Source organism: Puntigrus tetrazona, unplaced genomic scaffold, assembly GCF_018831695.1.
Source record: "Puntigrus tetrazona isolate hp1 unplaced genomic scaffold, ASM1883169v1 S000000716, whole genome shotgun sequence".
Classification (NCBI taxonomy): domain Eukaryota; kingdom Metazoa; phylum Chordata; class Actinopteri; order Cypriniformes; family Cyprinidae; genus Puntigrus; species Puntigrus tetrazona.
The window spans coordinates 214,365-286,453 of NW_025048328.1; the positions used below are offsets into that span (position 1 = coordinate 214,365).

Consider the following 72,089-nt stretch of genomic DNA (forward strand, 5'->3'; position numbering starts at 1 on the left):
AATCCTCATGGCTCTTATTCTAGAATAGATTATATCTTTACCCCAGCTCATTGCCTCCATACTATATCCTCCTGTGAAATTGGTTCAATTGCTCTATCTGACCATGCCCCAGTTCAATTAGACATGAACGTAAACAAGCACAGGGCCAACAGGATCTGGGGACTCAACTCTTCAATGCTGAATGATTCAGCATTTTGTGATTTAATCCGAGAAAGTTTTAAGAATTATTGGACAGATAATAGAAATTCACCAGTCTCCCCAGCAACTATTTGGGATGCTGCTAAAGCCACAATTCGGGGACATATTATATCATACTCATCAGCACGTAAAAAGGCTTGGTCAAACAAAAGGCAAGAACTAGAACGAGAGGTAAAGAGACTGGAATGTTTACACAGTACAGCCCCCAACCAAACAAATTGGGCCCAACTATGTCAAGCAAGAGCTGAACTTAATTTGGATCACACAAATCACATTAAAAAACTACTCTTTCTCTCTAAACAAAAATACTATGAATATGCAAACAAATCAGATAAGTTATTGGCCCATCAGATTAAAAAAAAAATAAATGAGAGAACAATTAAATCATTAAAAACACCAGATGGCTCGATCACGTATAATCTTGATTTGATTAATAATCTATTTAAAACATTTTATAAAGAGTTATATAAATCTCAAATCACTGCTGAACAATCGGACATCACTGAATTTTTAGATAAACTTCCCCTTACAGCCATCTCAGAAGAACACAAGATATTTTTAGATTCGCCTTTGTCACCAGAAGAAGTCTTTAATGCCATTCAATCCATGCCTTCCAATAAATCCCCAGGTCCGGATGGTTTTCCCTGTGAGTTTTATAAGTCATTTTGGCCAGAAATCTCTCATATTTTAATGCCTGCCCTTCAAAATTTACTAGATAATGGAGTAGTCCCCGATTCATGGAGAACAGCATCAATTTGTTTAATACCAAAAAAAGATAAAGATCCTCAGGAGTGCGCTTCCTATCGGCCAATAAGTCTTCTGAATACGGACTACAAAATTCTTGCAAAAATTCTTGCTCGCAGACTTGAAACTGTTTTACCACATATTATTAAAGCAGACCAGACGGGATTCATAAAAGCACGCTTTGGTACAGATAACATACGTAGGCTCCTAAATGTGATAAATGTAACTCAAGAACATAAACTCCCTGCCCTCATTATTTCCCTGGACGCAGAAAAAGCGTTTGACAGGGTTGAATGGAAATTTCTATTTGTCACTCTTACCAAATGCAATTTGGGCTCAAAATTGATCAAATTAATAAAATTGCTTTACTCTAATCCTCAAGCTACAGTGACTACAAACGGTGTGACCTCAGAACCTTTCGACATTCAAAGAGGTACGAGGCAGGGCTGTCCCCTTTCACCCCTGCTCTTTGCCCTCATGATCGAACCTCTTGCTGAATCTGTTAGACAGTGCCAAAACTTTTTTGGTATAAAAGTGGGAGATGATGAACATCGCATATCCCTGTATGCAGACGATGTCTTGCTGTACTCTTCTGAACCTAGAAAATCAATCCCTGCATTATTAAAATGCATTTCAGACTACAGCAAGTTATCTGGATATAAGATTAATCTTACTAAATCCGTGGCACTCCCTGTCAATATTTCTAATATCTCTGACCTTTTGCCTCTTTCACCTTTCAAAATAACAACATCTGGCTTTAAATACCTAGGCATTTTTATTCCACCAAAATTGAATGATTTATTCAATACAAACTACACGCCTCTTGTCAACAGAATTAAAAAAGATCTTATTACTTGGCATTCACTTCCTATATCCTTCTTAGGCAGAATAAATGTGATTAGAATGAATATTCTTCCAAAGTTTCTATATCTATTTCAGTCCCTCCCATGCTATTTAGCTAATCCTTTTTTCAAAGACATTAACAAACACTTATCTAAATTTATTTGGAACAATAAAATGCCCCGTATTAATTTTAATAAGTTGACAAAACCAAAAGAGAAGGGAGGCATTGCTTTACCAAATTTGCAGTTTTATTACTGGTCAGCACAAGTGAAACACATGGTTAGTTGGTATAACGAACGGCTTGACTCAAGGTGGGTTAACATAGAAGCAACGATTTGTGCCTTCCTATAAAACTTCTGCCTTTCATTAGAAATATTAGAAAAATTAAAAGCATTTCAACAAACCCTATTATTTTAAACACTCTTTTAGCATGGAGAGATGTCAGAACATACTGTATCTTAAAATTCCAGCCAACCTCTCTTTGCTTTCCCCTATTGCTAATAATCCAGATTTTCCTATTTCTTTGCATAATATAGGTCTTTCGGACTGGTTTAAATTGGGGATCTCAACTATATCTTGCCTTTTTTAGGTAATACATTAAAATCTTTTCAACAACTTTCATGTCAGTATAATATACCACAAGCAAACTTTTTCAAATACCTTCAGCTGCGTCACTTTATAAAACCTTTATCGGACAATTGTAAACTAAGACTTGAACTTACTACCATTGAACAAATTGTGACGAACAGTTTTTCTAAGGGGATAATTTCAGTGATCTATAATGCCCTGTCTGATACATGTACTTCTTCATTAGATAGTTTGAAGAAAGTTTGGGAAAAGGACTTAGGTCATGGAATTGACAATGAAGACTGGTTAGCCGTAACTAATAATTTATATTTTAAATGTAATTCATTGGGAGTTCACGAACTTAATTACAAATTCATTAATAGAATTTATCTCACACCGTTACGTCTAAAGAAAATCTATAGAAATTCTTCTGGCCTATGTTTCAATTGCAAAAAACATAAGGGATCCTTTCTTCACTGTTTTTGGCATTGTAGCAAAATCATCCCCTTCTGGAACAAAATACATAACTTTTTACAAGAACTTTTCGGGTTACAGTTTCGTTTTTTCCTTGGAATTGTATCTGTTATCCGTTGGAGTAGAGACAGTGTTTGGTTCACATGTGAAACACATGTTTCTAATTCTGGTGTATCTGGCAAAGAAATGCATACTACTATTATGGTCATCTCCTCAGGTTCCTTCTTTCAAAATGTGGATGTCTAAAATATCTATATTACTCCCACTTGAGAAACTTACATATGATGCGCACCAGAAATCCACTGATTTCTGGCAGATATGGTCACCTCTTTGGCACTATATAAAGAACCTCCCTTGATTTTCCATTTTGTGATTTCCTGTACTTGTAATGTTTTTTTTATTATTTTTTATTATAATACCTTTAACATTTTTTTCTTCCTTTCAATTGTGCCTTGCTTTATTTGCTACTTTGTATGTCTGACACAGTATCTGTATACTTGTGATCTTTGAACTGACAATTAAAAAAAAAAAAAAAATATTAAATATGAGACATAGATTACTACAAAGAGGACAAACCTGCCACTCTGTGGAATTTGTCTTTAATAACAAGCAGAGGTTTATGGCCAGGGAACTGTACAAACATGGGTAAGAACTGTTTAAGTGCCAGACATACTGAACGAACGGCTCTACACACAGATGCCTTTCCCACATGCTCCGAATCGCCCACACTGTACAAAAAAAAAAAAAAGGCTAGATGCAAAAAACCCAAGTGCTATGCACAGAATGTTTTCTGTGCTAAGCGCAGAACCGTGGTTTGTCACATTTGCAATATGCGGTTTTAAAAGTAGTGTTAAATAAACTAACAAATCTGTTGAATACAATAACGCTCTTTCAAATATTCATTAGGGTATGGAAACACATCAATACATGGTCTGATTACCCTCTCCCGACGGAAAAAACCTCATAATTTGTGCTTCTACGTCCACAGGATCCCCATCAAACCTACCAAGCAGGTTATCTTCAGAGAGTCAGTTGCTATGGTTACATACCCAGAAAGTTATCTCCGTTTTTGGAACCAAAAGTTGAGGTTATCCACAAACTTAACCTTAAACATACCCAGGTATGTCACATAACTTGTTAAAATTGTGTCCAAATGGGGGTTTATATGTCCCAATGTTTATGGTATATATATATATATATATATATATATATATATATATATATATATATACCTTAAGACGGTATTAGTCCTAAACAAGCGGTTAGATAAATATTCTGAATCATGCCAATGCTCTCTCTAATGCCAACATAATCATTTGAACATTATTTTCTACATATACTAAATCATCCTTATTAATGTATTTCCCAAGTAAATTCTAAGCAGCTGTTGTGTAAAAACAAGCTACAAACCATCCTCAGCATCCACACATAGTATATGCCACAATATCTGGACCTTATTCTTCGGTCAAATGTCATTCTACACATTATTCTATTCCATCATGTCTGGAGTTAGATTCAATAGTCCTGATCATTACTCACTACTGCTCACATCACATTGATTTCAGTGAACAGTGTTTCACCTGCTAGCTTTCCAATGTACTGCCCTTTTCAAATTTTGTGCGTATTTTATAGGGATGCTAAAGGATTAAATCTATCACTGTCTGAATGGAAATTATTGTTAACAAAATGTGAGAGCATGTCGTGATCAAGCAATAGACAGGGTGCACGTACAGGCTGTTTAGGCGGTGTCTTAATTTCAAAATCTTTTCTGTTTGAATAAAGAAATCTGTGATACAATCTGTTTAAACACATATAGGCAAATTTACTTATTTATAAAATCATTTGGGTGTTGGCTGTTCTTGTATTCTTGGGAAATAATATCCTATTGACAATGTGCTGAGAACCAAATGTAAGCATTCAAGTTATGATTGGTTTCGATATTGTGAAAGCCATGGAAAAAATTCTGTTTTGGTGATACTGTTTAAACTTGCTTAGAAAACAAACCAAACCTAAAATCGTAGCCAAGTCTAACCTTAACTAGACAAGCAGTAGGAATTATTCATGTTTCATTCTAAGATGCTCCAGGGCTGACTAAAATGGAAACTGACCGTGGCATGCGTTGGTCATTAAGGGACCACGGAATGTGACACAGACCGACTGACCAATAGTGCTGGAAATTAAATGTGACTAAATTAATAAGTCTTTTCACGTGGATGAATTTTAAAGAAAGGGTTCAGACCAGTTTTTAGTGGCAAAAGCTGATTTAGGTTTAGATCAAAAGCTCATTAGCAGAGAGATCCACAAACTAAACAATTGAGCTGATGATCACATCCATGTGTTTGAAATAAGGGAGACATGCAAAATGTGCAGAGCAGGGGATCCCCAGGACTGGAATTGAGAATCATTGGTTTAGGTTATTATTAAAGTGTCACACTTCTGGACTGTTTTGTGTTTGTTTGCTTTCCTCATGGGATCTGTCTTATGTTATCAGTTTATTATGTTCAGGTTTGTCTCATTTAATTAAGTTAACTTTTCCCCTCTGTACGTTGGTCTGTTTAGTGTTGAAGTGTCTGGTCTTGTGGATGTATACGTGTGTTTCCAGGCTGACTGTCTGTATTATTTAAGACTAATAATTGTAATCGATTCTCAGCACGTGCTCCTTCTCCAACCACACCATGACATTATTTATATAATTTTTACATCGAGTAAATGTTGCAAAACAGTGAAAGGGTGGACAGTAATAGAAAGGACATATGATAAACTCAGCTGTTTGCTACTCATGTGATAACAAGCTAGAGGAATCTGCTTGTTATCACATGTTTATTAACCATATTTTAGTATGTTAGTCAGCAGAGGATTCTTCAAGATTTCACTAAGCAGCTACGTTCGCGATTTAAACAGGAATTTGTCCAGAAATAATTATTCATTATAAACCATGCTAATATTAGATTGACATTAAATTCAGACTGTTTTTAAAAGTAATCAGGACCTTATATGGTCAATTACATGTGTTGTTATAAAAATATAATTAAGTCCAGGGATCAGTGTGGGAAATGGTAGTAACTTAAAGGTAAAAAGGTAAATTATTATTTCAATATTAATTTAATATTATCTATTAAATCTCATAGATGTGCTATGCTCACTGTCACATCTGATACAAATACAGTGGCAAGCATAGGAGCTCTGTATGACTCATATCTGTTTCCTAATTCACTGCATGACAATTATCGCGTGTTTTTGGGTTTATTCAAGTGGTTATCAAAGTTGTTCTGGAGTAACCAGCCCTGCACATATTGTATTTCATTTTGTATTTCTCATCTAATGCACCAATTCCTCGGCTCATAGAGCTCCAGCAGTCACGTGACCCATTCTGATTACAGTTTGTTAGATGAAACATGATTTTCTATGATTTAATGTTGACATTAAGTGACTGCATGAAATTTCCAGAGCAGATATGTGTGCATGTCTTCAAGAAATGCTTGTTCTCAGTTCCCACTTATCACGTACCGAGGCCGCTTTCTCACAAGTTTTGGTCTTAATCTCAGCTCAAACTCAACCTTGGATGAGTCACGCTATGATGATACGATGCTCCACTTTGTAACATGGTGTGCTTTCTTACCATTTCACAATAAAAAGGAGGTTTTCTGGTGGGGCTTTCAGATGCAAACCAAAGCAGACTGGACGGTTTTGCTCTCGCTTGCAACTGAAGACGCCACTAGTGAGCTCTTAAATTGAACAAATTGTCATGTCTTTCTTTTAACAAGAGCGACTTCGGCGTTAAAGAACTTTAAAGGGACATCCAGACCCAACACCCTTTATATAGCAAAACTTAATAGGTTAAACAGATCCCTATAATGCCCTGTCACACCTCTGGACTTTTGTTATTGTTTTTGTCTTGAGCCACGTGTCATCTGTGCCCTGCCTTCCCATTGTGTTCAATTGTTTAATGGTCTTCCAGCTGTGTCTTGTTAATTTAGTTTATTTCCTCATGTATTTAGTCCTGTGTGTTTTGAGTTCACGTTGTCGGATCATCAATGTTACTCCAGGTTAACCAACGTTACAACGTTACTCTGTTTTGTTCTCGAGGTCTTTTCGTGGTTTTGTTTTGCCTACCTGCCTTTTGTATATTTATTTTGCCTATTTTACCAGTTTAAGATTAAATCTATTTAAGTTTATTTCGAGTCTCGAGTCTTTCCCGCGAAACCACGGAAAGCGTGACAGGATGATCCGACCATAAAAGTAAAGCGGCGTATTTTCCCCTTTTTGTTTGGGTTTTTTGTGTCATGGATTCCCCCTATAACGACCCAAATTTCCTCATCCTCCTGCTGGAGCAGGAGGACCGCTCTCTCGAGGGCTATACTAAGGACTTCCTCGCCCTCGCGAACTACTCGCGCTTCCCGGACGGCTTTTTGTGCTCGATTCACTTCCGAGGACTGAACACCACCACACGAGCAAAGCTGTCCGGGAACGGCCCTCGAGAGAGCGTCGCCGCTTACATCGACCATCCGTCGCCTCGGGATTCTCTCCTCCGGCCGCCTCGTCCCTCCATCCCACCGGCTCTGTCAGGCTCCTCCTTCCCTCCGGCTTCACCTCAGTCCTCAGTCGCTCTGGCTCCGCAGCGTCCTTCCCGTCCCCTGTCTCCGTGTCAGTCGCCGAAGCCTGCGGTGTCGCCTAGGACCTCCAGCGCCTCGACGCCACCTTGGCCCTTCAGCTCTCCGCTTCTGCCTCAGTCTCTGCCACCACCTGCTCCGCCGCCGTCAGTCGGACCCATGGAGTCGATGGCCGCTCCTCCTCCATGGCTCCTCCCTCCGTCGGCGCCACCATGGACCATCATGGCTGGGTTCTGGATCTCCTCCTGCTCCGGAGTCCTCCTTTGTCCTCCCTGGCTCCTCCCTCCTTCTGTGCCCCCCTGGACTCCTGTCTGCTTGCCCCCTCCTGGGGGCCGTCCTCCACCGGAACCTCCTCCCAAGATACAGTATCCCCAGTTCCGAGTTGTTTTTTTTGTTGTTACTTTAGGTGCGAGGACGCACCTTCCGGGAGGGGGGCATTATGTCACACCTCTGGACTTTTGTTATTGTTTTTGTCTTGAGCCACGTGTCATCTGTGCCCTGCCTTCCCATTGTGTTCAATTGTTTAATGGTCTTCCAGCTGTGTCTTGTTAATTTAGTTTATTTCCTCGTGTGTTTTGAGTTCACGTTGTCGGATCATCAATGTTACTCCAGGTTAACCAACGTTACAACGTTACTCTGTTTTGTTCCCGAGGTCTTTTCGTGGTTTTGTTTTGCCTACCTGCCTTTTGTATATTTATTTTGCCTATTTTACCAGTTTAAGATTACATCTATTTAAGTTTATTTCGAGTCTCGAGTCTTTCCCGCGAAACCACGGAAAGCGTGACAATGCCCCTTTTTTATGTGTATCGATAAAGCAACGCAGAGCCTGCCCAAGGCATAAGCAAACTAGGCAGCAGCTTAGGGACCATAGCCACCCAAGGGCCCCCGAGGGACTCACATGTGCAAAGAAAACCGCAATATTAAATAATTAAACAATCTGCCCATATCATTATTTTTTCATGTCATTCTGTGTATTTTTTTTTCTGAGCTTGCCTTTCTCTGAGTCCGCTCCAGCCAAAGCGCAGCACATTACAGTTACATTTATTACGTGTTGGGGGTGGATGGAGGACAAAATCATCACGGAGGTTTTGTGGCAGGGGTGCATTTCTTAAAACCATTGTTAGGTCAGACCTTAGTTAATTAGCATAGCCTAGGTAGGGTATCTTTTTGTTCATTTTTGAAAATGAAAGACATCAGCAAATAGACGTTTTAATATAATGTTACCTTTTACTCAATTTTGTCTTGTGTTTAAAATTAACTTTCCTGGGTATATAATTTTGTAATAAAAAATACACTTCATAAATTGATAACATTACTTACCTTAACCTATTTTTTATGTGCTAATATCACCAATGCTCATGACCATAGTTTCAGAGTAGGAACGTAGATTGACTGGTGAATCAAAAGCCTCAAGTCTCAATTTTCAAGTTGAACGCATCTAATGTTAATATCTCCTAGTTGTATTACAGGGCTGCCTACACAAAACCTCCATGGGCTAAAAGGAACAAAAATTGCTCTGGGCTCAAACTGTCTACACTGGGCCATCATAAGATTAATGTGGATAGTCTCATAGTATGGTCCTAAAACACGCGTGTCAAATCTGCAGTTTACTAGCTATGCATGTCCAGTTACAGCAGCAGGGGGATACAGAGTTCTTAGTTTCTCAGGTTTTTAGTTTATTTAAGCATTAGATCAATGCTGTTGGTGTGAAACCAAAAAACATATTAGAGCAGCTTAATTGGCAACTTGCACAGTGTCCACACCGGACACAGACAGGATGGGGTCAGTAGAGCAGAAAAAGAGGTTTTAAAGTAAGCTTTGGATGTTAAGCTTCATGCTTGTGCAGTGAATAGCAGGATTGATAGTCTTGAGGGGAATTTATGTCAAAAAGGTTGAGTGCAAATAGGCTCATATGTAAAACTTCATCAGTCAGTTGCTGGAAAAACTAGGTTGTGCAGTCCCAGATTTTCACCAAAGAAATTGATATCCTGCTTGTTTCCTGTACTTAAAAACATAATTACTGCCACATATATATTATACATCCTTTGTATAATTGGAAAAATGAGCTAATAACTGCTCAAAGTTTTATCCAGGCCTGGTTGCCGGAATTAAAATGTTCACAAAACTCAGGTAACAATCCAAGGAGGGCAATCCAATGTAACAAATGAAAACAAGACAAAGAAAACAAAGCTACCGTAATGGCGATGAACTTGAAACGAAAAGAAACGCTGAAACGCTCGGTAGAGTCCGCTACAGCAAAACAATACTTTGCATCTTCTGTTGCATGTCTCAGCTCAAATTGCCAGATTGCAGATGTCATCCTCCCAACTTTACAGAATGGCAGAAAGGCATGCTATGAAGCACTGTCAAGAGCATGCCAAACCAACACTCAGGGGGCACTCAGGGATCGGGTCAGATGCCGAGCCCTGTCCGCTTTCATGGACAAGAGCCAAGGCAAGGCAAGGCAAGTTTATTTATATACCACATTTCATACATAATGGTAATTCAAAGTGCTTTACATGAGAGGAAGTAAAATAATCACAAGATTTAATATAACAATAAAAGAAATTAATAAAAAAAATAAAAATAAAATAAAAACACTGATTTAAGATAAATTGAATTTAAAGCAAAGAGATTGATTTAAAACAGTTTAAAATAGAAGAGATAATACATAGAGCAAACAGTTTGGACGCAGCACAGTGCTCATTCTGTAAATGCACAACTAAACAGATGAGTTTTGAGTCTGGATTTAAAAGTGACTAATGTTTCAGCACATCTGATCTCTTCAGGAAGCTGGTTCTAAAAACTAAAAGCACATTCTCCTTATTTGGTGTGAACCTTTGGTATTTCTAACTGACTTGATCCTAGTGATCTGAGTGGTCTGTTAGGTGTATAAATAGTGATCATATCTGCGATGTATTTAGGTCCTAGTCCATTGAGTGATTTATAAATGAGTAAAAGTGCTTTAAAATCAATTCTAAATGTCACTGGAAGCCAGTGTAAGGACCTGAGGACTGGTGTGATGTGCTCTGATTTTCTGGTTTGAGTCAGAATCCTGGCAGCAGCGTTCTGGATGAGCTGCAGCTGTCTGATGGTCTTTTTGGGAAGGCCAGTGAGGAGACCATTACAATAGTCCACCCTGCTGGTGATGAAGGCATGGACTAGTTTCTCCAGGTCTTGCCTGGGCACAAAACATCTGATTCTTGCGATATTTTTTTAGGTGGTAGTACGCTGATTTAGTCACTGCTTTGACATGACAGCTGAAACTAGGGTCGGTCTCTAGAATCACACCAAGATTCTTGACTTTGCCTTTTGGTTGTTTGACCCCTTGAGTCAAGGTATGCATTCACCTTGTGAACTTCATCTTTATTTCCAAACGCAATGACCTCAGTTTTGGCACATCCAACTGTTGATTTCATCAATGCATTGGCAGAGTGAGTCAATGGGGCTGTAGTCATTTGGTGATAAGGCTAGGTAAAGCTGGGTGTCGTCAGCATAGCTGTGATAGGCAATTTGATATACAGGCTAAACAAGAGCGGCGCAAGAATTGCGCCTTGTGGGACAAAACAGTCAAACTCTGAACAAATCAGTGATAACAATTCTGTGAACTCTTCAACAAAGGCTGGAGAATATTTTGGAGGCCTGTAAATAATGATAAACAGGATGCCTGGAGCACCTTTCAACACAATCCCTAGATATTCAAATGACAAGTACTGACCAAATGACACTTGTCTGCACTGAAAGACATCTTTAAAGAGAGCAGTAACCCCACCCCCTCTCTTGTCAACTCTGCAAACATTCATATAAGTGAAGTTGGGAGGGGCTGTTTCATTGAGCACTTGTTAAGCCATGTTTCCTTTAGAAACATAAAATCTAGATTGTTTGTAATTATTAAATCATTGATCATAAATGATTTGTTTTTAGTGATCGAACATTTAATAATGCTAGCTTGATGGTAGTACTTTTTGTTTCTATAGCAGTATGAGTTTGTTGTCTAATAGGCCGCAGATTAGATTTATCAGCTGTACGGCTTGAGAAGGCCTTAGACTTTCTATCCTGTGATAAGACGGAGATAGTGAGAGACACACTGGGTTCCCGCTTGTTTTCTATTTAGAACATCATAAAGGTTCTCCTCACTCTGTGAAGCACCCATTGAACACCTGATAAAAGTGCTCTAACGATTAGCAATTCTATTATTTGGAATGTGAAAATAGAGACACCAGCCACCATAGTCCAATGTTTACCGGGAGCTGACATCTTGGCAAATTTAAAAGCTCTGGCTAATGCTAAACTCAAATTCAGTAAGATTAATACTAATATAGGTTTTATAGTCAATTGGACAAGTTTTTGGGGTAGTGGCACATAGTCTTAGAGTTTATACTTAACTAACTAGGGCCCAGGTCAGGAAGCAGACAGACTGGCTAAACAAAAAGCGTCTTCTAGCCGCCTCACGTCACAGAAGTCAGTTAATTCTCAGAACTTAGATACTCTTTCACTTATTTCACGGATATCACGCTATAGAGACTGTGTTGTTAGAAAACCCAGTAAATGTCCAAAACAAATGAAAAGCAACAGTTTAATTGATGTTCAACAAATAAAAACAGTTCATAATACAGAGAAGCAAAAGATAAAACTTGGCTTACTGAATATCAGATCCCTTTCTGCACTTTACACAATTGATTTGATCAATGATCAGAATCTAGATTTGCTTTGTTTGACAGAAACCTGATAAAGTTTGAATGAGTCTACCCCCCAAGATTATTGTTATAAAAATGAGCCACGTCTAAGGTAAAAATAAAGGGGGAGGTGTTGCTACAGTTTACAACAATATTCCCAGTACTGCTCAGAGGCCAGGCTTTAACTATAACTCGTTTGAAGCATATAATATTATCTAGTGCTAAATCCCCTGTCATGTTTGTACTAGCTACTGTATACAGACCACCAAGGCACCACACAGTCTTTATTAAAGAATTTGCCACTCGACCACAACATTCCCTTCAATAGACTAGAAAGCATGGTTCTTAGCATGGTTCAAATCATATCTATCTGAGTGAAAATATGAAGTACCTCAAGGCTCAGTACTAGGGCTGTTACTTTTCACACTTTACATGTTACCTCTGGGAGATGTTATCAGGAGACATGGTGTTAGCTTTCACTGCTATGCTGATAATACTCAGCTCTATATTTCAGGGCAGCCTGGTGATACACACCAAATTGAGAATCTAACAGAATGCATAGTTAATATAAAAAAATTGGATTAAGAGTAATTTCTTAATGTTAAATTCCCCCAAAAATGGAGGTGCTAATTATTTGTCCTAAAAACCCTACATGTAATTACCTAGAACACTGTCTAACACTAACGCTCTGTTAATTCTTCTTCATTAGTTAGGAACCTACATGTGCTGTTTGATTAGCAATCTTTCCTTTTGAAAACCATGTTTCTAGCATCTGTAAAATTGTGTTTTTCCATTTAAAAAATATGTCCAAATTACAACCATCCTCTCAACATCAAATGCAGAAATGTTAATTTTTCAGAAATGTAAATTTCTCGAGGTTAGACTATTGTAATGCTTTATTGGGTGCTTGTTCTGCACGCTTGATGTACAAACTTCAGCTGGTCCAAAACACTAGCAGCTAGAGTCCTTACTAGAACTAAGAAGTATAGCGTCCAGAGCCGTAAGGTTCTTTTGTAGTTGCAGAGTGTTTTTTTCTCTCTATCTCTCTCTCTCCCCCCACAGAACCAGTCTCCCCACCTGAAGCTGATAATTAGAGCTCTGCTGCGATTGGGTGATTGGAGAAGAGAGAGAGTACTTAAGCTACAGCTATCCTCAAACTAGTGGCTGGTGGTGGCTGGATGATGTGTGGCAGTTGAGGACTTGTCCATAGAAGCCTTGCTGCCAGTGTTTTTGGTGTACATTTATCACAAGTGTGTGGAATCCTGTGTTGTCACACTGAACACTTCTGTGTCACTTTAAGCTCTTACACACAACACACTAATACGCTTCTATTATTCAAATCTCTTGAAGGATTGTTAGGCTGCTTTAATTAGATCAGCTCCCCATAATACACAATGTACTTGTTACATTGAAAAAAGAATGGCCTCTACACTAGTATTAGTCTTTTTCTTATTCTGTTTCTTAGTTCATATCCAGATCAGATGGTGTATCAGCACCTAGAGATGACGTTCATCGTAACCATCGAGAACCAGAACCAGACGCACACACACTATAAGTCCTTTGCGCAATCTGACAGGCACTTAAAATTAAATTAAGTGCTGGGCATCCAGCAAGAGAAGAAATGGTCAGAGCTAAGCCAACAGTTTCTATGTAAAAATATTTCTACTAAATGATCGGTTTATTAAATGCAAAATAAGTGCACCTACATGCAACTATGAAACTTGTATTGTCTTACAAATATTTGTTATTTGCAAACAGTGCATAAATGGTAATTCAATCGTAGGGCAGGGCTTTATTCTCTTACTCTCTTGTCTTCATGTTCCCTCCCATATCCTCCCAATTTTTTTGGATTGTTTTCTACAAAATTTACCAGACTGTATAACCACTGTAGGAGAAGAACTGCGTTCCGGCAAGGCATTCTTCCCAGTATCTGAGCCTCATGCTCCTGACAAATCTGAGATTTTATTAAGACGACATCAGGTAATTTGAATTGTTTTCCATTTGGGTTGCACTCACAGTCGTATAAATGCAGCATGGACAGGCTTTTCTGTAAAAACTCTAAGCTTTGTGAATCTAAAAAGAAAACCTCACGCATATCAGAGTGCTCCACAAGGAAAAATATAGAAATGCAAGTGTAGATTTTAGTTAAATATTGAGAACCCCACCACTCCGACACGCATTCATTTTGGATAAAAGTCTTTTGGATGCACGTTGATGCACATCAGCTCACTCATTTTACACCCCCCTTTCAACACTGTAGATGTCCGTCCATTACATTTTCATGACTGACCAACTAAAACGCTGCTGATTATTAAAAGCCTGAAAATTATACCACTATCTTTAATGCTTAATTCCTAATGCTTATTTTTGTTGTTGTTTTTGTATAGCTGTGCACGTTGTTGTTTTAAATCAGATTTCCAATGTGAACAAATGATGGTTCTGAACTGCACATAAAGAAAAAAAAACAGTTCTAAAAGCTGAATTTTTTTAATCTAGTCCAAAATTAGCACAATCACGTTCAGTGAAGTAAATTTGTGTCGAGTTAAATGACGAAATGGAAAAACAACCTTCAGCAAGAGGAAAGAGCAGCTCAGTTCCACGGGGAAAATGTGGATTTGGCAACTATTCCAAGTGCAGACACAAGCAAGTAAATACAGGATATGAAGAAAGCGATTATGCATTTATTTATAGCGTGATCTGCTGCAGAAGCTAGCGGAATTGTGCGTAGGCTGTATGAAACTGAGAAGGATGTGACAAAAAAACTCTCAAAAAAACTCTCCTGAACACTTGTGGTATTCTAAAATCGTTTAATATAATGACACGGGTCACACGGTTGTATTGCAAAACACCAGAATAGAAAAAAATCGCATTCCGTGCGGATTGTGCTGTTCGTGTGACAAAAAAAGAGATGAGTCATTTGGGAAAAAACAAAATTGATTTGAGCCACCTGCAGCGTGGAAGTAGACTGAGGGTCATAAACTGTAAATTTTTATCCGCATAATTCATGACAACATATACTTATACTGATTCTGTCTTATAGCAATGCCCAACTAATAAAAGCACCAGCAAATAAATAGTCAGTGAGGAGAAAGAGGCACACTGTAAAAACACTATGCATCTTAAAAGTTTTCTAGGGTTTAATATAAAATTTGACGAATTGTCTTCTTCTTCTTCTTCTTCCGCTTATCCAGGGCCGGGTCGCTGGGGCAACAGTCTAAGCAGGGACGCCCAGACTCCCCTCTCCCCAGACACTTCCTCCAGCTCTTCCGGGGAACACCGAGGCGCTCCCAGGCCAGCCGAGAGACATAGTCCCTCCAGCGTGTCCTAGGTCTTCCCGGGGCCTCCTCCCGGTGGGACATGCCCGAACACCTCCCTTGGGAGGCGTCCTGGAGGCATCCGGAACAGATGCCCGAGCCACCTCAGCTGGCCTCTCTCGATGTGGAGGAGCAGCGGGTCTACTCGAGCTCCTCCCGAGTGACTGAACTCCTCACCCTATCTCTAGGGAGCGCCCAGCCACCCTACGGAGGAAACTCATTTCGGCCGCTTGTATCCGAGATCTCATCCTTTCGGTCATGACCCAAAGCTCATGACCATAGGTGAGTAGGAACGAAGATCGACCGGTAAATCGAGAGCTTCGCCTTGCGGCTCAGCTCCTTCTTCACCATGACAGACCAGTACAGCGACCGCATTACTGCAGAAGCTGCACCGATCCGTCTGTCGATCTCTCGTTCCATCCTTCCCTCACTCGTGAACAAGACCCCAAGATACTTAAACTCCTCCACCTGGGGCAGGAGCTCCCCACCAACCTGAAGGGGGCAAGCCACCCTTGTCCGACTGAGGACCATGGCCTCAGACTTGGAGGTGCTGATTCTCATCCCAGCCGCTTCACACTCAGCTGCAAACCGCCCCAGCGCACACTGTAGGTCTTGGCCAGATGTAGCCAACAGAACAACATCAGCAAAAAGCAGAGAAGCTATTCTGTGGTCACCAAACCAGACCCCCTCCGGCCCCCGGCTGCGCCTAGAAATCCTGTCCATAAAAATAATGAACAGGACCGGTGACAAAGGGCAGCCCTGTCGGAGTCCAACATGCACTGGGAACAAGTCTGACTTAATGCTGGCAATGCGAACCAAGCTCCTGCTCTGATCATACAGGGATTGGACAGCCCTTAGCAAAGGGCCCCTTACCCCATATTCCCAGAGCACCCCCCACAGGACACCACGAGGAACCCGGTCGAATGCCTTCTCCAAATCCACAAAACACATGTGGACTGGTTGGGCAAACTCCCAGGAACCCTCCAGCATCCTGAAGAGGGTATAGAGCTGGTCCAGTGTTCCACGTCCAGGACGAAACCCGCATTGTTCCTCTTGAAGCTGAGGTTCAACTATCGGACGGATTCTCCTCTCCAGTACCCTGGCATAGACTTTCCCAGGGAGGCTGAGAAGTGTGATCCCCCTATAGTTGGTGCACACCCTCCGGTCCCCCTTCTTAAAAAGAGGAACCACCACCCCGGTCTGCCAGTCCAGAGGCACTGTCCCCCGCGTCCACGCGATGCTGCAGAGGCGTGTCAGCCAAGACAGCCCTACAACATCCAGAGACCTGAGGTACTCCGGGCGGATCTCGTCCACCCCTGGTGCCTTGCCACCGAGGAGCTTCTCAACAACCTCAGTGACCTCAGCCAGGGTGATGGTCGAGTCCCCCGGGTCCCGGCCTCTGCTCCCTCAGTGGAAGACGTGTTGGCGGGATTGAGGAGGTCCTCAAAGTATTCCTTCCACCGCCCGACAATATCCCCAGTCGAGGTTAGCAGGTTCCCACCAGCACTGTATACGGTGTTGGCAGGGCACTGCTTCCCTTTTCTGAGGCGTCGGACGGTTTGCCAGAACCTCTTTGAGGCCGTCCGATAGTCATTTTCCATGGCCTCCCCGAACTCCTCCCAGACCCGAGTTTTTGCCTGCACAACCACCCGGGCAGCGGTCCGCTTGGCCCACCGGTACCTGTCAGCTGCATCAGGAGTCCCATGAGCCAACCAGGCCCGATAGGACTCCTTCTTCAGCTTGACGGCATCCCTTACTTCCGATGTCCACCATCGGGTTCGGGGGTTGCCGCCACGACATGCACCGGAGACTTTACGGCCACAGCTCCGGACGGCTGCGTCGACCAAAGAGGTAGAGAACATAGTCCACTCGGACTCAATGTCTCCAGCCTCCCTCGGAATCCGGTCAAAGCTCTGCGGAGGCGGAGTTGAAGATCTCCCTGACAGGGTCTCTGCCAACGTTCCCAACAGACCCTCACAGTGCGTTTAGGTCTGCCAAGTCTGTCTGGCCTCCTCCCCCGCCAACGAATCCAACTCACCACCAGGTGGTGATCAGTTGACAGCTCCGCCCCTCTCTTCACCCGAGTGTCCAAGACATGCGGCCGGAGATCAGATGATACAACCACAAAGTCGATCATCGACCTCCGCCCTAGGGTGTCCTGATGCCACGTGTACTGGTGGACACCCTTATGCTTGAACATGGTGTTCGTTATGGACAGACCGTGACTAGCACAGAATTCCAACAACAGAACACCACTCAGGTTTAGATCGGGGGGGCCGTTCCTCCCAATCACGCCTCCAGGTGTCACTAGCATCACCAACGTGAGCGTTGAAGTCCCCAGCAGGACGATAGAGTCCCGGTTGGAGCACTTTCCAGCACCCCTCCCAGGGACTCCAAGAAGGCCGGGTACTCTACACTGCCATTCGGCCCGTGAGGCACAAATGACAGTGAGAGTCCTCCCCAACCCGAGTCGCAGGGAGGCGACCCTCCCGTCCACCGGGTTAAACTCCAACACATGGCGGCTAAGCTGGGGAGCTATGAGCAAGCCCACACCAGCCTGCCGCTCTCACTGTGGGCAACACCAGAGTAGTGAAGAGTCCAGCCCCTTTCGAGGAGATGGGTTCCAGAGCCCAAGCAGTGCGTGGAGGTGAGCCCGACTATCTCTAGCCGGTATCTCTCGACCTCCGCAACAACTCAGGCTCCTTCCCCCAGAGAGGTGACGTTCCATGTCCCTAGAACTAGGTTCTGAGTCCAGGGGTTGGGTTGTCGAGGTCCCGCCTTCGACTGCCACCCAAACCACAAGGCACCGGCCCCTTACGGTCCCTCCTGCAGGTGGTGGGCCCACGGGAGGATGGCCCCACGTCGCTGTTTCGGGCTGAGCCCGGCCGGGTCCGTGGGGCAAGACCCGGCCACCAGGCGCTCGCATGCCGGCCCGGCCCCAGGCCTGGCTCCATGGCGGGGCCCGGCTGCGCCATACCGGCGACGTCGCGACTCCATTACGGTTTTTATCCATAAGGGGTGAGGTTTGACGAATTGATAATTTCCAGATAAATCTACTGAGTTCTTGTTTAATGCGAGCCAGACAGCTATAGAAATATCACCAAGAACCTTACATACAGATGAACACAAGCAGATTCCTAAACCTTATGTATCTTTGTGTTATACATTTGTTCACTGATTTTTTTTTTTTTTTGTATACTGTCTCTGGGCATTCTATGTCTTATTTGTTTGGAGACTGTCTCTATTATTCGCATATCTTTTGAATTATGGGGGGGTTGCTTTGTAATGTTTGTAGTTACTGGCCATCTCCAGGAAACATAAATCATATAAGGATCATTAAATTTGTAAATGGCGGCTGATAAATTTCTGAGATATTTGTTTGCTTTCTCACAACTGTCTCACTTGTTCAGACCTTATCTTAGGAGGAGAAAAATGTAAGATCATTTAAATGCAACAGTTCATGAACAAGGTGTGCCTTAGTGCCTCAGGTTAATAGTTTGGATTTTCATACCAAACAGCTCGCAACATTATAAAGTGGAGATTATTAATTTAATTTGGATTGATTGAATTGGCTTTTTGACTCCAGAGTTTCTATGTAAAAATATTTCTACTAAATGATCAGTTTATTAAATGCAAAATAAGTGCACCTAGATGCAACTATGAAACTATATATTTCAGTGAAGAGCGTGTTGAAATAAACTCTTATCTCGTAAACCCGTAATCTCTGCAATGCTTTTAGACTTGTCTTTTTGTTTTATATACTGTATAGGTTGCGGGTGAATGAGCGTGCAGTTTCAGTACTGCACCACCAATACAGTTTTGCTTGTAGCCGAGGCGAACGGTATCCAGAGTTTCTATGTCAGCTATTTTGAGAATTAGTCATTTAGAAATTTGTAATAAAAAGCTGAGTTTTATGAATTAATTGGTGTGTTAGATTGTATGGGTTATTTTGTATTTATATTAATATAGTCTAAAAAAAAAAACAGCTATTTTTACTAATTTTAAAGCTGCAGTGTGACTCTATTCTGGCTCTTTCAAGCTTGGTAATGCCGGTGGATTTGTAGTAGCTATTATTATGAAGCTCCATAAATCGTCTCGGTTACGTATGTAACCCTCGTTCCCTTTCAGTCGGTCACTCCGAGTCACGTCGGATGACCGACGAATTGGGATCCCTACCAAAACACCATGGACGCTGCCTCTTCCAGTGTCCTGTGGGAGCCCACAAGCCCCCTCAGTCTATCGGCGTAGGCCGGGGCTCAACCACAAGAAGCCAGCTACTTTTGTAACACTACCCATTCGTAAGACTGGAACACTGGGAAACGTCCCACGTTCTAGTGAACAGGGACGTGCGGAAGTCCAGCCTTCCCGTAGGAGGTCTCGGAACGAATACGCATATGGACAGTATTTCAGTTTGCATATGGAAAATTGGAGGTGATTGAACCCTCTTAGACGGGCAGAAGGTCTGCCGGGGAAACACGGGGCTCTAAGGCTATGCCGTGGAAATACACACATAAAGTCCTCTTGGGGTACTTTACATGGCTCCCAGCCCTCACCGGTTCTCACGGATTCATCGAGAGGGCCTGGCGCGGATGCTCCGCAACATCTGGCTGCCGAGGGAATGGAGGAGCTCGACAGGGTCTACTGTATGGACGCTCTGGAGTGGTTAACAAGCCGACCCGAAACCGGGCCTCTCAGTGCTTCTACCAGTTTGAGGTGAGAACACAGGAGGATACCGATTCCACACGTAAGCTATAGAATCTAGCAATCGTGTTGGGGGTCGCCCAGCCCGCAGCTCTACAATCTGTCAGCGAGGTGCCACGAGCCACCGCCCAGGACGATGCAACACTTGCTGAGTGTGCCCGCAACCTGAGGGGGGGGCAGGGCATACCCTGTGCTTGGTAGGCTAGGGTAATGGCGTCCACTATCCAGTGAGCCATCCTCTGCTTGGAGGCGGCACTCCCCTTCTGCCGGCCTCTGTGACAAACGAGAGCTGGACTGAGGTCCTGAAGCTTTGTGTCCGGTCAACGTAGCATCTTAGTGCTCGGACGGGACAAGCAACGTCAGGGCTGGGTCTGCCTCCTCCAGGGGCAGCGCTTGAAGGTTCACCACCTGGTCTCTGAAGGGGGTAGTGGGAACCTTGGGCACGTAGCCGGGCCGTGGCCTCAGTGGTACCTGGGAATCCGCGAGCCCAAACTGTAGGCACAAATCGTCGACCGAAAAAGCCTGCAGGTCCCCTACCCTCTTGATGGAGGCCAATGCGAGCAGGAGCAATGTCTTCATAGATAAAAGAACTTTAGCACAACTGCTGGCAAGGGTTCAACGGAGCCTACTGCAGTGCTGTCAGCACTACAGACAGGTCCCAAGAGGGTACTGTTGGGAGCCGTGGAGGATTCAACCTCCTGGCTTCCCTCAGGAACCTGATAATCCGGCCATGCTTACCCACAGACCTCCCATCTATGGGGTCATGATTTGTAGCGATTGCAGCCACGTGGACTTTAAGGGTGGAGGGAGACAGCCTTCGCTCCAACCCTTGCTGCAAGAAGATAAGCACGACTGATAGGGCAATTCCGGGGGTCTTCACCCTGAGAAGAACACCACTCGACGAACAGGCTCTACTTCAAGGCATAGGCCTGTCTCGTGGACGGCACTCTAGCCGAAGAAATGGTGTCGACTACCCCTTGAGGTAGGTCACCTAGAGCCTCCGCATCCCATCCAGGGACCAGACATGGAGTTTCCAGAGGTCTGGACGCGGGTGCCAAAGAGTGCCCGTCTCTGAGTCAGAAGATCCTTCCTCAGAGGGATCGGCCAAGGAGGGGCTGTCGCGAGGAGCACAAGTTCTGGGAACCAAGTCTTCACCAGTAGGGTGCTACTAGCAAGACCTGCTCCTTGTCCTCCTGACCTTGCACAGTGTCTGTGCAAGAAGGCTCACTGGGGAAATACATACTTGCAAAGGCCCCGCAGCCAGCTGTGTGCCAGTGGGCAATGGGAAGTCTCTGGAGAGGCAAACAGGTCTACCCGAGTGGCTCGGAAACGTTCCCAATCAGCTGAACCGCCCGGGGATGGAGTCTCCATTCTCCGGGTAGTGCAGCTCGCGACAGCTCGTCGGCTGCCTGGTTGCACACTCCTGGAATGTGAATGGCGAGAAGCGACCTCAGAACTTCCGACTCCATAGGAGGAGGTGGTGGTGGGCTAGTTGCGACATACGACGGGAGCGTAGACCACCTTGTTGGTTGATGTACACAACGGTCAGTATGTTGTCTGTGCGGACTAGTACATGCTGGCCTCGAAGGCAGTTCTCGAGACTGCCTAGGGCGAGATGTACTGCCAGCAACTTTAGGCAGTTGATGTGCCATTGCAGTTGAGGGCCTGTCCAAACCCCTGACACTGCATGCCCGTTGTACGTGGCCCCTCAGCCGGTGGTGGAGGCATCCGTGAAACCACAGCATACCTGGAGACCTTCTCCAGGGGCACTCCGGCCCAAAGGAACTAGAGGTCTGACCACGGGGTGAAGGTTTGGCGGCAGGCCGGTGTTATTTGAACCCGATGAGTGCCACTTTGCCACGCCCACCTCAGGACTCGATCGTGTAGCCAATGTCGAAGCGGTCTCATATGGATTAGTCCCAGCGGCATCACTGTGGCCGCGGCTGCCATATGCCCCAGGAGCCTCTGAAAATATTTCAGTGGGACCGCCATCCTGCTCTTGAACATATTGAAGCAGTTCAACACCGAATTGGCACGCTCCTCTGTGCCATCTGATCGATCGAATCCAGCTCCATCCCAAGAAAAGAGATCCTCTGCGTTGGACAGAGTTTGCTCTTCTCCTGGTTGACCTGAAACCCCAACTGGCTGAGGTGCTGTAGCACCAGATCCCTGTGTTCGCACAACTGAGCTGGGACTGAGCCAGTCATCCAGTTGGTTGAGAATGCGAACGCCTTACTCTCTCAGTGGAGCAAGGGCTGCTTCGCGACTTGCATGAAGACGCGTGGCGACAGGGAGAGCCGAAGGGTAGGACTTGTACTGATATGCTCGACCTTGAACGCGAACCTCAGGAATGGCCTGTGGCACGGGAAGAATCTACACATGAAAGTACATGTCCTTCAGGTCGATCGCTGCAACCAATCCTGGGGACGGACGCACTGAATAGGCGTTTCTGTGTCAACATCCTGAACGGGAGTGCTCGATTCAGGATTCACAGATCCAAGATTGGTCATAACCCACCGCCTTTCTTGGGCACTATGAAGTACGGGCTGTAAGCCCGACCTCACTATCGGCTGGAGGAAGCGGCTTTATCGTGCCTTCACTAGAAGGACAGCAATCTCCGCTCACAAGACAGGGGGGCACGCGCATTGTTCACTGTCGTATAGCGGATCCCACTGAACTTGGGGGACGCCGGATGAATTGAATCATATAGCCGAGTCGAAGGGTTCGCAGGAGCCACCGAGATAGCCTGGGAAGATTCAACCAGGCATCCAGAGACCGAACTAGCGGCTCGAGCGGAACCACCGACGTGCAGGCGATGGGGCAGCGAGGGGAGCAGGGACCGGCTCGGGCGTCTCGTGGCCGGTCCGAGCGGGGTCTGAGTGTGTGCGCAACTCTTACCTGCATCCCGCAGAAGTGAGGCGGGTAGGCCGTTGGTTCGTCCTCCCAGTCTTCCCACTGCTGCATATTAGCCCAAGGAGAGCGCGAGTGGCGCGGGAACTGGCCCGCTCAACTCCTCGCTCTCCTGGGGACCCAGAGACAGAGGAAACCGCCCTTGTCGAGGTTTTAGGTAGCGGCAACATTCTCTGCCCGGCAGAGCAGCTCCCTCCATGCCCGGATCTGAGGGCCTCTTGCACCTGCGCTTTCCTCCAGGTTTGGCAGGAGCCTGGACAGGCTGGGTGGCTGCCTTGCTGCCAGCTCCACGGTGCTGCCTAGACGGGGCTGCTGCGTTGGCTGCACGGGAGCGGTGGCGGCAGCAGGGCACCCTCGGTGACGAGCTGGCTGAGGTGGGCCGTCGGGCGGCTGGGTGAAGGCAGCAGCTGCACGCCGAGGCAGGATGTTTCTTACCTCAGTCTGCTTCTGGGCAGCGGAGAACTGCTGGGCAAAGTTCTCCACTGCGTCGCCGAAGTGGCCGGTCTGGGACATGGGGGCATTCAAGGACGCGTGTCTTGTCTACCTCGCGCATGTCGACCAGACTCAGCCACAGATGGCGTTTCTGGACCACCGTAGTGGCCATCGCGACAACCCAGAGACGCGTTGTGACCTTCGGCCGCTCGTGCGCGAGATCCATCACGATACAGAGTTCTTTCAGAACTTCCGGGTCATGACCACCCCTGTGCAGATCCTTCAGTGCCTTGGCCTGATGAACCTGCAACAACGCCAAAAGCGTGTACTGCAGGCGCAGCATGTCCACAGGCCGCACAAGACACTGCCGTTCAGAGCCGGCCAGTACCTGCAGGCCCGGAGGGGAGCACAGGATCACCGCACTAAGCGGAAGCGGCATTGGGACACAGCTGCATCCCAACTGACCGCTCCACTGGGGTGATCACCGTAACTCCTGGCTGTGCCGCTGTCAAGGGTGGTGAAGGAGGAGGAGCCACTGGGGCAGTTTCTGGCAGTGAAAGGTGCTTTCCACATCCCAGTAAGCTCCTCATGCACTTCCGGGAAGAAAGGTACCAGGGTGGGGCCCTGAGAACCAGCGCGAGCCACCCTTAAATACCAATCGTCCAGCCTCGAGGGCCCGGGAAGCAGTGGAGGTTTCCACTTGATCCCGATCACCTCGCCGGCCTGGGCAAGCATAGCCACCATTTCCTGATCTGTATCCAGTACATTCAACGCCTGGTAGACGCAGAGCAACCGGATCTTCACTTCCAGAAATATCTGGCTCACCTTCCGATGCAGCGATTGACTTCTGATCATCAGGGGGAGCCCAAGAGGGTACAGCTGATACCCCACGTGAGGGTCCAGACTGCCCCTTTTGCAGCTCCACTGGTTGCAGAGTTTAAGCTTTGTGTCACAACGAAATGGAGCCCACCTGTCTGCAGCCAGAATGAGAACCAAGTCGAGCAAACACAAGCTCCGCCTCCTTTTTTCAAGGCGACAGAGCCCGCCCATCACTCCGAGATGACCATCTCCCCGCGAGGAAATGATTCATCCACAACCGCCACCTCAGCGTGCTAAGCCCAGGCACACGAGGCAACGATTGTGACCATCACCTAACACCAGGTAACAACCGCATCCAGAAACACACGGGTGTACGTAGTCTGAAGCAAGACCCACGCTATCTTCCAAGACGCGTCGAGTTTGCCAGACGTAACGTCGTCTTTAAAAAGACGCACCCGCGAATGCTCTTTTAGTGCTGAGGCAACAGGGGATAGCCGTTTTGCGCACAAACAGGGGGGTAGTGCAGCCTGATTGTGGCAATCCACTCGACGCAGGAAAACGACCTCCGCTGAAACGCCGTACTCCAACACTCGTAGATCGTCTTTGGAGCGGAACAGTCACGCTCGGCTCCGAAGCGAAAAGCTGAATATGCGCTGCACCCGCTGCTTATTTATACACGCGCTGTGATCAGCGGCAGCTGGATGCGATTAGCGCATGCCAATCTTCAATTGGCTTGTTTAGATACACTCGAAGTAGATTGGTCTCTCGAAGCGAGATCCCAATTCGTCGGTCATCCGACGTGACTCGGAGTGACCGACTGAAAGGGAACTATACATAAAATGTTACTCCTAGTCATGCAGTGTGAAAACAATATTAAAAGGGTCTTTTTTTCTCTTCTTACACAACACTCAAAATTATGCTTAGTTCATAATAGCTGATCTCACAGGAAATAGTGTATTGCATGTACTGTAAGCAATCCATTTCCAGCATGAGGTCATGCACAGTGTTTAATATAATTGCGGGGGATTCCCACACTTTTTACAACAGAAGAACATATTGTATTTTATGGAAAAATGCTAACATTTGATCACATAAGTAAATACACCATGAAATCACTAGCTTAAAGATAAAATCAGTTATCAGATCAGATTTCTTTCTGTCTTGTAAAACTTTGACATATGGGACAATCTGCTCAGGAGTGAGATTGAAATGATAACTCGCCCCAAAAATGATAATATGCTGTTCATTTACTATCCCTCAGGTCATCTAAGATGTAGATAAAAATAAATAAAACTAAACCTTTTCTTCAGCAGAACAGTAAAGAAGATTTAGCTCAAACCATGGTCCTTGGTTATCCATAAAATGTAAATCTACGGCTACAATCACTTTAAGATTCAAAAATAGCATATACAGGCAGCACTTCTGCATTCTCACAATACAGGTCTGTGCGAGAAACTCTAAATTTTCTGTATTCCATAGCCTCGAGCAAAAGATCTGAGTTCAAGAGAATACTGTAGTATTAAAAAAAGTGAATTTGATTTTTGACAGCATACTAAATTTGTAGGAAGGTATCCATACTGGTGCAGGGTCAGACCCCTCTTCTTAAAGGGACACCTATATACAGAACATATACCCATAAAAGGTGGTTATTAGTGCATATATATATCTAATGCTTTAAAGGAAAGGAAAGGAACGTAAACCCTCTAGTGGGCATAAAAATAAATACAACTTTGTGTAGTGTCTGTGTAACTGTTATTACCAATCAAAATGCGTGTTTGTTTGCAAGCAATGCGAATATGAATGACCGCATCCACTCCTAAACCTACCCCTTACAGAAAATGTGCTCTACCGACTGCCCGAAACACAAATTCTGATGTGGATAGAAGAGTACAAAAAAACGAATATGTTGCTGACAGAGGCGTAATTGTAGTATACTCCAGAGCCACCGAGAGTGGTCCGAGGTCGGTGTACAGCCAAGTGCATTCACAGTAAAAACAATAAATTGATACGCGTGACAGGGCCTTTAAAAGAACAAGATTATAGCTGGGGTTTTTATGATAGTGCAGATGGAAAAAAAAAATTGACTAAAAGCGCAAAAATGGAGAGCCAAGAGATGAAGCAACAAGAGGTAATAACAAACCATAAATTAAGTAATGGATCTCTTTAAGCAAAGTAGGCATGAGTAGGCATCCATCACTTGGCGCATCCAGCGTAGATAGACCAGACAGCTGCCGTTGCACAATTGGCACGTCTGGTGTAGACATGTGCAGGTAAAAGAGATTTTTTTTTTTTTTTTTTTTTTTGCTTTCTCTTTAATAATAGTCACAGAGGCAGCTGATGCAAGACTCTGCAATCAGTTTGACGTCAAAAGTTTGACAACCACTTGTGACTCACAGGGTCTAAACCAAAGCAACAACAATAGACTGAAGTGCCAATCAAACCCCTCACAGACAGGCTCTGGGTTAAATCACTCTCAGTCAGCCGGCCAAGTTACCACCCTCAGGCCTCGTACAAACCACGTGGAACATAAAAACTAGGGCTCAGCATAAACCGGTGGCTTTAACCGATGTCTAAATGATGACTTGGTATATATATTACATATTCTGATTATCATATCATCTAATTTACATTATCTGAGCGGCTCACGATGGTCTGTATAATATAATGCATGACTGCATAGACAGATTTCCTTCGGTAAAAGCACAAAGTCCTTTATCGCATCTGTCCTTTTCCTGTGATGAGATCTGGAAACTGTTTACTTCTGCTGAGATCAATTTCAGTGCTTCTTAAGTGAAAAACGATCTCAGGGGACAGGAACGGGGCTTAGGGCAGATGTTGCATAAGCAAACCTGAGGGCCACATGATCAGGAGTCATGAACTGCTTGTTCTTGCCTGTAAAGTTGGTAATGCCTTTAGTTGAAGTTGATACCTTGTTCATACAGCAACTTAAACTTCTTCATTTTGAGATTTTGGGATTTTTTTTAAAAAAGGAGGAGAGACCACAGACCAGAGCGCTGTTCATGGGATGCAAACAGTCAGTGTTATTACCAATCAAAATGATTGAATATTGAAATATCAATATTCAAATGATTTTATTTTTTTTTTAATCTAGCTATAGCTAACAAAATGGTTTGCCTGTGTCCAGATTTGACTGTAATAATGTATATAAAGTAATAATGTAAAACTGAAATGAACTTAAACGTTTAAAAAATAATTCTGAAAGAAAACAATCATTTAGAAAATCTCAAGTGACGAAGGAATGCTTAACCATGGATGCATGCCAGTAAACAAGGTACAGTATAACATTAAACAAGCATTCCAGAGAGCATTACGAAGTGTGATAACATGGATCTCAGTTCACTAACCAGCCTCACATGCAATGATGCTGATATAGCAAAACAGTCAAAGAAAAATGTGAATTCTGATGTCATGCCCATACTTGTTACTTCCTTCATGTTCTTTTGGCCATCACAGTCCGTGGTCTTTCCGTAGTTGCAGTCTGTGGGGGTGGAGCAAATGTTTTATTTTGAAGTGCATAAATTCTCATCCTTGGGATATTCAATCTGTAGCTTACCGAACAAGGATACACAATGGAGATCCACACGTCCACTGCATGTATGACAGCACATTTGAAAAGTTCAGGTTACCTCTATTGCAGAATTATGTATTTATTTTGTCAAGTGACATTTTAGAATTTATATTTTTATTTATATATTATTTTTTATTATTATTATTATTGCAGGTGTAGTAACAATCTTGTGCATTTTTGCCGCGTCCTCTGCAAATGGTAAGGAAAATTTTACTTTTATTATACGTGCATTCTGGATATTTGGTGTCAGCTAATGTTATCATTTAAAAGAGTGGCCATTCAAACAAGAAACTGAATGATAAATATATAAACGATATATAAATATCGGTGCTATTCAAATTTTCTTAATATAAAAAAAAAACACAATCGTTATTAATTAATTAATGTGTAGGTACAAGTGAGTAGACATACAAACTCCGTGTTTGTGTGAGCTCTTTTTTTTTTTTTTTTTTTGGAGGCGGAGACCGAACTCCTCGTGAGCCGCGCGCAGCAGCCTATGTTTCAGTTAGTGAGAGCGAAGAAGTATCCCAGGTGGTTAAAAAGGATTGCGTCATCTGAAACCGTAACAATTTCATAAAGCCACTGAACAAGGACCTAGACTGGACACCGCTTTGACCGGGCGCCGAGGGACCGTGTTTTGATGACCGTGGTAGTGTAGCGATTGATTCATTCTTTTTTAGACAGCTGCTGCGCATTAAAACTATTACGCATCGGTATTTCGCGGGCTGAGGGAAGCGTTGTACTGTATCGTGTGTTACATTGTGTCTACCGCTCGTGAGCAAAGCGACAATAAATTATCGATAAAGTGCCTCGTTTTCCCTCGTCTGCTCCGAGCCGCTGCGCCACTTCTGACAAGAGCAACATTTGTAATGGTGAATCAAGACAGTGGTAGTTTACGGACTTTTTGTTAAGAAATTCCGTCGATAAACCTGAGTGGAAAATTGTATGCATAACGGCGGAGAGGTCTGTTTCGTGCTTTGGCAATAGCGGCCGAGGTTGGTGGTAGGCGTACGCTTAGCAACGTTTTAGTAGATTTCAGATCTTTTCGGAAACTTAAGTAGTGTAACTGCGTCAGTGCCCTCCGATTGCATTACATTCTTGTATCAACCGCCACAAAAGAGTATAAATCGGGTTCTCGACCCTTGTCCTGGAGGACCGCTGTCCTGTTTTGCTCCAACTCTGATCAACCGCTGCCTGTAGCTTACTAGTAACTTCTTAATTAGCTTCTTCGTGTGTGTTTGTTTGGGGTTGGAGCTAAATTTGCAGGACAGTGACCCTGAAGAACCATGGTTGAAAAAAATAACTTTTACCATGGTTTATCCTTTTAACATTTACTCGCCATCAAATCGTTTTACTGCTTGATCTGCTTCTGTGGAAAACAAAGCAAGATAACTTGAAGACCTGTTCAAACTGTTTATGCGTTATATAAAACTTATTTACCGCGTTTTATTTTGGTCCTCGGTGACTTTTTGTATGGATGGATAACAAAAACACTTTTTTCAAAATATTCCACAGAAAACAAAAAGTCATGCATGTGTTGAACAGCATGAGGGTTATTGAATTATTATCACCCTTAAAATGTATTTAACCACCCCCTTTTTAACCAACCCTTTTTTTAAGGGAGGTTCTTTTGTGTCAGAAATGATGAAAAATGGGTGTTGCATACTGGAATGGAACCATAAGGGAAGGGTTTAAAAACTATAAATCATCTACCCTTTCCCTTTCTTCCAAGCCATTATAAGGATGTGGGCAAAAAGATAGCAATTTTATCAAATCGAGGGCATTTAAATAGTTAATTTTGTTTCAAGATTACAAAAAGTTTACCCCAATTAACCATTCACAATAAGACAAGGGGCTTCTTTTATGTCAGCATCATATTCATTTTGACTTTAATCTTTTTAGCACTAGAGTTATATACTAGATACTAGAGTTTATACTAGAGTTGTACCCACAGGAGACTATAGCTGTAGACTTCTAGAACCACTAGTCACCACTAATTTCTTCATAATCTTTGTTTCTCAGGAGTTTGCAACCATGACAGAGGGAGCCAGTGAGTGACCTTACACAGAGCCTTAACTCTGAGCTGCTAAACACAGCTGCATAATAGATTTTTAATTATTACACATTTATCATGGATCACTTCAATGTAATGAGTAAAATAAGAGTGACCCGTTTTGTTTGTCAGCTGCAACGCAGGTTTCAGTGGACAGATGGAAGGCAGCCATCATCTGTGTGGGAATGTGTTTTACAAGATCTCAGAAAGTTCCTGCTGTAATGGTAAAAGAGATTTCCGGCAGCTCTGTTTTTGTCATTGAGTAGAGGATGTGATTCACAATAGGTTTCAGACATAAACATAGAATGAACAGTGTTTTAGATTGTATTTTTGTGTGTTGCAGATAATATCACTCTGGGATTAAGCCAGCTGGTGGCTGACTGCTGTGGTTCTGTAGCTTACAATCCCCTTAATGAGATTTGCTGTAATGGCAGAATTCTGACTCGAAGCAGCACACACCAGAAATGCTGTGGCGAAAGTAGACTCCACTTTATACACATTTTCATAGATTTTTGCAGTTTTCCTGAGATCGGTTGATCTTTTATACAGTTTTCTCTTACACTCATTTACAGACATGTACGTGACAACGACTCATGTTTGTTGTGGTGGCAACAATATATTACAACGGAAGGAAAATCATGCTTGTTGTGGCAAGGAAACGTTTGATGTGACAACCCACTGCTGCTGTGCTAACCCTGAACTAGAAGTAAAGCCTAAAAATGAAGCTTGCTGTCCAAAAGCAACAGGTCAGTGTAAACAGATCTTATAGTGATTATTAGATAAATAAAGAAATGTGGTGCAAGTGTTTAAAAAGTGGAACAAAGACATAATGTACTGTAATTGTTTTATGTGATGTGTTTTCAAAGTAATAGATGCACCATTTGTATTAGTAGATCATAATCTGAATCTGATTCTCACAAATTCCTATCAAAAAACTGAACACCAGCAAGACTGTCCTTCTGCCTGGTGAGTCACACAGAAAGACAAAAATACTCTGTGAGTGCGTGTGTGTACACAGGTGCATCTAAAAAAAAGAGGTATTTTTTTGTTAACCTTTCATATATATTAGATTCATTACATGTAAAGTTTTGTTTGTTTTAATTACAGCTCATTAAAAAACAAAATCCAGTATCTCAAAATATTGAATATTTGAATATTACAGTATATCTCTTGTTCTTTGAAAGCAAAATAATGGGTGAGATTGACTATTTGGGAATGGTCCAGAAGATAATCATTGACACCCTCCAGAGGGTAAGTCACAGATGGTCATTACTGAAAGGGGTCGGTGTTCACAGAGTGCTGTATTTGCTTTATTAAGGCATATTAAATGCAAAGCTGACTGAAAGAAAGAAATTAAATAGGAAAAAGTACACAAGCAACAGGATATTGTCAAGGAAATCCAATTCAAACACTTGGGAGAGATTCACAAGGAGTAGACTGAAGCTGGAGTCACCACGCTCGGACTTTTTTAGGAAGGGTTACCAAACCACTTCTGAAACAAAGTTTGAAGCAGCTTACCTTGGCTAAGGAGAAAAAGAAGTGGACTGCTGCTCAGTGCTCCAAAGTCCTCTTATAACAGTAAATGTCATTTGGAATTCAAGGTCTGGAGCCTGGAGGAAGACTGGAGAAGCACAGAAGCTGCTTGAAATCCAGTATGAAGTTTCTAGTCTGTGATGAATTGAGGAGTCGTAATGTCTGCTGGTGTTGGTCCATTGTCTTTTATCAAGTACAAAATCTATGCAGCCATCTACCAGGAGGTTTTGGAGCACTTTATGCTTCCATCTGCTGACAAGCTTTATAGATATGCTGATTTGATGCTTTATAGTGGTTTGCTGACCATGAAATCACTGTGCTTGACTGGCTAGCAAACATGCCTGACCTGTACCCCCTATAAAATCCATAGGATATTTTTAAGCGAAAGCTGAGAAACCGACTAGATCCAACAATCCAGACATATAGAGCCTCAGAAGCGTCACAGGCTCAGGGCTTTCAAAATGTTCAAATTCTTGGTAGCCCTTTTTCAGATTTTTTTTAAAGTAGCCCAAATAAAAAAGAGATTAGTTTTAATGTCTAATATTCTAAAGGAAACAAAACATCAATCAAAAAAATGTTAAAACACAAATTACAACAAATGTCAAATTATAGTCAACTCAAATATTTGGTTTTAACCGAACTGATTCTGAATCTAAGGCAGGGCAAAAACACTCAACCGATTTCCAATTAATGGAGAGCTGCATGCAGTTATTCAGTGTTTCAGGCTGTAGAGAGGTACAATGTGTTGTATTGAATCGGATCATGTAAAAACAAAATCCTCTTTCACAAACGACTGTCGATGACACTTAGTCCAGCATTAATTTCATCAGAAACAAGATATGTGAGAGGTGTTCTGAATTCTTAGAGAGGTGATCTCTGTATAAGCAATATACTTAGCTATCCCGGCTACAAGCCATGTTTTGAGATCCATCCATTCTTGTGGAATTTTCTCTTCCTCATCTAGCAAACTGGCAAAATGTGTGACGAGATAATCCACCTCTTCATCCCCATGATTTGTCAGCTTTTCTCTGGGGCAGGGAAGAGTGGAAAGGCTTTTCAAAACGATTTTTAAGTCTTTGTCTGTGCCCTCACCTCTTCTAGCAGGTCCCTGACTTTTTGTGAGCTTAGTTCCATAGTAGCGAATGCCGTCAGACAGAGTAAGCGTGATGTGGTGATCATGCCACTCCTCCAGATGCTGGCGTTTGTGCTGAAGTATTGAGTGCATACTTTAGAGGAGCACTCAACTTTTAGCATAGCTTAGCATAGATCATAGAATCCAATTAGACCAGTAGCATTGTATTCCAAAATGACCAAATAGTTTTGATTATATATATTTTTTCTATTTAAATCTTGACTCCTCTGTAGTTATATCTTGTACTAAGACCAGGGGAAAATTTAAAAGTTGCGAATTTGTAGGCCGATATGATTAGGAACTAATTCAGTCTGATTGAAGAATAGATTTCAAAACTGGAAAACATCTGTGAAGTTTTCTGTGATCTTTATTTTGATTGATCTTAGCAAATATTTTAATATTTTGAAATGCTAGATTTTTGACTTTCATGAGCTGTAAGTTCTAATCATCAATTGTTATATGTAATGTATATAGAACATATGAAAATTTTACTTAAGTTTAATAATAATTTAAAATACAATTTTTCACAATATAATTTTTTTAAAGATGCACATATGTGTGGGTGGATGTATGTATGTATGTATATATGTATGTGTGTGTTTACAATTATAGTCTACAACTAAATGAAAAATGTATACAAATATAATTGTTTTTTTTATTTGTTTCTTTTTATGGGTGACTGGAAATCTCAAGCACATTATCAGGTAAAGCACATTCAATACTAAAATTTGTACTATTGAACTATTTTCTATTGATCTATTTCTTTGTCTCATTAGTTCATGCCTATCCTAACATTTTTCAGGTTAAAAATGTATTTCTTCTTTGGAAATTATGGTCATTGTACGATTATTGTAGTACAAATTTCACACGTTTTTTCATTCTGCTCTAGAAACCTACAATCCCCATGAAATTTGTTGCTCAGGGAAACTGCATAAGAAGGCATCAGCACTTACTAAGGTATTGATTTTTGACATGAAGCTTAGTTTAGCAGAATTTAAATGTATATTTAAAGTCTAGATTTCTTTTATTTTTAGTAATATGTGCTTATTATTTTTTAACTTTTAGATAGTGTGTAATGTTGCTGTTTGAGCATAAGCAATATCTGCAAAGTTACAAAGCTGAAAGTTTAATACAAATGGGAAGTTTTGTCTTTTAAATGCCTACAATAGACTCATGGAGACTACAACAACCTGCTTAAACTAAAAAAAACAGTTCTGATATGTATCGCGATAACTATATATGTAATTCTTTTAACTATTAAAATGGATTCACAGGTGTCAAAATCAATGTTCTAAAGCATTGGTTCTTAATCCTCTTCTTCATGCCAATATGTTGTTTTTAAAATATTACTTTATTTGTTTCATGGATGGCTTGTATATAGAGGCCAGTTAAGAAACCATTAAATACTTCACATCCTTTGAATTACACAGTTGACACATTTTAAAAATATTTGAATTAATGAAACTGATCCAAGACAAAGACCACAGAAATAGACTGTTGACTCCTACACTTATGAATGGCAGAAACTGCAATGCGCAATATGTTGGGATAATTCCACCTTTTAAATAAAAGTTGGTTAAAGTATTGTCACTGCAGTGGTGGTTAGAGGGTCCGGTTCCCATAGAAACCTGGGGTATTAAAAAAAGTTTCTTATCTTATGAAATTATATCCTATCTCTAGTTAGGAAATCTTAAATTGAACCATCAAGTTCTACAGTCAAGTCTCAGTCAACACTGCACTGCTGATGAGATAAATAAAATAAGAGAGGATACTTAACTTAGCATTAAGGCCCATTCACTCCAGCAGACTAAACACAGGTGAGCCTGCGTTAATGTGTATTGTCATCAAAATGTAACATCTTCAGGGTCCTCCAAGAGTCTTCCTACCATTAAACATCCTCATTCTTCATTTTTTTAATGAATAATAAATGTAATACCATTGTTGGGCAGTACAATGGTGTTTTGTCCGTGGGATTTTGAAGTTAGGAGGGGTTTTTTGTCAAGTTAGGAGGTTTCTGTAAAACACCTTTCCTATCTGTATCTGTCATATCGTTTTCCTAAATGTGGTCCTAACTAAAATGACCATGGTCACCCAGCAGACAAGATTATAGAATTAGGATGTTTCTGTAATACGCCCCCTGAGGCTGGAGCAACCGATACACATTCTTAAATACGTTTTTTAAACTCTAATTGAGCATAAGGAACTACTCTTATGGGTCTGTTCGTTTATGAATGTGTACATTATTGTATATCTGTGTTTTTCAGTGCTGTGGCGTAGATGCTTACACTCTGTCAGATGACAATGTGCTGTGCTGTAATGGAATCCTTCATATCAATGTTCCTGAGCACTCAGAGTGTGTTGGAGGTGTTATATATTCTCCAGAAAACACTACTTGCCAAATGTCGACCCGTCCTCGTCTTGGTGAACACTGCTGTGGAGGACAAACTTTCAATCCTCACACACATATTTGCTGTAATGGACACAGGTATGCCCACAAAGTACAAAGATTTGATTTAAAAGTGCATTTAGTACTTTTTCCTCATGTTTTAAATTATTTTCTTGATCTTAACAAAACAGGTGATAATTTTTTGTGGCAATAACTTTTATAGTAACTTTCTCTGCACACTTCTACTCAAACAGATCTCAGGTCAGAAAACAAACATCAGTGTGAATCTTTAATAGCTTTAGGTAAAAGATAATTGCAGGTAGTTATTGTTTGGCCTGAAGCCTGATTTGATTTGATTCTACCCACACAGTCTTAAGTCTTCACAAACGAGGCTTTGTCTGTTACTGGAAGTTCAAGTCTAACTGATACATGCAGAAACATCATAAGAATATGCTTACTGGCAATACAAAGACATATTCATATAGCATAGCTCTAGAACAGTCCGTCAGTCATCAGAGTCACCCAATAAACTCTCAATCATTTCAAAACAATGAATGGATTTTATTTCAAATTATGTTGTTTTGATCTGCTTAGCCACAACAAGAAGGATGGCAATTTCTGTTGTGGTTCAGAAGTCTATGATCACCGCAAGAAGTTCTTGAGATGCTGCTCAGGTCATCTCTACAACCTAACCCATTTACATGAAAAAGCAGAGTGCTGTGGAAACCTATTGCTGCAATATAACAACAATCAGACTTGCTGTTCTTCCGCAACCAATTCCATCATTTATGAAACCAAACCAAACCACCGTTGTTGTGGGCATTACTACTACAACACTTCCCTGTGGAGCTGCTGTGCTGAACATCTCAAACCAACACCAAAACCTAACAGCTCTCCTGCAGAATACAGACTTAAACCACTAATGGACCTGATCCCTGAAATGTGCAAAGAAACAGGTGATGTTCTTGAACATTTGGTTTTTTTCAACCTAAAATACAAAATATTTTTGGGAAGCAGACTAAAATGATCTCTTTTTGATGTGTGTGTTTCTAGTGTTCTTTGGCAAAGTGGAAAGTGTGGCACTTAAAAACGATCAGCGTCATGTTGTGTTGAAAGTTGTTGGGCAGGTCGATGTAAAATCAGAAAAGGTCATCAAAGACCCTTGGCTTCATGTGTCCCTGGATCACTGCAGCTCTCCTGCTACAGAAAACAACATGACCTACCTTTGGGAAAACCGCAATGGGACACACAAGCTTCTCTCTCACCCTGTTGACCTAACCTCTGACATTCACATGTTGTATTCTGTGTGTTACCAAAAAAAGGGATAGAAACATGGATTTTGGGATATTTCCCATTGTTTAGCATGCAGATTATCATGATTTTTGGTCTGTATAAGCATATCATTACCACAACACATTTTTACTTCATTGAATATTTCTCTTTAATCTCAGTAATGGATTGATCCTGTCTATACTGATGCATTACTCTATTTATTCAGGTCATTTTAAGCTTTGTTAATGTAAAAAAAAAAAAGAAGTAGAATCAAACAAAGAAAACCTTTTTTATATGTAGTTGCTGGGCAGTGTTAATTTGATATTTTAAGTTGCACTGCCTAAGGAAGCATTTTTTGTTAAACTGTGTTTTACTAATCTCAGGTCAATTGCAATTCTGTTTAACGATTTGAGAGGTTCAGGGGTCTTCAAGTGTTAAGCTCAAAGGTGCAATTAATGGCTTTTATACTACTACATTAGAAGACAGATTATTTGGTGTGTGTGTGTGTGTGTGTGTATATATATATATATCTCACAAAGCTATTTAGCATCTATTCACAATTAGATCTGGCTATCTAATACTGACATGTAGTTGTAAACTTCTCCAGACTATATACTGTTCAATTTCTATGTCTCAGCTATGTACAACTGTGAACACACCTTTCACATTAAATGTTGTTTAAAGAAACTGTTCTTGTTTAAGCTGTACTGTGGAATTGAAGATATGGAATTTGAAATGTTTATCATATTTTTTTAAATAAAAATGTTAAGAAGCACACGGCTACAGTATGCATATTTTTGCACAGAAATGGGTGTAAGAATATTTTAATATCATTTCCAGTGTTTTATGAATGAAAAGCAGTTAAATGCAAGGAGCATTATGGAGTAAAGGTAGTAAATGTACCTAGATGTTGTTCAGTTGCAGATTTTTTTAAAAAGATGTCTTCAAAATATTATTTTGTAGTCCTAGGGTTACAGACCCTAAATACAAACCTGATGAACTTGTCTGTTCTTAGCTGGTTTATAAAATATGTACTAAAATCAAATTCAAATTTTATTTGTCACATACACATACATACATGGTACGACATGCAGTGAAATGTTCTTTACAACCGTCCAGCATCAAAATAGAAACAAAATTTAAATGTATATATAAATATAAAATATAAAAAATATGTATAAAAAGAAGTGTGCAAAGTAGAATATAAAAAAATAAAATAGAATATAAATATAAAGTATAAGATAAAAAGTGTAAGTGTAAAGTGGCTGTGCAATGTCCAGTGCAAAGTGGCTAGTGCAATTGTCCAATTGTAAGTGGCGAGTATCTGGGGAAAGAGGGGTGAACATGGGAATTCCGGTATTTAGGTGCTGGGTGTTCTCTGGTTCAGACTCCGAATGGCCTGCAGGAAGAAGCTCCTCCTCATTCTCTCTGTGTTTGCCTTCAGGGAACGCAGCGCTTTCCTGAACGCAGCAGAGAAAAGAGTCCATTGTTGGGATGGCTGAGGTCTTCCACGATCTTCCTGGCCCTGGTACAGCACCGCTTGTTGTAGATGTGCTGCAGTACAGGGAGCTCAGTGCGGATGGTGCACTCAGCTGACCGCACCACCTTCTGAAGAGCTCGCCTGTCCTGCATGGTGCTGTTCCCGAACCAGGAGGTGATGTTTCCCGTCAGGACACTCTTGATGGTGCAGGTGTAAAAGTTCCTGAGCACCTGAGATGGGAGTCTGAAGTCCCTTAAGCGCCTCAGATGGTATAGGCGCTGCCGGGCCTTCTTCACCAGGGTGTTGATGTGACAGGACCAAGACAGGTCCTGCGTGATGTGAACACCCAGGTACCGGAAACTGTCCACTCTCTCCACTGGGGTCCCGTCGATCATGATGGGATGGTAAGAGCGCACCTGCTTCGTGCTGAAGTCCACTATTAACTCCTTTGTTTTGCTGACGTTCAGGAGAAGATTGTTCTCCTGACACCATCTCTCCAGGTTGTTGATCTCCTGAAGGTAGGCCATCTCATCGTTGTTGGAGATCAGGCCCACCACGACAGTGTCGTCAGCAAATTTAATGATGGTGGTGGAGTTTGTAGTGGCCACACAGTCATGTGTGTACAGCGAGTACAGCAGGGGGCTCAGAACACAACCCTGAGGGGCTCCAGTGCTGAGAGTGAGGGAGGATGAGGTTTGTTTTCCCATCCGTACAGCTTGTGGTCTGTCGGTCAGGAAGTTAGTGATCCAGTGACGCAGGGATGGGCTGAGTCCCAGGACCTCCAACTTCGAGGTGAGCGTGGAGGGAACTATGGTGTTGAATGCTGAACTATAGTCCACGAACAGCATTTTCACATAGTTCCCTTTCCTAAAATCCAGGTGGCTTGTGGTTGTGTGGAGGAGGTGTGTGATGGCATCCTCCGTAGACCGGTTTTGGCGGTAAGCAAACTGTAGTGGGTCGAGTGTGTCCGGTAGTGATGCGGTGATGAAGTCTCTGACGAGTCTCTCGAAGCATCACTACAGACGTCAGAGCTACAGGGCAGTAATCATTAAGGCAAGATGGTTTAGGTTTCTTCGGCACAGGAACAATGATGGACTCTTTGAAACACGAGGGGACTACAGACTGTTTCAGGGAGAGATTAAATATCTCAGTGAACACCGGTGCTAGCTGGTCAGCACAGGCTCTCAGAACCCGACTTGTGATGCCGTCAGGTCCTGCTGCCTTCCTGGTGTTCACTCTCCTGAATGCCCTCCTTACGTCGTGCTCCGAAATGGTGAACACGATTTCCTCTCCAGCTCTCTCGGCGTATGCGTGCTGTTCATCATGCGCTAAGCGGCGCTAGCGTGATTAGCGTGATTAGCTGCAGCCTCGAAACGAGCATAAAAGGTGTTTAGCTCGTCTGCCAGAGAAGCATCCGCGCTCTCCACTCTGGAGGTTGGCGTTTTATAGTCCGTGATGTTTCTCAGTCCCTGCCAAAGGCTCCTAGAGTCACTGTGTTGAAACTGTGACTCTAGTTTCCTCCCGTAGCGCCTCTTTGCCTCCTTTACCGCTCTGCGCACGCTGTACGACGCAGCCTTGTATTCAGACATATCCCCGGTGACAATCCCCACGTTATAGGCTACGGAGCGGGATCTCAGAGAGTCGCGGATAGTTTTGTCTACCCATGGCTTCTGGTTGGGAAACGTCCTGATGACGGTTTTCTCTACCGTGTCATCCGCTAGTTTCTCGATGAATCCCACCACCGCTTCCGTGAACACGTTGACGTCCTCGGAGCTACACCTGCACATGGCCCAGTCTGCGTCATCCAAAGCGTCCTGCAGAGCGGCCACCGAATGGTCAGTCCAGCGTGACACCTCCCTCTGTACCGGGGCTTCCTGTTTCAGCCTCTGTTTGTAAACAGGTACGAGGAAAATGGCGGCATGGTCCGATTTACCAAACGGTGGGCATGATTTTGCCTTGTAGCTCTCTCTGAAGGGTGTGTAACAGTGATCCAGTGTCCTTTCGCCCCTGGTGGGGCAGGTGATGTGCTGGTGAAAGTTCGGCAGTGCGTCCCGGTGCTGTGTCTGGTGTGTTGTGAGGTGGTCGTGTAAATCCCATATTGCAGCGTCCGTGTCTGCTTGAGGTGGAATATAAACGGCGCTGACTATGACCGAGCTGAATTCCCGTGGAAGGTAGAAAGGGCGACATTTGATGGTCAGAAGTTCCAGGTTTGGTGTGCAGGAGCGTGAGAGAAGAACAACGCTCGAGCTGTCGCACCAGCGGTTGTTCACCATCAGACACACTCCACCTCCCCGTGTCTTCCCCGACTCCATTGTTCTGTCCATGCGGTAAACAGAGAAAAACTCGGCCGGTTGTATGGCGTGGTCCAGTACCGCTGGGTTCAGCCATGTCTCGGTGAAGCAGAGGAGGTTGCAGTCCCGAATGTCTCTCTGGAACTTGATCCTTGCCCTGAGGTCATCGAGCTTGTTTCCAGAGACTGGACGCGTTGGCTAACAGGACACTAGGTAGGGGAGCGCAGTGTGAGCGTGCCCTCAACCTGTTCCTGACGCCGGCTCGTTTCCCTCGTGGACGCCGGTGCGGGTCGCGTCCTTTTGTCTTCGTCAGGATCTCGCTCGGCCAACATGGGTCCGGGTTTAAAAACGGCGAAAGTTGGGTGCATTGTACACCAATAGATATAAGAGTGGCTCGGTCGTATGTAGTAATAGCCATCTTATATAAAGAAAACCGCGCAGACTGTCCAAAATACTAGCAATTAAGAGAAAAACAAAAAGTTTTGCAGGAGCGGTCGTGACGGCAGCCGAACTCAACGGCGCCATCTTGCACCATCTATTATCACCTATTATCTATTATCACCATCTTATACCATACTATTGCTTAGAATGGTCATGAATAACATTTACAGTTGATTGAAAACATATACATTTAACATCCAGTTAATATTGTGTGAAGAAACACACAGCAAGGAGAGCTCAAATAAATACCCCAGAGAGTGGGTTTATTTATGTACAGAAAATAATATGAATGTCCAAAGAAGTGATGAGTGCTGCAGTGCTCTCCCGTCTTCCCTCATCTTTGTGGTGCAGTGAGTCCGTGCCGTGGGGTGGTGGCTGATCGGTCACGCGCTGCTGTCTAAAAGACAAGAGAAGGGATGTTACTGCTATTTTGTATGGAGTTCATGCGCACCCCTCTGGCATGCTTCGTGGCCTTTTGAAGCCACAGGGAAATGAGGAGCAGCTGCGACCGATCAGCCGGTGATTGGTGTGTCCATGTGCTCCTCGTCTGTTTCCAGGGCGACGCCGATGGTTGTTCGGGACGCTCGTCACAATATGTTCTAGTGGTATGCTGTTGGAATAATGTGACATTTTCTTATATATTTGAAGACAGAAAATATTTAAATAATGTGATAGTCTCAAAACAAAATCCAGTGCTAGTCAAGACTACCTAATCTGAGACTAAGAGAGGGTCAGACCAAGTCCAGACTAGCATCTGTTCACATTTACTGCCTGGTAAAAAAAAAATGAATAATAAGACACTACAGTGCTGTTATCAATCAAATTAAATTGCTTGAAATTGCAGACTTCATTTTGGCACTGGCACAAACGTGAATTAATGAAACTAATTCAAGAAAAAGACCACAGAAATACAAAGACTGTTGACTCCTACACTTATGAATGGGAGAAACTTCTTCTTCTTCTTCTTTTTCTTCCGCTTATCCGGGGCCGGGTCGCGGGGGCAACAGTCTAAGCAGGGACGCCCAGACTTCCCTCTCCCCAGACACTTCCTCCAGCTCTTCCGGGGGGACACCGAGGCGCTCCCAGGCCAGCTGAGAGACATAGTCCCTCCAGCGTGTCCTAGGTCTTCCCCAGGGCCTCTTCCCGGTGGGACATGCCCGGAACACCTCCCTTGGGAGGCGTCCGGGAGGCATCCGGAACAGATGCCCGAGCCACCTCAGCTGGCCTCTCTCGATGTGGAGGAGCAGCGGGTCTACTCCGAGCTCCTCCCGAGTGACTGAACTCCTCACCCTATCTCTAAGGGAGCGCCCAGCCACCCTACGAAGGAAACTCATTTCGACCGCTTGTATCCGGGATCTCATTCTTTCGGTCATGACCCAAAGCTCATGACCATAGGTGAGAGTAGGAACGAAGATCGACCGGTAAATCGAGAGCTTCGCCTTGCGGCTCAGCTCTTTCTTCACCATGACAGACCAGTACAGCGACCGCATTACTGCAGAAGCTGCACCGATCCGCCTGTCAATCTCTCGTTCCATCCTTCCCTCACTCGTGAACGAGACCCCAAGATACTTAAACTCCTCCACCTGGGGCAGGAGCTCCCCACCAACCTGAAGGGGGCAAGCCACCCTTGTCCGACTGAGGACCAAGGCCTCAGACTTGGAGGTGCTGATTTTCATCCCTGCCGCTTCACACTCAGCTGCAAACCGCCCCAGCACACACTGTAGGTCTTGGCCAGATGCAGCCAACAGAACAACATCATCAGCAAAAAGCAGAGAAGCTATCCTGTGGTCACCAAACCAGACCCCCTCCGGCCCCTGACTGCGCCTAGAAATCCTGTCCATAAAAATAATGAACAGGACCGGTGACAAAGGGCAGCCCTGTCGGAGTCCAACATGCACTGGAAACAAGTCTGACTTAATGCCGGCAATGCGAACCAAGCTCCTGCTCTGATCATACAGGATCGGACAGCCCTTAGCAAAGGGCCCCTTACCCCATATTCCCAGAGCACCCCCCACAGGACACCACGAGGAACCCGGTCGAATGCCTTCTCCAAATCCACAAAACACATGTAGACTGGTTGGGCAAACTCCCAGGAACCCTCCAGCATCCTGGAGAGGGTATAGAGCTGGTCCAGTGTTCCACGTCCAGGGCGAAACCCGCATTGTTCCTCTTGAAGCCGAGGTTCAACTATCGGGCGGATTCTCTCTCCAGTACCCTGGCATAGACTTTCCCAGGAGGCTGAGAAGTGTGATCCCCTATAGTTGGAGCACACCCTCCGGTCCCCTTCTTAAAAGAGGAACCACCACCCCGTCTGCCAGTCCAGAGGCACTTTCCCCCGCGTCCACGCGATACTGCAGAGGCGTGTCAGCCAAGACAGCCCCACAACATCCAGAGACCTGAGGTATTCCGGGCGGATCTCGTCCACCCCTGGTGCCTTGCCACCGAGGAGCTTCTCAACCACCTCAGTGACCTCAGCCAGGGTAATGGTCGAGTCCCCGGATCCCCGGCCTCTGCTCCTCAGTGGAAGACGTGTTGACGGGATTGAGGAGGTCCTCAAAGTATTCCTTCCACCGCCCGACAATATCCCCAGTCGAGGTTAGCAGGTTCCCATCAGCACTATATACGGTGTTGGCAGGGCACTGCTTTCCCTTTCTGAGGCGTCGGACGGTTTGCCAGAACCTCTTTGAGGCCGTCCGATAGTCAATTTCCATGGCCTCCCCGAACTCCTCCCAGACCCGAGTTTTTGCCTGCACAACCACCCGGGCAGCAGTCCGCTTGGCCCACGGTACCTGTCAGCTGCCTCAGGGGTCCCTCGGGCCAACCATGCCCGATAGGACTCCTTCTTCAGCTTGACGGCATCCCTTACTTCCGGTGTCCACCATCGGGTTCGGGGGTTGCCGCCACGACATGCACCGGAGACTTTACGGCCACAGCTCCGGACGGCTGCGTCGACCAAAGAGGTAGAGAACATAGTCCACTCGGACTCAATGTCTCCAGCCTCCCTCGGGATCCGGTCAAAGTTCTGCCGGAGGCAGGAGTTGAAGATCTCCCTGACAGGGTCTCTGCCAAACGTTCCCAACAGACCCTCACGGTACGTTTGGGCCTGCCAAGTCTGTCCGGCCTCCTCCCCCGCCAACGGATCCAACTCACCACCAGGTGGTGATCAGTTGACAGCTCCGCCCCTCTCTTCACCCGAGTGTCCAAGACATGCGGCCGGAGATCAGATGATACAACCACAAAGTCGATCATCGACCTCCGCCCTAGGGTGTCCTGATGCCAGGTGTACTGGTGGACACCCTTATGCTTGAACATGGTGTTCGTTATGGACAGACCGTGCCTAGCACAGAATTCCAACAACAGAACACCACTCAGGTTCAGATCGGGGGGGCCGTTCCTCCCAATCACGCCCCTCCAGGTGTCACTAGCATCACGAGCACTTTCCAGCACCCCTCCCAAGGACTCCAAGAAGGCCGGGTACTCTACACTGCCATTCGGCCCGTAGGCACAAATGACAGTGAGAGTCCTCCCCCCAACCCGAAGTCGCAGGGAGGCGACCCTCTTGTCCACCGGGTTAAACTCCAACACATGGCGGCTAAGCTGGGGAGCTATGAGCAAGCCCACACCAGCCTGCCGCCTCTCGCCGCGGGCAACACCAGAGTAGTGAAGAGTCCAGCCCCTTTCGAGAAGATGGGTTCCAGAGTCCAAGCAGTGCGTGGAGGTGAGCCCGACTATCTCTAGCCGGTATCTCTCAACCTCACGCAACAACTCAGGCTCCTTCCCCCCCAGAGAGGTGACGTTCCATGTCCCTAAAACTAGATTCTGAGTCCAGGGGTTGGGTTGTCGAGGTCCCCGCCTTCGACTGCTACCCAAACCACAAGGCACCGGCCCCTTACGGTCCCTCCTGCAGGTGGTGGGCCCACGGGGGGATGGCCCCACGCCGCTGTTTCGGGCTGAGCCCGGCCGGGTCCCGTGGGGCAAGACCCGGCCACCAGGCGCTCGCATGCCGGCCCCGGCCCCAGGCCTGGCTCCATGGCGGGGCCCCGGCTGCGCCATACCGGGCGACGTCGCGACTCCATTCAAGGTCTTTTCCATAAGGGTATCATGGACCGCTCTTTGTCTGGCTTGTCACCTAGGACCTGTTTGCCATGGGAGACCCTACCAGGGGCATATAGCCCCGGACAACCTAGCTCCTAGGGTCGTTAAGGTGGCGATCCTCGGAGGGGAGAAACTGCAATGCACAATTTGTTGGAATAATCCCGCTTTTTAAATAAAAGAGACAGTCACTGATTGGTTAAAGTATTGTCACTGCAGTGGTGGTTAGAGGGTCCGGTTCCCATAGAAACCTGGAGTATTAGAAAAGGTTTCTTATCTTAGGTTTTAACTTAATATGATTTATAGTATGATTTGTAAGTTAGAATTTTTTACAAATTCGTATTACAGAAGCAAATTTTAGCTTGATTTAGGATTCTTATCATATCTTACAAAATTATATCCTATCTCTACCTTTCCTATCTGTATCTGTCATATCGTTTTCCTAAATGTGGTCCTAACTGAAATGACCATGGTCACCCAGCAGATAAGATTATAGAATTAGGATGTTTCTGTAATACGCCCCCTTAGGCTGGAGCAACCGATGTACATCCTTAAAAAAATAAGCTTTTTAAACTCTAATTGAGCATAAGAAACTACTCTTATGGGTCTGTTTGTTTATGCATGTGTACATTATTGTATATCTGTGTTTTTCAGTGCTGTGGCGTAGATGCTTACACTCTGTCAGATGACAATGTGCTGTGCTGTAATGGAATCCTTCATATCAATGTTCCTGAGCACTCAGAGTGTGTTGGAGGTGTTATATATTTATATAGTATATTTCTTTTATAGTATATTTCTCTGCACACTTCTACTCAAACAGATCTCAGGTCATAAAACAAACAGCAGTGTGAATCTTTAATAGCTTTAGGTAAAACATTTAAAAATAATTGCAGGTAGTTATTATTTGGCCTGAAGCCTGATTTGATTTGATTCTACCCACACAGTCTTAAGTCTTCACAAACAAGGCTTTGTCTGTAACTGGAAATTCAAGTCTAACTGATACACGCAGAAACATCATAAGAATATGCTTACTGGCAATACAAAGACATATTCATATAGCATAGCTCTAGAACAGTCCGTCAGTCATCAGAGTCACCCAATAAACCCTCAATCATTTCAAAACAATGAATGGATTTTATTTCAAATTATGTTGTTTTGATCTGCTTAGCCGCAACAAGAAGAATGGCGATTTCTGTTGTGGTTCAGAAGTCTATGATCACCGCAAGAAGTTCTTGAGATGCTGCTCAGGTCATCTCTACAACCTAACCCATTTACATGAAAAAGCAGAGTGCTGTGGAAACCTATTGCTGCAATATAACAACAATCAGACTTGCTGTTCTTCCGCAACCAATTCCATCATTTATGAAACCAAACCAACACTTCCCAGTGGAGCTGCTGTGCTGAACATCAGAATAACTTTGTTTTATTTATTTTATTTATTGTTTTAAGTAATACAAAAACCAAAACATTAAAATAAATTAAAACAACAAAAAAAGATCAGAATATGTAATTAGATTTTATGATGAATATACATATTTCTATCAATCAATCATTTTTATTTATATAGCGCTTTTAACAACACAGGTTGCATCAAAGCACTGTACAGTATAATGTAGAAGAGTACAATGACAGGGATGTATAATGACGAGAGTGACCAATTTGTTATTAAATGCAGAGACGGTCTCTGTAATCAATTCGACGATAATCACTAGAAGTTAAGTGTCCCCAACAAAGCAAGCCAGAGGCGACAGTGGCAAGGGAAACAAAACCCCATGCATACAGAATGGAGAAAAAAAAAAAACCTTGGGAGAAACCAGACTCAGTTGGGGTCAGTTCTCCTCTGACCGGACGCCCAGCACTTAACTTCCAGTTCAATTTTAAACGCAGCTGTGTCAGGTAGTGTAAATGACTTAGTGTGTGTGTGTGTGTGTGTGTGTGTGCATCAGGATCTGGTGATCTGTCCACGGGCGCATCTAGGTTTTCTGGTCTCTGATGAACATAGTCTCTGAGTGCTGATCCACCATCTAGTCTGGATACAAACTGTGAAAACAGATTGAGAAAGAGACAGGACTGATATTAGCATAGATGCCATTCTTTTTACGATGTCACAAGTACATCGTATTTTAGGAGTAGTGTTCTCGGTTCCAGCAAATCTTAGTAATGCAGCCTAAAAATCCTTTAACGGATTTGAATAATAAAAAGTATGTTGGGGTGTTATGTGTAGGCTAAGTTAAAAGATGTGTCTTTAATCTAGATTCAAACTGGCAGAGTGTGTCTGCTTCCCGAACAGAGTTAGGGAGATTGTTCCACAGTTTAGGTGCTAGATAGGAAAAGGATCTGCCGTCCGCAGTCGATTTTGATATTCTAGGTATTATCAAATGGCCTGAGTTTTGAGAACGCAGCGGACGGGCAGGACTATAATGTGATAAGAGCTCGCTCAAGTATTGAGGAGCTAAACTATTCATGGCTTTATAGGTAATTAATACGATTTTCAAATCTATCCGATGTTTGATAGGGAGCCAGTGCAGTGTTGACAGAACCGGGCTAATATGATCATACTTCCTAGCTCTAGTAAGGACTCTAGCTGCTGCGTTTTGGACTAGCTGAAGATTACATAGAAAGCTTTTTCTTTTTGTGGTGGAGGCGATGGTTCTACCATACTTGTAATAAGGTGCAGAGTTTACAAGTTTAACTATACAGAGTTCACACAAGACTAGATAGTGATCTAAAAATCACTTTGCTGCAGAACTTCAACCATTTTAACATCCATTCCATGTGACAGTATTAGATCTAGAGTATGATTTCGACAATGAGTATGTCCAGAGACGTGTTGTCTAACCACAACGGAGTTCAGAATGTCTAAGAAAGCTGATCCTAATGCGTCTTTTTCATTATCAACATGGATATTAAAATCGCCAACAATTAAGACTTTATCTGCGGCCAGTACTAACTAACTTGCCAGGTTTCTGTCAAACAAAGCAAATCTAGGTTCTGATCTTTGATCAAATTATATATATAAAGTGCTTTTGTGGAAAGTAATCTAATATTCAGTGAGCCAAGTTTTATCGTTTGCTTATTTCAATTATAGGTAGTTTTAATTTGTTGGACATTAATTAAATTATTGCTTTTAATTTGGTTTGGACGTTCTCTGCGTATTCTAATTCGGGGAACAGACACAGTCTCTATAGTGTGATATCTAGGTGATAGAGTCTTTATGTGTTGAGAATTAACTGCCTTCTGTGACGTGAGGCAGCTAGCAGACGGTCGGTTTAGCCGGTCTGTCTGCTTCCTGACCTGGGCATTAGTTGGTCATGTTGGAGCTCTAAGACTATATGCCTTATTTCTAGATAGAAGAGCGGCACCACCCCAGGAGGGATGAAGACCATCTCTTTTCAACAGGTCAGGTCTGCCTCAGAAACTCATCCAATGGTCTATAAAGCCTATGTTGTTCTGCGGGCACCACTTAGACATCCAGCCATTGAGACCCAGCAGTCTGCTGTAAATCTCATCACCCTGGTAAGCAGTGAGAGGGGACCAGAGCATATTACATCGTGCTTGCAAATTCACACACAAATTTAATATTATTTTTAGTGATCTCCAACTGGCGAAGTCGAAAATCATTAACGCAGACGTGAATAACAATCTTGCGAAATTTACGTTTAGCATTAGCCAGCACTTTTAAATTTGACAGGATGTCAGACGCTCTGGCTCCGGGTAAACATTGGACTATGGTGGCTGGTGTCTCTATTTTCACGTTCCGTACAATAGAGTCGCCAGTTACTCTAGGGCACTTTGATCAGGTTTCTCAGTGGGTGCGTCACTGAGTGGGGAGAACCTGTTTGATGTTCTAATCGGAACAGAAGAGCAGTGTTTTGACCCGCGACTAGCCTGCCTCACGGTCACCCAATTGCCCTGCTGCATGGGCTGTAAAGCTGGAACCGAACAATGTAACAGGAGAGGAAGGAAGCCAACAATAGTCTCAAAACAAAATCCAGTGCTAGTCAAGACTACCTAATCTGAGACTAAGAGAGGGTCAGACCAAGTCCAGACTAGCACTGTTCAAATTCATCTAAAAGATCCACATTTACTGCCTGGTAAAAAAAAAAAAAAAAAGAATAATAAGACACTACAGTGCTGTTATCAATCAAATTAAATTGCTTGAAATTGCAGACTTCATTTTGGCACTGGCACAAACGTGAATTAATGAAACTAATTCAAGAAAAAGACCACAGAAATACAAAGACTGTTGACTCCTACACTTATGAATGGGAGAAACTGCAATGCACAATTTGTTGGAATAATCCCGCTTTTTAAATAAAAGAGACAGTCACTGATTGGTTAAAGTATTGTCACTGCAGTGGTGGTTAGAGGGTCCGGTTCCCATAGAAACCTGGAGTATTAGAAAAGGTTTCTTATCTTAGGTTTTAACTTAATATGATTTATAGTATGATTTGTAAGTTAGAATTTTTTACAAATTCGTATTACAGAAGCAAATTTTAGCTTGATTTAGGATTCTTATCATATCTTACAAAATTATATCCTATCTCTAGTTAGGAAATCTTAAATTGAACCATCAAGTTCTACAGTCAAGTCTCAGTCAACACTGCACTGCTGATGAGATAAATAAAATAAGAGAGGATACTTAACTTAGCATTAAGGCCCATTCACTCCAGCAGACTAAACACAGGTGAGCCTGCGTTAATGTGTATTGTCATCAAAATGTAACATCTTCAGGGTCCTCCAAGAGTCTTCCTACCATTAAACGTTCTCATTCTTCATTTTTTTTAATGAATAATAAATGTAATACCATTGTTGGGCAGTACAATGGTGTTTTGTCCGTGGGATTTTGAAGTTAGGAGGGGTTTTTTGTCAAGTTAGGAGGTTTCTGTAAAACACCTTTCCTATCTGTATCTGTCATATCGTTTTCCTAAATGTGGTCCTAACTGAAATGACCATGGTCACCCAGCAGATAAGATTATAGAATTAGGATGTTTCTGTAATACGCCCCCTTAGGCTGGAGCAACCGATGTACATCCTTAAAAAAATAAGCTTTTTAAACTCTAATTGAGCATAAGAAACTACTCTTATGGGTCTGTTTGTTTATGCATGTGTACATTATTGTATATCTGTGTTTTTCAGTGCTGTGGCGTAGATGCTTACACTCTGTCAGATGACAATGTGCTGTGCTGTAATGGAATCCTTCATATCAATGTTCCTGAGCACTCAGAGTGTGTTGGAGGTGTTATATATTTATATAGTATATTTCTTTTATAGTATATTTCTCTGCACACTTCTACTCAAACAGATCTCAGGTCATAAAACAAACAGCAGTGTGAATCTTTAATAGCTTTAGGTAAAACATTTAAAAATAATTGCAGGTAGTTATTATTTGGCCTGAAGCCTGATTTGATTTGATTCTACCCACACAGTCTTAAGTCTTCACAAACAAGGCTTTGTCTGTAACTGGAAATTCAAGTCTAACTGATACACGCAGAAACATCATAAGAATATGCTTACTGGCAATACAAAGACATATTCATATAGCATAGCTCTAGAACAGTCCGTCAGTCATCAGAGTCACCCAATAAACCCTCAATCATTTCAAAACAATGAATGGATTTTATTTCAAATTATGTTGTTTTGATCTGCTTAGCCGCAACAAGAAGAATGGCGATTTCTGTTGTGGTTCAGAAGTCTATGATCACCGCAAGAAGTTCTTGAGATGCTGCTCAGGTCATCTCTACAACCTAACCCATTTACATGAAAAAGCAGAGTGCTGTGGAAACCTATTGCTGCAATATAACAACAATCAGACTTGCTGTTCTTCCGCAACCAATTCCATCATTTATGAAACCAAACCAACACTTCCCAGTGGAGCTGCTGTGCTGAACATCAGAATAACTTTGTTTTATTTATTTTATTTATTGTTTTAAGTAATACAAAAACCAAAACATTAAAATAAATTAAAACAACAAAAAAAGATCAGAATATGTAATTAGATTTTATGATGAATATACATATTTCTATCAATCAATCATTTTTATTTATATAGCGCTTTTAACAACACAGGTTGCATCAAAGCACTGTACAGTATAATGTAGAAGAGTACAATGACAGGGATGTATAATGACGAGAGTGACCAATTTGTTATTAAATGCAGAGACGGTCTCTGTAATCAATTCGACGATAATCACTAGAAGTTAAGTGTCCCCAACAAAGCAAGCCAGAGGCGACAGTGGCAAGGAAACAAAACCCCATGCATACAGAATGGAGAAAAAAAAACCTTGGGAGAAACCAGACTCAGTTGGGGTCAGTTCTCCTCTGACCGGACGCCCAGCACTTAACTTCCAGTTCAATTTTAAACGCAGCTGTGTCAGGTAGTGTAAATGACTTAGTGTGTGCGTGTGTGTGTGTGTGTGTGTGCATCAGGATCTGGTGATCTGTCCACGGGCGCATCTAGGTTTTCTGGTCTCTGATGAACATAGTCTCTGAGTGCTGATCCACCATCTAGTCTGGATACAAACTGTGAAAACAGATTGAGAAAGAGACAGGACTGATATTAGCATAGATGCCATTCTTTTTACGATGTCACAAGTACATCGTATTTTAGGAGTAGTGTTCTCGGTTCCAGCAAATCTTAGTAATGCAGCCTAAAAATCCTTTAACGGATTTGAATAATAAAAAGTATGTTGGGGTGTTATGTGTAGGCTAAGTTAAAAAGATGTGTCTTTAATCTAGATTCAAACTGGCAGAGTGTGTCTGCTTCCCGAACAGAGTTAGGGAGATTGTTCCACAGTTTAGGTGCTAGATAGGAAAAGGATCTGCCGTCCGCAGTCGATTTTGATATTCTAGGTATTATCAAATGGCCTGAGTTTTGAGAACGCAGCGGACGGGCAGGACTATAATGTGATAAGAGCTCGCTCAAGTATTGAGGAGCTAAACTATTCATGGCTTTATAGGTAATTAATACGATTTTCAAATCTATCCGATGTTTGATAGGGAGCCAGTGCAGTGTTGACAGAACCGGGCTAATATGATCATACTTCCTAGCTCTAGTAAGGACTCTAGCTGCTGCGTTTTGGACTAGCTGAAGATTACATAGAAAGCTTTCTTTTGTGGTGGAGGCGATGGTTCTACCATACTTGTAATAAGGTGCAGAGTTTACAAGTTTAACTATACAGAGTTCACACAAGACTAGATAGTGATCTAAAAATCACTTTGCTGCAGAACTTCAACCATTTTAACATCCATTCCATGTGACAGTATTAGATCTAGAGTATGATTTCGACAATGAGTATGTCCAGAGACGTGTTGTCTAACCACAACGGAGTTCAGAATGTCTAAGAAAGCTGATCCTAATGCGTCTTTTTCATTATCAACATGGATATTAAAATCGCCAACAATTAAGACTTTATCTGCGGCCAGTACTAACTAACTTGCCAGGTTTCTGTCAAACAAAGCAAATCTAGGTTCTGATCTTTGATCAAATTATATATATAAAGTGCTTTTGTGGAAAGTAATCTAATATTCAGTGAGCCAAGTTTTATCGTTTGCTTATTTCAATTATAGGTAGTTTTAATTTGTTGGACATTAATTAAATTATTGCTTTTAATTTGGTTTGGGCGTTCTCTCGTATTCTAATTCGGGAACAGACACAGTCTCTATAGTGTGATATCTAGGTGATAGAGTCTTTATGTGTTGAGAATTAACTGCCTTCTGTGACGTGAGGCAGCTAGCAGACGGTCGGTTTAGCCGGTCTGTCTGCTTCCTGACCTGGGCATTAGTTGGTCATGTTGGAGCTCTAAGACTATATGCCTTATTTCTAGATAGAAGAGCGGCACCACCCAGGAGGGATGAAGACCATCTCTTTTCAACAGGTCAGGTCTGCCTCAGAAACTCATCCAATGGTCTATAAAGCCTATGTTGTTCTGCGGGCACCACTTAGACATCCAGCCATTGAGACCCAGCAGTCTGCTGTAAATCTCATCACCCTGGTAAGCAGTGAGAGGGGACCAGAGCATATTACATCGTGCTTGCAAATTCACACACAAATTTAATATTATTTTTAGTGATCTCCAACTGGCGAAGTCGAAAATCATTAACGCAGACGTGAATAACAATCTTGCGAAATTTACGTTTAGCATTAGCCAGCACTTTTAAATTTGACAGGATGTCAGACGCTCTGGCTCCGGGTAAACATTGGACTATGGTGGCTGGTGTCTCTATTTTCACGTTCCGTACAATAGAGTCGCCAGTTACTCTAGGGCACTTTGATCAGGTTTCTCAGTGGGTGCGTCACTGAGTGGGGAGAACCTGTTTGATGTTCTAATCGGAACAGAAGAGCAGTGTTTTGACCCGCGACTAGCCTGCCTCACGGTCACCCAATTGCCCTGCTGCATGGGCTGTAAAGCTGGAACCGAACAATGTAGATCATTCACTGTACTAGTCGCATCCAAAACAGTATCTACAGCCCTCGCATTCTTACTGTCCTCAATTAAAGTTTGGATGCGTGTCTCTAATTCTAAAACCTTCTCTGTCAGCCTAGCTATTTCCCTGCATTTATCACACGTGAATCCCTGATCGCTAACAGAGAGGGATAAGCTATACATGTGGCAGGTGGTGCAAGTGACGATGCAAGGAGAAGCCATTTACTCACCGTAATTTATAGAGGATTCACTTACCACTCTTGTTTTGATGAGCTTGTGAAAACAGAGTGAACGAGTGCGAGAAACAAATGAACAGGAGAGGAAGGAAGCCAACAATAGGCGCGAAAATGCGTGTGGGAGCGAAAGTGAATCGGCTAATTCACCACTGAGTTTTAGATTAAAGCGAGCGAACTAACAGCAGTCGAATTAGTTAGATTAATTTGATAGTATCAACGGTATGTAGACAATTAAATTATATTTGATCGCTAGAGAAGAGGTGATAAATTGAAGAGCAACGCTACACGGAGCTACAAACAAACCAACCTCTCAGCAGACAGGAGCAATCGAGCAGGAGACGATTTCTAGTCATACTAAACTTTAAAACATTTTGGGTAAATCAAAATTGGGGGCAATTTTCAATCCACTGGTATAAATCTAATTTATTTATTGTTTTTGACCAACAGTTGACCAACACCAGCAGATACCATTGCTCCCCAGTCATCACAGACTGTGGAAACCTAACTCTGGACTTCAAGCAACTTGGGCTATGAGCTTCTCCACCATTCCTCCAGACCTTGGTTTCCAAATCAAATACAAAACTTGCTCTCATTTGAAAAGAGGACTTTGGACCACTGGGCAACAGTCCAGCTCTTCTTCTCATTAGCCCAGGTAAGACGCCTCTCATGTTGTCTGTGGTTCAATGAGGAATACAACTGTAGCCAAATTTCTTGATTTATGCATAAATATTGCTTTATGTGTGAATGAATTACTGCTGCCCAAGAGATGACCATTTTAACAACCTGCATATTGCATATGTTAAAAAAAAAAATTCTGCTTTGCTTGGACCACATTTTCTTTGCTGCTTTCAGTGACTTGTTTACCTCTTAGCCTTGCTAACTTGGCTACATCTGTATAAACAAAGTATGTGTGAAAGAGTTACTGTTAATGATCAGTAAAAGTCACTTTTGACTTTATCTACAGGTCTGCAGTTAAAAGAGTTCGTAAGGTCACTCCAGTGGCCTAATTTTGTACACGCACAAAACCAGCCATGAAAGAGGCATATGTCACTTTCTCTGACAAACAAACTGATTCATATGAATGAAAAAAGTAAAAATTATGATATTAAGCTCTGTATACATCTATATATAGAACATTAAATATTCAACTCTCATTGATAAAGATAAGTACTCAAAATACACAGAAGTGAAACCAATTTTTGAATTTAGACATTTGTAGTGGATTGGCTTATTAGAAAATATGTTTTAGCGAGAACAATGACCAATAATGCGCTCTTAATTCGATATTATGGAGGACACTGATTAAGTTACTGTATAACTTCAGCCGCACTGAGGTGTTGATGTGTCGTGTGAAGGCATCTCTAAAACAATCTTGAAAAGTACATCTGAAGGATAAGCTAAAGCTTGAAGAAAAGTAGTATGATTTACACATTTTCTTTTTAAAATATTTTGTTAGTGTCACAGTCAGGCAATTTGACACTGCAGTAAAAAGGCTTATCTGTTTTCAGATAAGGATTTATAATTACTCCATAGTCTGACTGCACACTGTCATAGATGACTGCACACGTGTACAGATGACGGACCAGGATGACTGCTGTTCGGAAGAAGCCGCAGGGAAGACACGTCGCCCCTCGCGCCCGGACCAGAGTGGGGAGCGCGTGCAGCCACCGGACTCCGCCCCTTACCTGGAAGCTTCCTCCTAGAACACTGCCATACCTACACTCCCTCTGCAACATGACGAGGACACCAGTTCGTTTATTTTGTACACTCTTTTCCCTGGACACTTTATTATTTTGTATTTTTATTAATGAAAAGCCTCTCCAAGGCCTGACGCCACTTTCACTATGTGACCGATTGACGAGGTTGACGCCTGGGGGTATGAAGAGTCAGCTCCCTCTCCCTTTGAGTGTCACCCTCACCCCGTCTCTTATTTGCCGCCCTTCACCAGGCTCCCGATGGGAGTGGGCGCGTGAGAGGAGGGCGTGGTATTAGACAGGTCTGGTGGCATGTGACGAGGCACACCTGAAGTATATCAAGCCTTGTCACCACCGCAGTTAAATGGCGAGTCCAGTCTCTTCCCCCGGGCATGCATGCTGTTGTCCTTGTGGCTCCAGGAAGGGTGCATGAGGGACTCGCCACGCCGCCAGAGAAGCGCGTGAGAAGCCTGCCGGACTCCGCCCCTTACACTGCCCTACCTGCACTCCCCCTGCAGCACGACAAGAACATCAGTTCCCCCATTTACTTTGGACACTCTTTTCCTTGGACACTTTGAGTTTTTTTTCTTTTTTTTTTTTCCTCCCTCCCTGTTCAACATTTGTGGCCCTGCTATGCCTGGATCAGATCACTCGATCTTTTTTTTTTTTTACCATGCTAGCCTGTGTGAGCCACATTTCAGTGGTCTGTCCGAGGAAGTTTCGCTGCATTGGTGGAGTGGGTGCTGGAGAAGACTGGACTGTACTTCTCTGTCTGTACCGCTGGTGAGGACATCTCCAGCCCCAAAATCCACATATGTACAATCTTCCCTTGACTGGCATCGTAAGTAATCTTGTATGGGCGTATGTAAACTTTTAGGGTTAACTCTACAGAGAGTTTTATGAATGAGGCCTCAGGACTGTGGGTGTGCATTTGATGTCTGAAGCGGAGACTAGTCAGTTTCTGGATCTGGGTTTCTGTAAATCAAACACTAGCACAGTTAAATAGAAGAACAGCACCTTGTCAGGAGAGATAGAAACATTTTACACTATGCACCCTCTGGAAACCCTATATTTTTTCTTTAGACATTACATTAGAGTTCATAGTTTCTAACTTTAAAATGTCTCACCTGCCAATGGCATGACCCAAATATTGGGTTACATAAGCTGAGATTTGTGTTGGAACCATTACTGTAGGCTTTTGCAATTTCAGGTCCAGTAAACTGAGAGAATCTGAGGTAAATTGTTGTAAGGTTCTGTTTATACAGAAAATTATGGAAATGATGCGGTTGATACATGTTTTGCTAAACGACAAGAAAGTACTCTTTATTTTTTTGTTGCTGAAATGGCAGCAATCTCAGATTTTAAAAAAAAAAAAAGTCTCATTTAACCTGTATCTAGACTGGATTGCATCCTGTTTTTCTGTCTCATTATGGTTTTAAAGATGGTCACATAATGTATAATTTGATTATAAAAACTGTAATAAAAACTATACTGATATCATAAAAACAAAATTAGCTGATTTTTTTTGTAAACAAAACAAATAAGCATTTTAAGATGTCTGCAATAAAAACTGTGGTATTGTGTTCTCATTCTGTTTACATAACGGCAAATTGGGAAAGTATAAATAGTTAAACCATGTGAATAAGTGGTTTAAAAAAAGCTTGAATTCATCACACAAATTGAAAATATGAACTGCAAAAAATTGTTGACTGTCTAAAAGACTCACACATTTGTGGAATAGACCAACATAATAACAGAAAGTAACAATTTTAACTAGAGTTATTGAATACATTGCATAACACCCTGATGAGGTCTGCCAGTTCAGTATACTAAATGTCTGCTTAATTGAAACAACTCATTTTGTACTTTATACACTTTTAACTGTGCACAACCAAAAACTGACACAGTTTATTCCTTTTCACACATATTTTGAGTTTGAATAAATTAAAATAAGTTATTAATTCAAAATACAACAGAGAGTTCATATATATATTTCGGATGCAGAGTACAAATGCAAACATCTGTGTATTTAATTGTGCATTAAATTATAGTAGTCACAGGTGATATACTGTATATGTGTTCATTAAATATATGGTGAGCTTACGTTGTAAAATACATTCATCTTGTTGCGTTGCAGCATGCATGTGTGGAAAAAAAAGAAAAGAAAAAAAACATGACGTTTGGCAGGATAGGCTGTAATTTTCTAGGCTGAGTGGACAATTTCTGACCAGCCAATGGTTATTTGTTACGGTAAGGGAGTGAGTTGAGCCTGTTTTCAAAATGAGGCCATTGGCATTTTTGTTGGCTTTAGGTCAACCTGACAAAACAAGCACAGAAAATTTGGACCTTCATACTCTTGGAGATCGTGATAAGGAGGCATGTTTACCGTCTGATGGGTGTCTGAACTTTCGATGCTGGAGGGTAGGGATTGTGGGAAAACAGCCATGGGAATCCTAGGATGATTTCATGTTGAGGAGAGTCGACTACATAGAGAGATATTAATTCTTGATGTAGCAGACCTACTTCGAGGGTGACTGTTCGCGTTTTGTGACGTGATACCTTTGCCAACGTATGTCTCATTGATGCTTTTAATTTTAAAGGTAGGAGTACAGGGTTGAGTGGGGACGTTGAATTTGGTTACTATGTCGCTGTTGATCAGGTTCGAGCGGCTCGAATCGATCATGGCTGTTAGATTAAATGGACAGAGGACTCGTTTTTTCCGAGCAGAGTAAAAGGCTTGGTGGAGAGGAATGAAAAATAATTGATAGTCACCCGTGGTGCAGAGGCTTTGAGTGGGCATCCGAGGCTTTGATGTCCCGTGGCTCCACAGTAAAAACATAGATGGAGAGTTCGGCATCTCTCTTTCTCCATCAGACAGTTTGAAAAATCCCAATTGCATGGGCTATGGCTCATGGCTTTTTGCCATCGATGTGGTGGGGAAATGGTGTTCAGGCTCTGTGGTTTTACTCTTAGGCTTTTCTCATAAGATGTCAATTCGTATCGCGAGAGATACGAAGTTGGAGAAGGAAGTTCGTTTCCACGACAAGCCAGCTCTGTTTGAAGCTCAGGTAATAGACAGGTAAAAATTACTTTTAGGGCAACATCGTTCCATCGACTGTGGGCCACGAGTGTTCTGAAATCAATAGCATAATCTGCAGCGGATTTCTTACCCTGGGTTAGTTGGAGCAATTGGGTTGAAACATCATTTCCCCCAGCAGGGTACTCAAAGATCCCACAAAGTTGTTCCAAAAAATATTCAAAAGAAAATCTTAAGAACGTGTCATCAAGAACACACATTTCTTCTCCTCTGACTCAAATCGGTTATCTTGATTTTCAATGTACAACCTGACTTATTGAATAAACTCCTTGCACTGATCTGCAGTGCTGTCAAACTTATTCGGAAGTGCAAAGCTTACCGAGGAGGTAGAAGTTGGAGGAAGTGCTTGGATGAAGTGCGTTAGATGCTCGTTGATGGACTGCAACTTCATGAGCTGCTCTTAAGCAGATAGCTTTGATAAGCAAAAGCCGCCTAAAGATTGGATACCTCCGCTGGATTCAGGGTAGGCAAAGTATTCTGTAATGAGGACCCAAACAGTGTAGTAGAATCCATGTGCGGAACTTTTAATGGTGAATGAGACAATAGACAAACAGTGAAACAGTCAAAGGGTTGATACCAGGTAGACAGTCGAACAGCAAACAAGTTCAAGGAAGATCCAAGTACAGAGTCAGTAGGCAGGCGATGAATCGTTAACAAAAGGTAGCCATCTGAACAGGCAAACACAACAGGCAAACAGAATCCAAAAGATGAAGGCGAAACAAACAGGCAAGGTCCTACACTAGATAGCAATTAGAACAACAGGAATAAACGCTTGTTAAGGCAGTAAAGCATAGGTGGAAGAGTCTCTGTTTAAATAGACCCAGAACAGCAGTGCCTTTACATCGTACACCTGACAAGAGCTTTTGTAAATTGGTTCATGCATTTCCGACAGTTTTATTGGCAATCTTCGACTCATCCCTGAGATCATCAGAACAACCGAGGCGGCGCACTCTTCCAGGCTAGGTGGAAGTGCTCGAAGGCGGCGGCATGATCGTAAACAGCTAAAGCTAACACCACATCGGCTCTCTTTACCCAGCATTTTTCTTGCCAATGTATGATCACTGGCGAACAAAATGGGCAGATTTCGACTCTGCATCAAATACAGTAAGAGACTTCAGAACTGCAATGTCATGATCTTCACCGAAACATGGCTAAACAGCAGTATACCAGACCATGCTATCAGCATAGCTGGTCACTACACATTCCGGGCAGACAGAACTGTGGATGACTCCGGTAAGACCAGAGGCGGGGATTGTGCATTTATATTAACAATGCTTGGTGCACAAACTCTGTTATCATTGGAAGACACTGCTCAGCTAACCTAGAGTTTCTCATGGTTAAGAGTAGACTGTTTTATCTACCACAGGAGTTCACATCCACCATTATAACTGCTGCTTATATTCCAACCAATGCTGATGCCAAGCTTGCTATGAACGAACTTCATGCAGCCATCAGTAAACAACTGTCTGCTCACCTGGAGGCTGCATTTATTGTTGCGGGGGATTTTAATCACTCTAACATGAAGGCAGTGCTCCCTAAATTTCACCAAAACGTTTTCTGTCACACCAGAGGTAACAAAACTTTGGACCATGTATACACAAACATGGCTGAAGCCTATGTGACCCCCCTCCCGCATCTAGGACAATTGGATCACCTTTCTTTGTTCCTCTCCCCCAAGTACTCCCCCCTCATCAACTGTGTGAAGCCATCAGTGAGGATCATCAAAGTTTGGCCAGCGGGGGCTGACTCCACACTCCAGGACAGGTTTCAACACACAGACTGGAGTATGTTTGCTTCCCAGGCCACCTGTGGCTCTCATACGGGATATAAATCACTACACTTACTCTGTTCTGGGTTACATCAACACCACCATAGACAGTGTTACTACCCAGAAACAGATCACCACATACCCAAATCAGAAGCCATGGATGAACAAGGAGGTGCGCCTTCTGTTGAAAGCATGCAACATTGCCTTCAGATCAGGTAACGCACAGGCCTACATCACTTCCAGGGCAAATCTGAATAGGGGGCATCAAAAGGCCAAGTACTGCTACAAGCTGAAGCTAGAGGAGCACGACACATGTGGCAGGGCATCCAGGCCATCAGTGGTTACAAACCCAATAACTCCACCCCCACAGCACCTAATGTCTTCTTCCTGAACGAGCTTAATGACTTTTATGCTCGCTTTAAGAGAGACAATAATGAAACGGTCACCAAGACCACCCCCTCAACCGACCCACCCATCACACTCACCTCCTCAGACGTTTACACCGCACTGAGCTGGATTAATGCGTGCAAGGCTGCTGGACTAGACGCTATCCTGGACAGGTACTACGGGCATGTGCAGAGCAGCTCGCTGGGGTATTCACAGACATTTTCAACATGTCCCTTGCCCAAGCAGCTGTGCCAACATGCCTCAAATCCACCTCCATTGTGCCAGTGACAAAAATCTCAAGCCCAATGTGCTTAAACAACTACAGCCCTGTAGCACTCACACCCATTGTTATGAAGTGCTTTGAGCGACTAGTCTTGTCACATCTGAAGGACTCTCTGCCTTCCACACTGGACCCCCACCAGTTTGCCTATCAAGGCAATAGGAGCACTGAGGATGTCAAACATACTTTTCCCCTGTCTAAATACGCACTGAAATTTACTGATCTTTTCTAAATCCCACACCAGTCGATCATTTATCATTTGTTTATAAGATTGGAATCTATTGTACATGATGGCTTTATTAAAAAGAACATGTGGTTGCAGTACTCTTCGATTTAGAAAAAGCTTATGATACTACATGGAGATATGGTATTTTAAAAGATTTATATGATATGGATTTTAGGGGATATTTAGCCATTTTTATTTCAACTTTTTATCCAATAGAGTTTTTCGTGTTGGTAATATTTGATCAGAATTGCATTTACAAGTATCAGGAGTGCCTCAAGGAAGTATACCTTTAATAATCCTTTTAATATTAAAATTAATGGTATTGTGAGTGCTATTGGACCAAATATATTACATAGTCTGTATGTAGATGATGTGTGTATCTGTTAAGGAAAAAATATGAACATAACTTAGAGACAGTTAAAAATGTGTATAAATAAAATGTATGACTGGTTAGTACAAAATAGTTTTAAATTCTCTAAATCAAAAAACTGTATGTATGCATTTTTGCTTTCTGAGATCTATACACTAAGATCCAGAGTTACTTTTAGAAAGAGAACCTGGATCATCCTATAATAATCCGTATAGTAGAGAAAGTGGACATTTTAAAGAGACAAGAATTGGACATAGCTTTTTGTTGGATACCAGGACATGTGGGATTTCATGGCAACGAACAGGCTGATAAAACAGCAAAAGAAGCACTCCAGTTCAGAATGCAAAATACCAGAAACTGATATAAAACCTTTATTGAATCAGTATGTTAATAATAAATGGCAAATGGAGTGGAATGAATGTAAACTATATCAAATAAACCCATTATTGAATCAAGGTATACTTTTATATAATTTTGAAACTCGATATGCTCAGGTTGTGTATACAAGATGTTGAATAGGTCATACAAGACTCACTCGTTCTTGTCTTTTAAAAGGTGAAGAGAGACCAGTCTGTGAAAGATGTGGGGACAATTTGAGTGTAAAACATATTTTAATTGAATGTCCAAGCTTAAACAATGATAGGCAACTTTTTATTCGGAAAATGTATTGATTGACATTTTCAAAAAGAATTGTTCTGGGATGATTTAAAATTTTTGTCATACATTAATCTGAAAGACTCTATATAACTACCATTTTATTTTGCCACGTAGTAGTTATCTTGCTATGAATATAGCCAATGATGCTGGTAGGCATTAAATCATAACATTTTAACCGAAATAATGTTGTTCTTAATTCACTTGTAAATATTAAGATGCATTTCTAGCCCTAAATGTTCACTATGAGTTTGTTTTATCTTATGTGTTGTAAATGTTGCTGTGCTACACTGTGTTTGCACCCTTGCTGGATTTACTAGTTTACAGACATATGATATGTACCCTTTAAGGACCTAAAATATATGACAAAACCAATTAATGAGAACAAGAAACATGGAACCAAGGAACCAATCAGAACAGGACACATGCAACATAGGGACCAATCACGCCTGACACGGGTTGTTCGTGACATGAAGGGCAAGGGACACATGGCAAAAGGAGTCCAAAATTATGGCAAGAGTCCCAGGTGGAGTGCCCAGCAGGTGACTGTGAAAATGCCATTATATAGTCGTGGCATAAGTTTTGAGAATTACATAAATATTGGAAATTGGAAAAGTTGCTGCTTAGGTTTTTGTAATAGCAATTTGCATATACTCCAGAATGTTATGAAGAGTGATCAGATGAATTGCATAGTCCTTCTTTGCCATGAAATGAACTTAAACCTGAAAAAACTTTCCACTGCATTTCATTGCTGTCATTAAACGACCTGCTGAGATCATTTCAGTAAACGTCTTGTTAACTCAGGTGAGAATGTTGGCGAGCACAAGGCTGGAGATCATTATGTCAGGCTGATTGGGTTAGAATGACAGACTTCACATGTTAAAAGAGGGTGATGCTTGAAATCATTCTTCTTTCATTGTTAACCATGATGACCTGCAAAGAAAGCGCGTGCACGGTCATCATTGCGTTGTATAAAAATGGCCTCACAGGCAAGGATATTGTGGCTACTAAGATGGCACCTAAATCAACAATTTATAGACTCATCAAGAACTTCAAGGAAAGAGGTTCAATTCTTGTTAAGAAGGCTTGGTGTCCAAGAAAATCCAGCAAGCACCAGGATCGTCTCTAAAGAGGATTCAACTGCAGGATCGGAGTGCCACCAGTGCAGAGCTTGCTCAGGAATGGCAGCAGGCAGGTGTGAGCCATGATAACATAACTAGGTTAATAACAGCTGGAACTCACACACCTAAACGGGACAAAAACAGGAAAACCAAATATGGGCATAAGTAAAAGAGGAGAAAACCCAAGACACAGGAAATACAGGTCATAAGTTATTCTGTTTTCATATAACAGCTGTATATTGCTGTAGATGTGGTGGAAATGTTTGTTTATTGTGGGTGAAAACATTTTAATTAAAATTTCTCTAATCTGATTTTGCCTCTTACAGACCTCTCATAAAATAGACCCGTTATTTAAACTTGTTGACATTTCAATAATGACTGGCTTTTGAATAAGGTGTTTTTATTCAACTTCAAAAAGTAAAAGCACTTACAGAAACTAAAGCTGACGTCACGCCGCGTGAAAAGTTTCTGGGAAACTTTGTTTATCCGCCCAACGAAAGCAACTTTCATCATCGTTCTGAGAGAACTCCAATGCAATGCCTTGTTTCGTCTTATGTCTAAAAACCCGCAGGTCGGAGAGATGAGTAACATGCTGGGTGATTTTTTTTTTTTTTTTTTTTTGTTGGATTGGTGCAATGCCAAGAAATTGCTGCGTTGCGTTCTGTGTCTCCAAATTAAACAACAACAAAAACACAATCTGAGCAGGTAGCCCACAACATCATAACTTCAACAGAAGTTATGGACATACAACTTATGAAACATGTCCAGCTTAATATTCATATTTATATGCACTAAACATACTACTTTAATGAGAGTAATAACATGTTTAAACTATGATTATCGTAGTAAAATGTATATTATCACGGTTTACCTATAGTAAATGTGGTTGCATAATCGTAAGTGATGTTTTCATTACATTATTTTTTTTTATTTCGCGCCTATAGGCAACGTTTAGCACCACATAAATGATGTGCATGTCAAGGTATATCAGTGGACCTTTTAATGTTACCTATGTTCTGACAATGTTAAAATTGTTTTTAATATGTGACAGATTTTTACTCTAGTCTTAATCACTTAATTAAGATTAAGCAAAACAAAAAAACGAAGTTTCCCTTCACAATAGGCTTGTGGTAAGCAGTCACTTGCCTGAAAACGTTTTAATAACGTATAATATAAAACCGTGAGACAAGAAATAATATAATAATATATATTTGCAACAACTTATGTGCTGAATGCTGCACGCACGCGCAGTGTTGGTTTAGATAGTCCTACAATCGCTCGGCGAATGCACTGAGTAATGCCATACACCCTTAAAAGAGCACACTTTAAAGGGCTCTGTCTTTCAATGGGAGTAGGACACTTCGGTTTGGAATTCGCCCACTATTCACTGGCTGTAACCCTAGTAACTACGTCTCTATGGAAACGTCCACAACAAAACACTGCTGTAGTAACTGTGGTCAATACTCGTGTTACTTTCCATTATTTGAAGCGGTTCCTAAACACCGTTTTTAACAGTATTTATATCCCAGTCATAACGTCTGCCAGCTTTTTCACTAAAGCTCAAACAAAATGGTAAGTGCTTTTTAAAAAGAAAACTAAATTATGGTCAGAACATTTTGCAAAATTTGCATTTTGGTTCAGGGGTTTTGAACCGAGCACCTATTTGAACTGCTAAAGCCATCGCGGTAAAGTTTCCTGCAGTCGTGAACCAGTGCTGTCCTTGTAATAAAATGTTCTGGCCTTGTTATTTACTTAATATACAGGGTTCGAAGTTGACGCGTGCTTGTCCTTCGTACAGGTAGACTAAATATTTTCCTGTTTAAAGAGGTTGCATAAATGCATTCAGACTGTAAATTGTAAACGCTATAAGAATGTTTCAATTTCTTAACATATATAAATACAACAATCATACTTTTAAATATAAAACCAAACGTCCAGTAGGTGGCGGCAAGTCACTGTCTTAGTGAGTGAATAAAAAAATCTATATTATCTATGCTATTTTGGGAAAATATGGTGGACAGTTTGCACAATCATTGACTCACCTGATTCGTTCAAAAACCGCTGTGTGTTGCTCTTAGATGCGAGACTGTTCCGAGGTGACTTTGCTATAACGTTAGCGGTCAATAATGTCTCTAAAATGTAGGCTTAAGTCATATAAACTTGTTGAATGAACTACTGCTGTGTAAAATGGTCCGTGATGCTGCGTTTAGATTCTGCTTACGTCATATGTTGTATTTGAATATTCATTCTTTTCTACCGCAGTATATTTTCTGCAGCATATTTTATGGCTTTTGAATAAAAAAAAAACAACTGTTTAACTGCTAGAACTAACTGTTGTTACTATAGTTCTCCTCAAGGTTAGTAAAACCAGTCACATGGGGACTCATCGTTCATGAGAATTCAGTCATACAGCTTCTTACTAGTTGTTCTTAAGATCATAAAGGAGTCATTAATGTTTTTCAGCCTCAAAGCGCCACGTCTTCATGTGGAAAGCAGTCGGGCAGCAGTGCTTTCACTCGGCGCTATCGCACACGAGCCCTTACCTCTCATGTGGACGAGACCCTCTTTGGGACACCAAATCAGGTAGAAATGCGTCTACTGAATAAACAATGGATATTGTCTTGGACACAGAATGAAAATAAACAGGCAGACTGAAACGTCTTTTGTCTCAGCATTCTGCTGGTGATATGAAAGACGACGCAGAAGGCGGAAGCGTGAGACTGAGGACGCGCTCTGCTCCTGCACCCGAAGAGCCACATTTAGAGACCGTGCGCATCATCACTAAAGACCTCATCAGGGATCTCAGGCAAGAAGAAGCAAAGGGTTTTTGCAAAGTTGTTACATGCAGTTGTCCTTACTCGGGTATTTGCATTACCTGTTCAGACACCTGTTCAAAACATAGTTTTTTAAAATTGGTAACAAATTAGAAAAGTACGTTATTGTATGTTTTAGTTATCATTTTTATTATTGTAATATAGCCTGCCTTGAAGAAGTCTAGTTATATGTTTGTCAGCATACACAGCAATGAAAACACTCTTCAATGAGGAAGAATAAAAATCATGGCACAAGCATAGATGTATGCTCTCACACCAATCACCAGCTCAACCTTGATCAAACTCGCCTACCTGTAACTTTCCAAAGATTCTGAAGACCTTGAATAGCTTGCCCAGGTGTGTTTGATTAGGATTGGAGCTAAATTGTGGACCTAAAGGGTCAGAGTTTAGAACATCAGCTCTAAAGTCTTAAACTCATCTTAAACACTTCCGTCAAGTGGTTTTTGCACTGAGATAAGAGATATGTCAGAGTTGGGAATGAGAGTCAACTTAAAAACTCAAACACCCCTGTTTAATATTACTTGGTATTGGTGTCAACTGATTCAGTTATTAAAACAATATTGAGCAGTGTTCAGGAACGTGGAATATATATGTGGGCCAATATTTTTGACATGCGATTTGCATCAGATGAGTTTTTGATGTCAGTTTGATTTGCACATTTGACCTTTTTTATATTAAATGTCAAACTGATGTCTTTTGTTAACATAAGTTGCCTACTGGCAGGTAAGTGAAAAATTGTATCTATGTCTGTCATGTTTTGAGTTGTCACTATTTGATCTATTTTTAAGTTCATTGTTTGATTGTTCAACCTAGAATCCCAAAAGAGGACCCATCTGGGCAATCTGTCATCCTGTCTTTGGCTGAATTCAGGCGAATCAAGGTAGAGTCTCATGTTCCTAGTGTGGAGGAGAAGGCAGCTGCACTCCAGACCCAACGCCAAGCCCGTGAAGAAGCAATGGTGAGTCATCATATGCTTAAACCCCAAATGAATGCGAGTGGTTTTAATGTTGTGGCTAAACCGTATTTAAAATATGGTATTTTAAAATATATTGTGTTCAACAGTTATTAAAAATATTCCTACCACAGTTTGCTATCGGGAAATACTCCATTCAGAATTGGTCTTACAGATCATTTTGTCATGAGGTGCTTTGCTTTATTTTAATTCCTCCATCTATTTCCAAGTAAGTGGTCAATTCTCCAAATGGATCACATTTAACACATGTAATCATTCTTTATAAATGTGACCTCATGCTTCATTTAATTTATACGTTATTCCTTTTTAACATTATTTCATTTGTTTAAAAACACAAAATCGTTATTACATGTCATTTAAGGGGCTAGAACAACCAAGATCTTTTTTATTTTTATTTTTACAATTTCTAGAATTATTTGTTAATACATAGTTATGTTTTTATTAAAGTTCAGGTGGAGCTCATTTAGATAATCAACTTAATTAGCACAATATAAAACTTAATTTTTATTTTTTTAGCTAAAAATGAAAAGTAAATGGACACTATATATATTAAATAGAACAAATAAACAAATTGCAAACAATAGCACAAAAAAACAAAAATAAGTGAAATGATTAAAAATAAAACTACACATTTTTTTCATCTAAAGTATTGGGGGGTTTTTTGGTCGGTCTAACAGTAGTATTTGGGTCAAATAATGAATACTGGGTAGTTTTCATTCTATGAACAAATACAGATTAATTCTTACAATTAAAGTTAGTCTTTCAAAAGCTGAGTGATTTGCCTTATGTTGTTTTTAAACTTTTTCCCTGACTTCTTTGCTTAGTTTATTCTCTTTCGCTTTTATTCTTTTGCACTGACTTGGACATGACCCTGACATCATAAACATATGTATTAAACTGAATGGGAAGAAATGTGTATGCGAAGTTCGATTGCGGTAACGTTTTGAAAGAGTTACTGTGGATTAAAATTGAATTTGCCTATTATGTGTTATGAAAAGGATACCAAAAACTGTCTGTGTGTATGGCCCTAACGTTTTTCATCAAGCATGGCTGTTTTCTTCAAGATAAGTACATCTAGTTGTTGTCAGGATGCTGCAGAGCAGAGAGAAAAGCACAGATCGTCAGGCGGACCTGTCTCGGCAAAAGAATCAGAACCTTAGTGAGCTTGAAGCAGAGGCAAGGGACCGGGCTCAATACCTGTTGGAGCAGGCGAACGCCCTAAGAATGGAACAAGAGGACGAAGTCAAGAAGCAATAATGAGGTATATAGGACCGCAATCAAAAGGCAAACCATAGCTGTGTCTTATTTGAAGGCTGTGACTTCTAAAAGTTGCATTTGTTGGCCACACGCAACGAGACTGTCAAGTCATGTTTATGAACCCTTTCAATGACCTATAAGACCAATAAATCACGACCTCTGAAGTACACAGCCTTGGAATTGAGATGCAGTGTACGACCCACTTAACACTGTAACGTTGCCTTTGTACTCTTGCAGTTAATTCAGCAAGTGCAGTGCCATGTTGTCCGAGATGCACAAATTCAGGAGAAGAAACAGAACCGTGCAGAGTGGCAGGAGGAGGAGAAAAAGACTGGATGCCATGATGGAAGTGGGCGTCGCCGGGCCTTAGAAACCAGGAACAAATTGAACAGCTACAAAAGCAGCAAAGGATTGAGTACGGATGTCCACTATCTGTATTCTGTATACTCTAAATATAATGCTCTATTCTCTGTGGTTGATGGGTGGGTGTTTTTAAAGTGGGAAGATGTGTATCCTGGATCAGATCCAGATGCGTCTGGAGGAGAAAATGCTACAGGAGGAGTTGAAGGAACAGGAGGGTCAGCAATTGCTGGAAAACATGGAGAGGATGCAGATGGAGGAGCTCAAGGTTAATGCAATAAATATCTAGATCAGCTGAAATGATAATGTCTACAAACTCGCATAGATGAGTATGAGTTCATCTTTGTGTGGAATTTATTGCAGGCCATTGAAAGAAAGCAGGAGGAGCAGAAGAATTTGCTTCAAGAGATTCAGAAGATAAATGAGGAGAATTTGCTCGCTAAAGAGCAGAAAAATGAAGAGGAGAGATTAGCAGATCTGCGAGCTGTAGAGTATACACGTAAGAAATTGGTAAGAAAAGTCTTTAAATGTTTTTCCCCTATATTGCTTCTTTCATCAACTGCAACTTTTTTATTATAAATTTCTTTAAAAACAAACAACATACTGTTCTATGTATAAAATATGAAATAAAGATAACAAACATGGAAAAAATAAATTTGGAACACAAAGCAAACACGTTTTACACTCGAATGTATAATTTGTGTGTGAGGTTGTTGAGTGTCCATATCGGGAATATAATTACACTGTGTGTGTGTGTATATATAGTAATCCAGTAGCAAACTGTGGTTTTCACCTAACGTGGTGTTTTGACTTGTGGTGGAGTAAACCTACTGACTTCACTGTAAAAAATCAAAACAAACAAAAACAAAAGAGTTCACTCAACCCACTGTCTTTCTAAGACAACTTACAAGACTGAGATTTCCAGAAAATGGACATGAGTGGTTTTTACATCACAGTACAACAAATAACAAAGAAAAACAACAAGTTTAAATGAAATTAGCAGTAACTGCATAATTTATTCATGCTGCAATGCATGCTGGGAACTCAAAGCTTGAACATTTCAAAATGAAATTCTTTTAGACAACTGTGTTTGTGGGGGTAATGTTGTTGGTCTGACAAGGGTTTTTGTGTAGTTTAAAGAAAATGTTTTTTTTTTTTTTCTCATTTGAAGTTTCAGAAGGTGCTGACAAATGTCCTGTGCAGAGACTTTCTACCAGCGTAAACTCCACAGTCAAGCTCCACAGCAGACTCGAAGCAGCATCGCTAGAATAGAAAGAAATTTCTTAAAATACATGATCATATTTTTAGTAAACATACAAAGTCACAATCAGTGTACCATTTTAAAAAGTGGTTTTGCTATGGTTAGAGCAGCAGCAAGTGTGTAAGGCACGCAACCAGGTACATTGTACACAAATTAAAGAAATAGTTCGCACAAAAAAATGAAAATTACGACAGGTGTATATGACTGTCTTTTTATACAAACACTTTTTTTACTTTTTTTTTTTTTTTTTTTAATCATGGCTCTTCCAAGCTTGATAAGCACGTAAAGAAGAGGGTGGAAAAAAATAGAGGTTTTCATCAAGTTTAAGATTTTCTATCAAATTAGAGAATTAAAGGCATTCTTTGAAGTAAGAACACACAGGGGTTGAGCAATGAAACAGAAACCACAATAATTCACTAGTGTGGTGTAGTGTCTCCTTTTTAGCCAATACAGCATCAGTTCATCTTGGGAATGACAGATACTGATCTACCCCCATGCTCCACTCTGGGCTTCTCCACACTGTGGGGCTTCACCCTGGCACTGTTGAAACTGGCATTTGTTACTGGCACGAGTTACAAAAGGTTTGTAATAGTAGCCCAGCCCTGTATACTGACCCTGTGGAGCTCCCGATGGACAGTTTTGGTGGAAACGAGAGTTGAGGTGCACATTTAATTGTGATAACAGTGAGTTGGGCAGCTGTGGTTTTTTGTTTTGTTTTTGATCCAATCTGGATTAGCACCCGGACATCCGTTTGTGACCGCTTCCTCTGAAGTCCAAAGTCACTTGTTGGATGTGGTTCATCCTTCTTGGTGGTATGCTGACATTACCCTACATACTGTGGCTGTTGATACATCAGAAAGACTTGCTGTCTGGGTCACAGATGCGCCAGCAAGACGTGCACCAACAATTTGCCCTCTGATATGTCACCCATAATGTTGTGTGCATTGCATTATTTTAAGCAAAACTGTGCTATTACTCTGCACATTTCACCAGTAAGAGCAGAGTGTAACAGTTTGATTAGCAATCAATAAAGATTAGCCACCAGGCTGCTGACATTTAGCCATGAAACCTCCAATTTTAAATTGACCAGTGTTTCAGTTTCAACTACCTAAAAAAGAACCAGTGTGCAAATCTTCCCAAAGGCAAATTTACAACCAAAAATTGATTTGTAGTTTCAATTTGATCAATACAAAAGGAACAGCTGTTAGTAATAAAACCAAATTGTCATCAAAATTTTTTAATAGGACATACTCCATAGACTTCCTTTACTTTTGTTGTCACTGGAAAAATGTTAACTTAACTTCGTCTTTAGAGAAATATTGGAATATAAAATTTGTATTTGAAGAAAGGAAATTATAAAAGGGGTACTTTAACAAAAACATACCTAATTACAGTGTTGGATAAAGAAATTTTAGTAATTAAATTCACCAAAAGCTGAGAAATATGAGGTGTTACATTTATTTTGAGCTAAATTACAAGACATTTGCTTCCTGTCCATTTGCTTGCTATGCACATAAAATGGATAAGAGAAATGCAGCTAGTGATGTTAGGTCTTAAGAGAAGAGTCTTAACTGAGAAGAGCAGCTCTTATAGTTAAAGTGGCAAGCTAAATTACTTTAATAGATTTGTCGACTGTGAAGAATATGCCCTGTTTTTATGCATTTTGGTTACCTTATACAAAATAACTTTTTTCCATTTATTTTGATGAACTCCAGGAGCGTGAGGCAGAATATGAAGCTGAGCAGAATCTGAATCAAGAAAGACAAAGAGAAAGAAGTGGCACGACTGAGAGGCTCTTCAAGAAAGGGACAGAGACCATAAAGCTGAGCAGGTAAAATCTTACATCCTTCATTAAAAAAGCTTATAATAAAAGTATCCTCTTGTATGCCCATGATGGTGTAATACAGTAACACGACAAATTTAATAAAGCATGAAGCTTCTTTGTTGGCTGATCATGTTGGGGAGCAGAGAAATTTGTATTCTGGATTCAAATAAATGAGTTTTTCTTTCAACTGTCAGGATGAGATCAGGGCACGGGAGGAACCAAGAAGCGGCTGCAGGGAATGGAGAAGAAAAGAAAAAAAAGAACAGACTCGGAGAAAGCTGGAAGTGGAAGAGAAGCTGAAGGCTGCTCGTCTGGAGCAGGTCACTCACAAGGAGCACATGCTGTCCATTGAAGCTGGGCGAGAGAGCAGAGTTCGAGAGGGTCCTAAGGTACAAAAGCGCCATCACAATATTAGCACGGCCATAGTCTGTGTCAGTAAAAAGAAACACATGGACATAAACCTAACAATGCTGTTTTCATTCTGTTATCTCTTTTAAAAAAGTTGCACTTGGGGTTTTGTCACACAAAAGTAAAAACAAAGGAAAAGTTTAGACTAATAAAGAAAAGAGGGCTAAGAAGTGCACTATATTAATTAGTGCTGTCAAGCGATTAGTCACAATCAAAATACGTTTTTGTTGACAATGTATATTTATTATGTGTGTGTGTGTGTGTGTGTGTATATATATATATATATATATATACACACACTACATATATATTAATACATTTACATATGTATATTTCAGAAAAAATGTATGGTTAT

The 72,089-nt window shown here is 42.0% G+C and overlaps 1 protein-coding gene and 1 pseudogene across 8 annotated transcripts; both read left to right on the top strand.

The window, feature by feature from the left end:
• The first annotated feature begins 18,331 nt into the window (after window positions 1–18,331).
• LOC122335097 (galaxin-2-like) lies at window positions 18,332–47,963 on the top strand. 8 transcript variants are annotated; one of them, XM_043232855.1, is made up of 12 exons: window positions 18,332–18,444; window positions 28,031–28,075; window positions 29,900–29,927; window positions 30,063–30,154; window positions 30,274–30,408; window positions 30,503–30,676; window positions 30,797–30,896; window positions 33,289–33,299; window positions 33,485–33,552; window positions 34,860–35,080; window positions 35,576–35,937; window positions 36,035–37,028. In XM_043232855.1, exons 1-12 carry the CDS (start codon window positions 18,351–18,353, stop codon window positions 36,307–36,309), a joined length of 1,605 nt encoding a protein of 534 aa, XP_043088790.1. In that variant the 5' UTR covers window positions 18,332–18,350; the 3' UTR covers window positions 36,310–37,028. The 8 variants fall into 8 exon arrangements, with proteins under 8 accessions (XP_043088790.1, XP_043088791.1, XP_043088794.1 ...); XM_043232856.1 differs by having other exon boundaries at window positions 30,824–30,896; XM_043232859.1 differs by having other exon boundaries at window positions 30,881–30,896.
• Window positions 47,964–64,191: 16,228 nt separating this feature from the next.
• LOC122335102 overlaps window positions 64,192–72,089 on the top strand; it is a 9,626-nt pseudogene continuing 1,728 nt past the window's right edge.

What these genes read in the sequence shown, in the direction of transcription:
- LOC122335097 (XM_043232855.1), top strand. Translation starts at nt 18,351, where the DNA reads ATGCCGGCCCGGCCCCAGGCCTGGCTCCATGGCGGGGCCCGGCTGCGC. An exon ending in ACGGTTTTTATCCATAAGGG is followed by an intron (nt 18,445 to 28,030) that starts GTGAGGTTTGAC and finishes TTATTATTGCAG; the next exon opens with GTGTAGTAACAATCTTGTGC. An exon ending in CCAGAAATGCTGTGGCGAAA is followed by an intron (nt 30,409 to 30,502) that starts GTAGACTCCACT and finishes ACTCATTTACAG; the next exon opens with ACATGTACGTGACAACGACT.